Raw genomic sequence first — 71,753 nt, 5'->3', positions numbered from 1 at the left:
AGGTATGTTTTTAAAGAGCTGCATGGATTTGTTATTTTTGTTGAATTAAAGTTTACAATAAGTCTCTTGATTGGTTAGTAAGTTAGTTAGTTTCTTGATTCAGTTTGCTATAAAATTCCTTTGATGCATTCTTTGAAATATTTTGCTGTTATTATGTATATTAAAACTTACAAGGCAGTTGAAACAGTTATTGTGCTGTATAATCAGAAAAAAATGCTGAATGTTGCCTTGAAAGCCATAAAAAACTTTACTACTTTACTACTACTCAACAATTACTTAATATTTAATTAGGAGAGTGCAGCTGCTCTTGCTGTCACTCTCTATGGAAATTGCTGAGAGCTACATGTAGAAGAAGATCATTTTTAGCTCAGGAATGCATGTCTTTTATTTGCTGTAAAAAATGTTTTAAATGGAGACTGTGGACAGGAAGGAAAGAAGTCTGAGTTTATTTCGAGGTACCCTGAATAACTTTTAAAATAAATAATAATGGTCTAGTGAATTATTTTTTCAAATTTGTGAAAAAATGGTTTAGTTTTGTGCACAGTGCTTAAATACAGCATGATTTCGAGAGGTGAGATTTACAGGTCTTGTCCCCAATTAAAAAAAAACAGCAAAAAAGAGCCTGTAAAACCCCTTCAACTGTTCCTTTGCCTTTTGTGAACCCTATTGTCTAATCAGACATAGCTGTGAAGACACTGATAGAGTCAAGCTGGCCCAGGCCCCAGTTACAGTTGCCATAACAACCAAAGTCGTAAAGATGTAATGATCCAAGCCTACGGTTGAGGGAGTGAACAGTCATAACACACAGACCCTTCAGCTCTGGGATAGACTGTCTTCCCTTGGGAAAATATTACATAAAATATACAAGGTGACTTAGATCACCATGATTCAATGTTTAGGATTTGGTACCCAATAGAATGAAGATACTGAGGACATGTAGTAATTTTTGTATAGTTTTAAACCCACCCTGTCATTACACAGAGGTAACTTGTATTGTTCATTTCCATTCTCCTCGGTAAGCTTCTGCTTCAGACATCTGGAGCTCCTGAAATATCTTCCACCATGATGTAACCAGCTTGCAGGGTCTACATCACACATTATGCGTCACATCAGTCAACAGGCTGCATCTCATGACTTGAACAGTCACTTAAATCACACTGATTTACTGAACTTGGCCGGTCTTCTACACTGGTTGCACACAGTGTTTTCTCACTGTTCCTCTTCCCTGGCATCCCCTGTGAATTAATCCTGGCTGCACATTTCTTTGGAGTTGTTTACTATGCACACCACACTCCAACATCTCCTCAAAGGCTCATGGACAAACGCCCCTCTACACTTTGCTGAGTAATTCTATACAATCAGAGTCTCACAGTGGTGGCTGAAGGTTTATTTTTATCTCAGTCTCAGTCTGAGGTAAACAGTGATACCAAAAAATGCATTTTATTGGTATTTAAAGCAAAGAACAGCAGCAACACTCTCACTGCAATGTTTTTGATAAAAAAAAAAAAACAAGATGAAAATATTGGTTAGAGAAACTTTGAATTACCTGTCTGTGTGTGTCTCTCCAGGCCAAATGACAGACCTAATCTACACAGAGAAGGAGCTGGTCCAGTCTCTGAGGGAGTACATAAAAGCAGAGGAGTCCAAGCTGGCTGCAGTCAAAAGGTACATTCTGGTTCCTGTGATGTAATAATATATTACTTTATTATACTTCTACTCCTCTTAATTACACAGGGAAATTGTACTTTCTACTCTACTACAGTTATCTGAAAGCTGGTTACTGTTCAGATTAAGATTTTACATACAAAGCATCCGATAATCTTATAAAACATAGAACATTGTTATAGATTAAACCAGCCTTTTTGGCTTTTGACCCACATGTCTACTTGTCATGTTTCCAGATGTTTCTGAGTTATTTTCTCCTCTAACTTTCTCCACTGGTTTTCTCTCAATAACTGTTTGTTAAAGAAAAAAAAATACAGATTTATGTAGCAGAGCTTTTTTTCTACTTCCTCGCCTGACCCCCTCAAATTTATGTTTTATATATATATATATATATATTATATAAAAAAACATAAATTTGATATATGCATATATAGTCACCAGGGCCAGTTTTATGTAGAACAAATACTTTAAACTTGTGATACAGTATAGTGCTTGACTAAACAAATCCTCCTCTTGAATTAAAATCCTCTCCATATCACTGGCACATTATATGTGTTTCAATAACAGGACAAATTCAATACAACATTTATATCTGTTTCATCAACAACACATAAAGCAACCTGTTCATATTAACTGTCCTTTAACCATTAAGTGTTAAGAACTGTGTTTATTATAAGAGCTCTAGCATTTTTATTTCATTTGTACAGTATATGTTTTATGTGGTGTAACACAACTTTAGTCTCTTGTTTCTTTTTTACTTTTGCAGGTTGAATCAAAGTAAAGTAATATGTACTGTGTCTTATATACTGTATGCATCTGTATAACAAGAGCTATTACAGTAGTAACAACACTGTCTCTGTCTCTTAGCTGGGCCAATAAACTGGATGCTCTGACCAGAGTGTCCACCTCTGACCCAGAGGGCTACCTCGCCCACCCAGTAAATGCCTACAAACTGATGAAGAGACTCAACACAGAGTGGTCTGAACTGGAGAGCCTGGTGCTTCAGAACCCCTCTGATGGTAAGAAAATTCCCCATTCTGACAAAATGTGCAGACATTTAGAGCACACACACAGGCAGGTCACACTTTATATGTGTGACCTGCCTGTGTGTGTGAGACAGCTCAGCCCAAATGGTATCAAGAAACTTCAGCTGGACTAGTTGATTTTTTTCCTTTTTGTCTGCATTAATTAGTGACACATCTGGGAATGACTGTAAATTTAGCTCACGCTGGCACAGTTTCAATCCAGCCACATATGTGCTTCCATCAGTTTATGCTGCCTTGGCTAAATCTCAATCTGTCAGCCTCAGCCGTTTATACCTTCCTGTTGACACTGCATTCAGTCCACTTTAAAATATCTCTGACGGGCAGCATTTACCAATTTTTCTATGGGGCATCTCTCTGCATGAGCGAGAGCGAGTGGTCAGTGTCAAATAAAAGATGCAGAGCGGATGTGAGCAGAGCGATTACAGCATTGACCGCAGAGTGGAAATACTGTGCTGCACACATGAACAGAGACTGTCATGTTGTAGCTGCAGCTGTTCCTCATCTCTGCATATTTTGGCCATGTTCTCTTCTTCTCTTCTTGTGTTTGTGTGTGTTTGTTTGGACATGGAAATGTGTGCATGACTTAGGTCCATATCTGTGTCAGGCAGATGAAATGAGTATGAGAGTGTATTGGGTGTTATACAAGTGAATCTGTATACGTGGCCATGAGTCATGAGTAATTTTCGTTTGTCCACATTTTTTCCTTAATCTTTAAGCAAGACAAAAGAAAAATTGACACTGAGAGAGAAAGAAGGACGGGCTTTGGACCTTTGCCAGTCATACATGATATACAGTAAATGCTCAGGTATTTAGATGAAAAAGATCCTCCTCTGAAAACCACCCAGCGAAGAGAAAACTGAGAAATGTCACATCTGCCCTCAGGAGTTTCTGATTGTACTGAGCAGCAGATGTTGATAAGGAATATAAAGGAGCTAAAATGATTACATTTTTCCATAAAACTGGTCACTCAGATATCTGAAGTCAGAACAGAGGTTCTGAATTATTTACAGAAGGTCTGGGACTGCTGGGGCAGGAAAGCTTGTCCTGACTGTGGGTTATAAGCCTGAACACATCAAAGATACTGGCAACAACCTTTGTTACCTTTGTTTTCATTAATTTTTTTGTTGCAGACACGGTGAGACAGGAAAAGAAAGAGAATAACTACAGAGACAAAGGCCCATTAGAAGAAAGAGGGTGATTTCATGAATGCCAGCTTTCACTTACGATGTACAAACACATCTTCTAAGACCCCTTTGTGTGCATGCACCGTATTTATATGTGGCCTTGTGTGTTTAACAAATATCAATGCTTGTGTATTGAATAACCATTGTTTTGTGTCAGTTGCTTAGTTATAGCAAAGTTAAAAATTTAACATCCTTTGGCTAATTAGGCGATTCATGAATTCACTTAGACTTTGTTGAACATTAACATCCTGACATTTCCAACTTATCTTTTCTTACTTTGTCTTCAGGGTTCATTTCCAACATGTCTGTACACAGACAGTACTTCCCAGATGAGGAGGATGAGATGGGTGCAGCCAAGGCGTTGATGCGTCTTCAGGACACGTACCAACTGGATTCTGAGGCCTTTTCAAGAGGAAAGCTGCCAGGTGACCAAGAAGTGTGCAGTGATTCTGTAAAAGAAAAAAAAGCATGAATATATTAAGATGGACAGAGCAGTGTACATGTCTAAAAGAAAGAGGTGGCAAACTGCGTCCACCATTAATGACTTTTTTTAAATGGTATGTTTGTGGGTTTATATGTTTTCTTGTGAAAACAGGTTTGAGTTTTGGACTTCCTGACAGATTACATGGGGTTAAATATCAGGTTACTTCAAGCTATTACTCTGGTTCTGGGTCATGACTGGGCTGAGAGTTAACTTTGTATGTGGTTAAGGGTCGAATGACTGAATTTTTTATAGATCTAAGAACTGGCTCGCAGTACTGACTTAACCATGGTCTTGTTTTATACTGCCAAGAGTCACCAAAGTCAGAAACCTCAATTTAATACCCATCAGGATTTTAAAAATAATAACTTATTATAAATAGTCCCAGGAGATGCACTTCAAGTATAGTTGCTAGATTTGAACTGCAGTCCTATTCCAGTGGCACCTAGACACAATTTGGATGCAGCACAGATATGAAGAGGTGTGTACTTGTGCAGACTTATGCAAGTGTGTTTGTTTTCAGTTAATGAGGCACAAGCCAGTTTTTTTATGAGTGCATCTATGCCATTTGAAAAAAAACAAAAAAACAATCACACTCATCTTTGTCATGATTCACCAGTGATTATTGAATTATGCTAAATATGTTTTCTGGTCTATAAAATCACAGTACATTACGGTCAGTATTTACATTCAGTGAACCCTGCTCCAGGTATACACTCCAACGCCATTTTGACAGTGGACGACTGCTTCGACATGGGAAAGACGGCTTACAACGACGCAGACTATTATCATGCTGTGCTATGGATGCAGCAGTCCTTGAAGCAGCTGGATGCCGGGGAGGAAGCTGTGGTTTCCAAAGCGGACATTTTGGACTACCTCAGCTACTCTGTTTACCAAATGGGAGACCTGCCACGAGCCATCGAGCTGACACGCCGGCTTGTGGCTATTGGTAAGGTGCAGCATGGGCGAGTGTACTGACACAGAAGATATGAGCTCACTTCAGTGTGCACACTGACACACATCACATAAAATCTCACAATCATTTATCTCGGCGTGGGTTAATGGGGTCATGGTCTCACTTCTCAACTAAAAAAAGAACATTTAACAAGTATTTAAGGAGCACTGTTGAATTTTTAAGTTGCCTCCCTCCCATGGTTAGCTGACCAATTCAACCACAGTCTTCCACAGTGGGATAACACATGGGTTGTCTTCTTGGTGTTTCAGTCACCACTACAGTCCACCCTCCTCCCTGCAGTGGTGCTCTGTGCTTGCCTGAGCAGCAGGGTGTAGTCCTTCCAGAGTAAAGGGAGGTGGTTTCTAGCTGTTATTTTAATCTCTGAATCAAAGGCTGTGTTTACAGCTGCAGGCCCTTGTTTTAGAGCTGTAACATGCTTGATTACTTTTCAAGTGAAATGAATTGAGGTGGGGCAGATATAGCAGACACAGACCTGCTTTAGGACATCAGGTGTTACACGTTGAAAATGCACAGTTACAGCTCATAACCATTACAGCTCAAAAAACTGAAACAGTAAAGGATATACAATAGCAATAGTCCACACCAAGCAAATAAAACAATACTAGAAATGCAAGAAACAATGAGAAGAGGAGGGGAAATCAGTTTTATTCTGCTGTCACTGGCAAATGTTTAAAAAATAGTTTGACAGTGTTGGAGACTGAGAGATTATATCACTCTGGGAAGTTACTGCCAAGAAATAGTCCTGCACAGACACACATGCACAGAGAGTTCGGTTTTTGTACAGATGAAACAAATGAGTTACATGATATTAATCAGTGAGCTTCAGAGGCACTGGTCGGCTGATTCAGTTACCTTCGACCAGAGCCAGCGTGGCTTACGCTCTTTTTATCTAAGCTGATCAGCTGCTGGCTCCAGCTTCATATTCAACAGGTATAAGAAGTGTGCATATTTCACAAAATATTGAAATGTTGCACAAATTGTGATATAAAATACAGTGGCTCTCAATGGTTTAAAAGAGTTCCAAAAGTAACAAACGAACAATTAGCAACAAGGAACAGAGCTGAAAAGTAACTAGTGTTGTTAAATACATTTAGTGGAGTAAAAAGCAAGATATTTCCCTCTGACTGTTACTGGAGTAGAAGTATAAAGTAAAAGTAATTCAAAAGTAATAAAGTAATACAAAGTAATTGAAATACTGAAATACAAGTACCTAGAATTGCACTCAACTCAACTAATTACCACTGAGAACTGAGTTCATAGAAGCTGAGTTGAAAAGTCCACAGTGACTGTTGATTATAAATGGTTGCTGCTGTTGTAGTGAGTTGTTTTGTCTTTAATTAAACCATACAGCAGTTGTAAAACATGTCAAAGTTTACAGTGCAATTCTTGTTTTTTTTTTTTCTTTTAATTCAATATCTGTTGACTAGGAGTGATGACACTTATGGTGTCAACACACATGAAAGAGACAAAGCTGTTTAAAATTAGGACATTTAATGCAGTATTTATATTTAGCCTGCTTCTCAGTTGAGGTTTCAGCCACTAACTAAATTTTTCTTGTACTGACAGAACCCGGCCACCAGAGGGCAGGAGGAAACCTCCGTTATTTTGAGCGGTTGCTCTTCAAGCAGCTCAATGAGCTGAACCAGGCCTACCAGCCTTCCTCTGAGGAGCCCATTCAGCTGGGAACCTACAGCAGACCTAGAGACCACCTCCCAGAGAGAGAGGCTTATGAGGCCCTCTGCAGAGGAGAGGGGCTCCAAATGGTGAGACATGAAGAGAAAAATAAAGGTCTGTTGAGAATGAGGATGAAATGTGAAGACCTGTAGCAGAAAGGAAGTCAGAACACTTGATCTTTATGTACATATCTGAAGTGTTAACATTTAGCTAAATTAAATCCTAAAGTACCTGAGAGTTTGATCATCTGCTGTTAGTGAAGGTGTATATTCATGACAATGCTCTAAATGAAATTGAACAGATGGATTATATACACAGACAAACTTGTCTTAAAAACCAGTGTGTTAGGCAAGGCTTTTGAATTTCGCAATGAATCATGGATTGTATTTAATATTAAGTAGCAGTGTACAACAACCTGCAGTTCACAAACACAAAACATTCCTACACCGGGCTGGAAATGTTTGACTTTAGTCAATCAAATATGAAAGAAACAAGCTCATAAACACATATTTTTATGTAGTTAATTTATTAAAAAGTAATATTGAATGTGCAGGAGCTTTTTTGGCCAAAGTACTGGCAATCCATCATGTTGTGAAACTACATTTTGCCAGCAGAGGGCAGTCAGATTAACTGCCCTCAGATTCCTGTTCGAGTTCCTCGAACTCAAACCTCTCCTTCTATGATGGACATAACTGCATCCTTTGCCATCATTCTTCTTATCTGCTCTTCATACTGGTTAAATTCAGATGAAAAACTGTAAACAAATTAGAAAATAAGGTTTATTATTTTCTGCTTATCTTATGTATTTCACCAGAATGAAGCAAGGCGCAGCCGTTTGTTCTGTCGCTACCAGGATGGTAAGAGGAACCCTCGTCTCCTGCTGAAGCCCATGAAGGAGGAGGATGAGTGGGACAGCCCCCACATCGTACGTTACCTAGAAATTCTGTCACATGAGGAGATTGAGAAGATTAAGGAGCTGGCCAAACCCAGGGTGAGACGAGAAGCAATTAATAAATAATAACAAAATATGAGAATGAAGATAGTACTGATAATGCTTCTTGATAGAGATACTGTCCGTTTCTTATGGACGCCATTGTTTTTACAGTGTTACTCTGGATATCTTCATTGTTTAACGGTTGTTATCACAGCTTCATGCCCATTAACAATCACATCAAGTGCTGACAAGTAGAACATTGTAACTCTCCAACAAAATATTTACTTATGTAGAAGCTAAATTAGACCAATAATGAGAAGAAAAACTGGTGCCCTTGAGCTTATGATATCAGGCGCTGGTGCTGTTAAAATGCAGTTTCTTTGTAACAAGGACGCATTCAAAAGAAATTGTTCAAGGAAATCATTTTTTTATTCTGAATATATAGAAACTGTCATATGTGTAATTAATTCAACTCTATGTGTGTGTGTGTGTGTGTGTTCTGTCAGCTTGCCAGAGCTACTGTCCGTGATCCCAAAACAGGAGTCCTGACTACAGCCAACTACAGAGTATCAAAAAGGTAACTCATTCATTCATTCATTAACATACAGTTAGAGCTTATTGTTATCAGTTTTATTATTAATACCATTTGCAGCGTAAACTAAGATACTGTATTGTGTAATACAGTATCTTAGTATTACATAATACTGTGTAATTTGTTCTCCAGGCTTTTAAATAAAAGGATACTAAACTTTGTTGCTTACTAATGCAGTGTTTACTGTAATTGTGTGTATGCATGTATGTACTTCACTACGTGGTTACACAAGTACAAATTTATGGTTTTTCAGTGCATGGTTGGAAGGAGAGGATGACCCTGTCATCGTCAGAGTTAATCAGAGAATAGAAGACATCACAGGCCTCACAGTCGACACTGCAGAGTTACTTCAGGTAATGTAATACCACAGAACACCAAATTACTACATCATCATCATCATGTCACATATAACACAGGAATGCATATGGTTAATGTACAAAAGTCAGTCAGTCAGTCAGTCAGGGACATAAAAAATGAATGCCACAAGATGTATGTAGTATCCTGTCTACAGAAGCAAGCCTTTTGATAGGTTGAAAATGATTAATGATTAAATTAATTTAAAAGTTTTATGGATTAAAAAAATCAAACCGTAAATTTAACTTTTTTACAAAGAAAATTAAAACGTTTTCTATCTTTTAATCTGAGATTTTACGCCTGACCCCAGTACAGTGGAGGTGAACAATATTTTGTTTGTGGTGTTCAAACCTCAGCAGCAGTGTGTGCTAACAGAAACAATGTCAGTCACTCAGGATAATCCACAGTCCTCAGTGTAAACTACTTTAATTGGAACTACTTTTTGCCAAAGACTAGTCCCTTGATTTGTATTCTTTGCAAATCATGCGTCCTCCACTAGAGCAGAAATTGTTAGAAATGAGAGACAGACTTAATAAGGTCTCTGTCCTGATTGATTTTAGATTGTCTCAAGAACAGGGTTGGGCTCCCTGGGAGTATTTTTAAACTGGTTCCAATCATATATCTCGGGGAGGAAATTCTTTTTTGCAATTGGGGATTATCATTTGTTAAGAAAATATAATTTGCCTTCCGGTGCTACTCAGGGAAGTTGTCTTGGTCCACTTCGCTTTTCTCTGTATATGCTCCCCTTAGGTGACATCATTAGGGAATATAAAGTAAATTTTCAGTTATGCTGATGACCTGCTCTCTTGTAAACTTGGGAATCTGGCCCCTGAGGTTAAATCAGAGGTATCATACCTGGACATTGTTTTAGAATTTGAGTTAAATTTTACTTCACGCATAAAGAAGGTGACCAAAACAGCTTTGTATCACCTACGAAATATTACCAAATTAAGCCCATTCCTATCCCATAAAGATGCTGAAAAACGTTGTCATGCTTTTATTTCAAGTAGATTAGGCTATTGCACTGCTCTTTTTACTGGTTTTACAAACCAGTTACTTGAAAGACTTCAGTTTATTCAGAACTGTGCTGCTGGACATTTAACTAAAACAAATAAGAGAGAGCATATTACCCTGGTTTTAGCTACACTCCACTGACTCACAGTATCTTAAGGAATAGATTTGAAGGTCCTTTTACTTGATTATAAAGCTCTTAATTGGTTGGGACCAGCTTAAATAGCAGATTCTCGTTTTATAATCCTTCACAAACTCTTAGATCCTCTACTGCAAGACTTTAAAATACACACAATTAGATAGCACAGCTTTTTTTAACTATGCTCTAAGACTATGGAATACCCTGTGGACTCTTTAGCTTTGCTTTTAATAAATTCTCTCATATTTTACTATTGTTACTGGTTTCTGTTTTTATTTCCATTTACATATTTTATCATCTACTGTCTTTCTATTCTGATTTCATCCATCCCTATTTTATTCATTTTTTATTGTAAAGCACTTTGAGTTACATCTCTTAAATGAAAAGTGCTCTATAAATAAAGTGTATTATTATTAAATCAAATCAATACATGTAGATACACTGTGGCTTGCCAATACATTTTTAATCATATTGGTTTAATATGTAACTATCTTTGTCAATGGCTGACCAGGTTGCTAACTATGGAGTTGGAGGACAGTATGAGCCACATTATGACTTCTCGAGGGTGAGTTCACTTTGGTGTCAGAGTGTGTGTGTGAAAATTTAAGTGACAGAACTTGTCATGCTTCCCACATTGCCTATAGTCCTTATACCCCTGACCTTCATACTTTAATTCAATTCAATTCAATTTTATTTGTATAGCGCCAAATCATAATATACATTATCTCAAGGCACTTTACAGGGTAAGGTCAAGACCTTACTTTGTTAAAGAGAAAAACCCAACAGTTCCCACAAAGAGCAAGCACTTGGAGACAGGGGGGAGGAAAAACTCCCTTTTAACAAGAAGAAACTTCCAACAGAACCGGGCTCAGGGTGGGCGGCCGTCTGCCTCGACCAGTTGGGTTTAGGAGAAGATAAAAAGAGTTGGTGTTATCAATAATAATGACAGGTAACAGTGGTTAATAGTAAAGATGAGTAATGGTGGATCTGGATCCTGCTGCTCCCGAGGCAGAGATACCTGCAGAATGAGGACAGAGAGAGGGAGAGAGAGGAGAAGCACAAACTACGGGAGAGAAAAAAAATACAAAGTTAATGGCATGAAGTCATCGAGAGAGAGAGGGGGAGAGAGACAGAAATAGAGAGAGAGCGCCCAGTGAATCATGGGAATCCCCCAGCAGTCTAGCTCTATAGCAGCATAACTAAGGGATGGGTCAGGACATACCCGAGCCAGCCCTAACTATAAGCTTTACTAAACAGGACAGTTTTAAGCCTGATCTTAAAGGTAGAGAGGGTGTCTGCCTCCCGAACCCACACTGGGAGCTGGTTCCACAGGAGAGGAGCCTGATAGCTGAAGGCTCTGCCCCCCATTCTACTCTTACAAACTCTGGGAACCACAAGTTGACCTGCATTTAGAGAGCGAAGTGTCCTATTGGGAAAATAGGGAACTATAAGCTCTCCAAGGTACGATGGTGCCTGACCATTAATGGCTTTGTAGGTGAGGAGGAGGATTTTAAATTCTATCCTGGAGTTTACAGGGAGCCAATGCAGAGAAGCTAACACAGAGATCTTTAGAGATCTGAGCTATGGTCTCTCTCTGTGGTATTTCTGGCATCCGTGAATTTCATATGATCTATAGCTGTATGCACTCTGTGCACCTGTCTGGGGTTTTGCTATGAAATGACTGATTTTATTATATATAATACGAATGGTCATAGCAAATAAATAATGTCTTGTTGAAATACTGCTACAGTCACTTGGCAGTAAGAAAGAACAAAATCATGAAAATGATGAATGATCATTGTCTGTTGTGGATACCCCTTAAAGAAATAACTGCTCTTTAGTGGAAATTACTGTGTGGTCACTGTTATCTTTATATCTTTATGTGCATTATGTGTTATTAAGTATATAACATAAAGCTAATATTTTGAACTTATCATTTTGAGATGAAAAATGTAGTTCATTTGTGGTTTAATAATGATTCTGACAGATAATAGAGCAGACTCTATTTGCTGTGAGTGTAGTTAGTGCCCTGAGTGGCGGGCTCCTAGTGTGAGTCTTTTTGGTGATGGGTTAAATGTATAAACATCTGTTGCAGCGTCCTTTTGACAGCAACCTCAAGGTTGATGGAAATAGACTTGCTACCTTCCTAAACTACGTAAGTACATGTGTGTGTGAGTGTGCACCGTTTTCGTCTGTTTTTACCCTTGAATTTTATCTTCATAGAAAGATGAGCCTGATGCTTTCAAAAGATTAGGCACTGGAAATCGTGTGGCAACTTTTTTGAACTACGTAAGTACATGCATCCAGTCGCCGTTGATTGCAGGCTTGGGGTGGCAGTCACCTGAAATCCACGCTCCATCCTTCTTTTGTTTTATACAACCTTTGTTAACACTGGGTTGTATAAAACAGAATTTTACCCAAAAGTAAACACAATAGTTAGTTTATAAATGAGGTATGTAGATGAATATCCATAACCTTTGACTGATTCAAGTTCAGTGTTCACTGTGGTGCATTATGTGGATGTGCTCTAGTAGCTTATTGGGCTATAGTATACAATAAATGTAAAACCTACATGAATAAACAAATTTAAGTTGAAGATGTCATATGGACAAGATGTAACAGGAGAGAATGCAATGAGACCCTTGATTCCTGTCAGGAAGCAGCAAGACTACAGAAAGAGGAAAAGTAGTTTTTGTTCATCAAAACATAGCTGAAAAAAATGAGTACAAAGTAACATGATATAAGTTTTTGTCCTTTTGGACTTTTTGTCCATTGTGTGTGGAACAGTTGATGGGTTAGTTTAAAGCTGACCATCTTCCCTTTTCTTCTCAAGTTTTTCTCCATTCTTGTTATTTTGTATCCCTTATTTCTTGTAAGACTCTCACAAGATCTTGTTTTTTGATCATACTTACCAAGAAATAATTTTATATATATATAAAGAAAAAAAAATTGTATAATAACAATTTATTTGTCAGTGACAAAGCATCCATTGGCATTTACGTATTCTAAAAGGATATTTTCCTTAGCAACATGTGTTTTGGTATGTTGTCATGTTATGTATGCTTTGACAAGGACAGCAAATGTATGTTTTGCTAAGTACAATCGCAGATGTGTTCCTCAAGGATTGTAGAATACCATTGTGTATACTTTGAGGAAAACACAGAGAAAGTTTCCAACCAGTTGTTTTTTCTCAGATGAGTGATGTCGAGGCGGGAGGTGCCACAGTCTTCCCTGACTTTGGAGCAGCAATCTGGCCTCGAAAGGTGATGACAACTGTGTGTGTGTGGGTGGGTTTCTGTGTGTGCATAGGAGAAATATGTGTAATTTATTGTGTGTTGAATGTGCTTTTTACACTGCTAGTGTCTCCAGTGGTAAAAATAAGACTGTTGGTGTCAGTTTAAGGGTCAGTGTGGCGAGGTGTAGTAATTATTACAATTCTTTCTTTTCTGAAGTATTACATTTACATTTACTTATTTGGCAGATGCTTTTATCCAAAGCCACTTATCAGTGAGGGACAGGACTAAAGCTTCAGAACAGTAGGAGGCCTTGAATTAAGTACTAAATCTGTTCAATAAGATGAAGTGCAAGGTGATCAGGTAAAGAAGTGCAAAGTGCATAGTAAGTGCTAGTTAGGCATGTTAGGGTGTTAGAGGTGTTAGGGGAGGAAGTGCTCTTGGAAGAGATGAGTCTTAAAGATATTTTTGAAGACAGAGAGGGATGCCCCTGCTCTGGTAGCACTGAGTAGCTGGGTCCACCATCAGGGAACCACAAACAATAACAGCCTGGACTGCATTTGCCTTCTGAGCACGAATGGCAGTGCCAGACAACATTCCTTGGAGAAACACAGTGGCCCAGAAGGAGCATAAGCCGTTATGATTAAGTTCAGGAAGATGGGTGCAGACCGGCCGCTGCATTCAGGACCATCTGCAGTGTATAGGAACGTTTTTCTTAAGGTATTACAAGTGGATCCAATCAAACAGATATGTTTTTTTCACTGTTAACATAGCTGTGGTAATACAGGCCCACAGATTGTTCAGTTAAGCATGCTGAGTATTGTTAACTAACCACTCTCACGTGTTCACATATTATTTTATTTTATTCTATTTTTATTTTCTGCACGTGCTTCAGAAATGTGTTTTGCTGCAGCACAATTTCCTTGTGCTTTTTTTCCAATGTGGCAAGCAACAACATAGTTGTCAAGCAACCAAAACTCTACTTGAGGACCAGGGGGCTCAGCATAAAATCGTTGCGTGTTGGATCTTCATGTTCCACCACCAGATGTTACCAGCATTGTTTCGTGTATTTCATTTCTCCACAGGGGACAGCAGTGTTCTGGTATAATCTGTTCAAGAGCGGGGAGGGAGACTATAGGACCAGGCACGCAGCCTGTCCTGTCTTAGTAGGAAGTAAATGGGGTGAGTCAAAGTTTAGATTCATCACTTTTAACTATTGATGTATTGAATGGGATTGGAAAACCACTCAATTCTGACTGAAATGTAAGTAATAAAATTAGCATTATTTGGTAAAAAAACACAATATTATAGTATATTATATAATATAAGTTATATAGTTCATTTATATAATGTTGAATCGTTGCCCAGCCCTACCACAGATTGGAGTAACTTATTTAATTTTTTCTATAGTTTCTCTAAATTAATAGATTAAAGTCAAGTGGAAGTATTTGGATAAAAACATTTGGATAAAAAAGAATATTTATTATATATTATATTATGTATTCAAAAATACAAAGTGTCATTTCACTATTTACTGATGATACTCAAGGTTATCTCTCTTTAAAAGCCATATATCCATAATTGATGTATGTATCTCAAAAACTGCTTTTAGCATAATATAATGATGGAATTGCAGCTCTGCCTCTTTTATGTAATGGCCAGCTGCTGCCTCTCACTGATTTCATATTGTAAAGTTGTATCCCAGACCTTCATTTTATATTCTCATTTACTATTTTTATTTTCAATCTGGTATTTGTCAGGAGAGAAGATGGTAATTGGAAGCTGTAAGAAAAAGCACATTTAAGCCTTATGGCAGACAACGCTTTCACACATGTAATTGTCATAATTGATGATTTTTAATCATCAAATGGTTTTAAGTAATAGAAATAAGATTAAATTAGCTCTAGCAGGATAATAGTGGGCCAGGGATCCTTTTGGGCTTGTGATCTGTATTCTTGTGTGTGTTCTTGCCAGACAGATCGGCGGTGTATTGGCTAGCAATGATCACAGATGCAGGAGTGCAGCTTTCTGGCAATCAGGAACAACATGTGCGATTCCCTTATCTCTAACCTCAGCTTGTCACAGGCTGAGGACGCACACTTTTGGTGTCCTTGCTTTCATTATCAGTCTTGCCAACCCAAAAAAGTTATTATCTTTGTTTTTATTCCTATTTTTCCTGGCTCTCTTGGAACTTTACAGAAATGTTCCAGGAGGTAAAAAGAAAGACTGGGGATGATAATGGTTTGTCCTTAGCATCATGCATCTGAGATCAAAGAGGCTCTTTCAAGTTTTGACTGTGCTCCATCTTGTAACTCATAAAACCACAACCTAAGAATTATTGATACATGTCTGTAAATATTTTCTAGAAATACAAATACCATTGTGCATAAGCCAAGATATTGTACTACAAATACAAGATTGATATTTGTAACCATTTTACAAAATCTCAGCATTAAAACCAAGCTTCCATTATTTCGACTACAACACAAAGGTACTTTTTTTTTGTAGGGCTCAAACAAAAAGGCATTAAAGGGCAATTTTAACCAATTCACAAAATGTCTGAAGTGTATCTTGACACACAAATGTTCGTGATTTTATTAATGAAGGTTTTAAGATACTAGCCCCAGAAATTCCACCTTTAATGAAAGTGAATTCATGTTTAACTTTAGTATATCCCAGTTAATCCCAAGTAAGGGATCTCTTGGATAATCCACATACTTAGTTTGATCAGATTTAGATGGAGCCCTTTTTCTGCAAATAAACCTACAGATACACAAAGGATATTGTGTTATTTAAAAATAGTCAAGATAGTAAAGTTAGATATGAGTGAAAGCATTTTTTTTGTACAGGAATAAGCCTCATGGGATGAACAGGAAAAAGCAAGGCTCGCCTACAATATTAATCATACATTTTGAAACTTGAAGAAGGAAATCTGCTAAACACTGCAGCTTAGCCATGGGAGCAGTGTTGACGTACAGAGCACGCTGTGTAACCAGGCTGGGGAGTTTAAACCAAAATGCTCACCATATGATGATGGTATCACTTCATCCTGTTCTGAGCTGGTGAAACAGACCACTGCAAAGAGATTGAATATCTCCATATTTCAGGTTCCATGATAAACAAATTCAAATTCATACAAACACTAAAATATACTGGGAAGATCGTCATTACCACATGCTGAAATGGATCATTTTGCCAGGGAAGGTTTAGAGGCTTTTTCTTTAATCACACAGGCATTATTTAACTGCCTTGGCAATCTTTGGTTCTCACATGTTTTTTGTTTTTCTGTTTTGTCAGTGTCAAACAAGTGGATTCACGAGCGGGGACAAGAGTTCAGGAGACCCTGTGGCCTGACAGAAGTGGACTGAAGTTTGAATCACATCTACGAAACATGCAAACACACTCACACACATACACATACATGCTCCATAGTGCCTTATTTCTGGCAATAATGCAACTTTCAGACGTGTTCTGCAACACTTACATAAGTGTTCTCTCCCTCCACTTGTCAGCACGGTTAACAAATGTTTCATCAGGAAATTGTGACACTGGTATGTGAGAATTGGCTGGATAATTTTTTTTTTTTTTTTTAACAGAGGAGCTCAGTTCTCTGTCATGCATCCCTGCATCACTCCCACCTCATTAAATTAAGCTGAATTAAGTCTTTTTGGGGTTTTTTTTACTGTAAATAGGATTAACCAATAAACATAAAAAACACAAAACTATATCAGTTCAATCAGCACACATTTTAAAATCATTAAATTTGAGTTCAAAATTTAATCACTGGTAGATCCAAATGTGTTAGTCCACTGCCAAATATTCCCATTCATACCAGAACCTAATACCTGGGTGTTCTGGCTCTCAGATAAACAGTTTGTCCCTCAGACTGCTTTTACAAGCAACATTTAACTTTTCAAATTAAAAGTATTAGCATCAGTGGTTAAACAGAGAAGTTTATATTTAGCTAATATGTAAGCTGTTTAAAATACTTAAACATACAGGATGGTGTGACCTCACCAAATGGTGTGAGAGCAGCTGTAGACTTTGTACTGCATTCACTTATTGCAAATTATTCCACTGTAAACCATTACCTCTGCTATGTAATTCTACAGTATGAACACATTTTCCAGTTGTTCTGTAAGTGTCTGAGTAGAGCGGAAAGCCTGTTTCTAAATATTTAGCCGCCAGCCATCAGAAATGTCATTTTACAAAAACACCTTAAATTAAATCTATGGTCTGGTATTGGGTCATTTTAGAGGTTTATTTGGGAAGCAGCTGCTGGTTATTTTAAACAAAAATGGAAGATTTGTAAAAAAAACATCCCAAGTTACCATCAGTCATTCAGACACAAATGGGCTTTAGTACTGTATCGTCATTTATTTTAACACCAATATCCCTTTATTTCATCCTTTATCATTTGCATCCAAAGTTTTTTCCCTGTCAGACAAAATCCAAATCCAAATCATGCCCAGGACATTTTTATTTATATAGTGTTTTAAGTTATTACATTGTTTTTACATTGTGTTCTCCTCCTACAAGATGGCAAACCAATAAGTCAATAAAAAGTGGCTTTTATTAAAATGTTTTGTGGCTTCATTCACTGTTTTCATGGTTTCCCACCCTGTAATCAAAATCATACTGACTCTAAATCTGTTTCTGTGTCTAGCATTTTCCTATGAATCTGACAAACTTTGCTGGAGCTCAGTGGCTGTATTCGTGAACCTACAGGTTCAAGTGCAGAAAAAGTCTTAATTAGCAGCATTAATTCATACTAAAGATGAGCTGTAAGCTTTACCAGAAACGGTAGACAAAACAGAAGCATTTTTTGCAGGATGGCTTAAATGGACTAAAGCATCTAATTGTAATGGTACCTGTCTGATAACATCATGGTGGTGAACAGAAACAGAAGCAAGTATAAATCAATCTAGGAAAGGGATCTCCAGTGTGATTTTCTGGAAGTCCTTAACAGTACTCATGTTTAGGTATTACCTATGGGCCAGCTGTATCTGTAATGAAACATTAGCATCCTAGTTACATGAAGTAGCATCTCCTTCAATGCATGGACCTTTGAGCTTCAGAAACACCATGTGGAAGTTGGGCTCTTTGGTGTCAGTCAAACCTGCACCACTGGTCATGGACTCACTTGACCAGCAAATTCTTTTTATTCTAAATTTGCTTTACCAGTCTTATAATCGCAATGGCATTATGGCATTCAATTTGAAAATGTTAATGCTAATTTCTTACCTACAATAACACAATAACACAATAAAAATTTACATGTTTTAATTTATTGTACTGGTCACATTTTGGAAGTTTTAGTATAAGCTCCACTGTAATAAATCTAATTCGCATCTGATGTGCACCACTGGCTCTGTGTTTGACTGTGACGGGAAGGCAATGCTTTGTTGATTTACTGATGCAAGATTGAGCAACATGTATTGTGGGACATGGAGGAACGCTTCTGCCATCTACCCAGAGTCATGATCGGACACGATGGAACCGGATGCTATTAGCTTATTTCTCCACTGAAAGGGACAAAGATGGTGTGATTTCTGTTCACAATCATCTAATGCTGACTTATCACTTTTGTTAGCTTATTTACAGTTCTGTGATTTACTGATTAGTTTTGTTTTTGCATTCTTGGACTACGATGGTTATCCTGTTTCACAGGAAAGGAAGATCTAATTTTATTGTCCTTGCATGAATGAACTTTCAGTGCTCTTCTCTGGAGGAAGCATCCTAAAACACAGCTGGCTGAAAAGCATTAAACCACAGCATGGACCTGTTTTGGTTAATGTTAACTAGGACATGTTTCCCTGGGACAGAAAAAAACCACACTGAGCCCTGCCAGGTTATGACACTAATTAGGAAATAAAAACTCAGTTCAAAAATAACGTCAGTTTTCATTTCATCCCCTTTGTCACTTTATTTATTGTTACCGGATCTTCTTGAGTGTTTCTCCTTTTGCCCTGTGTCTCCTGTCCTCCCCTGTCTGTCTGTCTGTCTCTGTGTGTGTGTGTGTGTGTGTGTGTGTGTGCGTGCTGTGGCGGTGATCTTCACTCCCTCCTGCTGCCTGATTGCCAATTTGTCTGTACACCTGTCATCCATATACTCATCAGCCCAGCAGTGTGTCAACCCCAGGTCTCCATCCACTCTTCACAGGACTTTCTGCTGCCAGTTTGGTATAAACTGTACTTGGCTGCTTAGAATTCATGTTATTTTCTCTGAGCAAAGCTATATGTCCTCATGCTCCAGGATCACTACACGATTGCCTCATTGCTTGTTCAACTGTCAGTCTGCCACGCCCACAGCTTGCAACACAATCTGCCATTCAAACCAGCTCAACTTCTTCAGCTTCGATGGATGATTGGTTAGGGGACCACTTAGGGTTAGGGTTAAAATGATGCCAGATGCACAGGGAATGGGTGGGGGTGCTGTTCACAGCAGGGATTCCTTCACTTGATCATTTGTACCTTGAGTCTGTCATCCATCAAAAATAACAAACTGAGTATCATAAAGGTAGGTCATAGAATTTAAGCATGATATTGTTCATGTGGAGCTCGACGATCTTATTAAATCAGCGGGTCCCAACTGTTTGTCTGATGTACTGCCAGTGCTGCTTGGATTTATATGCGTGGTGTGGACTTCTAAATGTTCTAGGATTTGAGTTTTCCAGGCCACAGCAGGGGACGATGGGAAAGCGGGGATGTAAATGTCCTACAGTTTCTCAGAAAGCAGTGTTGAATGAACACACACACACACACACACACACTTTTTACAGTCTGAAAACTCATGTTTTATTTAAACAAAAAAACAGGGAGACCAGCTGCAGGCTCTAGGACTACATGTGGAAGCAGCATCTGCTCAAACTCTCTGGCCCTCTTCCAAATTCTCCTCCCATCTCTTGTTGTCATTCAAACTGACTGAGACAGCCAGCGGAAACATCTAAATCTAAAAGACCAAAATGTTCAAACCAAATTGCAGATGACTGAGAACATAAGATTCTTTTTGTTTCTTCAAAAAAACGAGTGATGTCTTCAGACATTTTATTAAGATAGATAAAATTATTAAATTCAATGTGATTTGTTGGAATATCAACTTTGTAAACCTCCAAAAATGTAATTTTTTTTTACATTATTTCAAAAAAGCCCAGACAGTCCACCACTGTGCGTCACTCACCCCATAAATTCCCAATTCTCTTCATCTTAATTATGCTGGATACTAAGAAATGTGTTGTTTAATTTCTCGCTCGCTTTCCTTTTATTTAGCTAGCTAGAGCATTTAAACAATATTGGTGATCTTCCTGTAATCAGGTAGCTCAGGTGGGTGATTAATTGTTGCTAAACAAACTAATACAAAAGCTGGGCACTGCCCTCCCAGGTAGCAAAATTATTCCAGCGAATGCTTGGCCACATGTTGCTTTCTGAGCAGGCACTGGACGTCAGTGTAACATTGACTTGTATCAGACAGATGTAAATTTTTTCGGAACTATATTTTATTAACCGCTGTACTACCATATTCCTACTCTCAAGCATCTGAACTCTACTTAGGGGACTCCAGTGAACAGGGTTATTGGCACTTAAATACTTGATTGAGAGGGACTACTCCTGTAAGTAAGAAATAATTTCATCATGCCAAAAAGTAAAGAAATCAGTGTGGAGCTCAGAAAGAAGATAATGGACGCTCATCTCAAGGGGGAAGGGTATTCTGCCATCTCCAAGTGTTTTGTAGTGTCTAGAACAGCTGTGCATTGCATCACTGCAAAGCACAAGGAGACAAACTCTGTTAAAAACAAACCTGGGTGTGGTCGAAAGCGCAAGAGCTCCAAAACTTTGGAGAGGAAAATAGTAAGAGACGTCAACAAGAATCCCCAGATCTGAGCTAAGATGATAGTTGCTGAGTTGGCCTCTTCTGGACTTGATGTTGCAAGGAAGACTGTTGTGAGGGGTCTTCATCGTAGTGGGCTTCGAGGTCATCGACCCAGGAGAGCTCCATTGCTCACACATGGGCACATTGAAGCCAGACTGAAGTTTGCCCAAGAACATTTAAAACAAGGGGATGAGTTTTGGACTTGAGCTGTTTTGGCACATGGACGCTGCATTTGTTTGGCACAGGAAGGGAGAGGCCTTCAACCCTAAAAACACAGTTCCCACAGTAAAACATGGAGGTGGGAGCGTAATGCTGTGGGGCTGTTTTGCTGCCTCAGGCACAGGGAACCTTGTTCGGGTGCATGGGATCGTGAAAAAAGATTATGTTGACATTTTGAAAAAGAATGTAAAGAAATCTGCTGTCTCTCTTGCTTTAGGTCACTGCTGGGTCTTCCAGCAAGACGGTGACCCGAAACACACATCTAAGTTGGTCCAAACCTTTTTGAAGGACAACAAAATCAAGGTCCTGGAGTGGCCCTCTCAAAGCCCAGATCTCAATCCTATTGAGAACCTGTGGTGGGAGCTCAAGGTTCATGTCCATGCTCGAAAACCACGCAATTCGGATTAACTGGAATAATTTGCCATGGAAGAATGGGCTAAGTTCCCTCACGAGACATGTGTCAACCTGATTAAGAACTACCATAAGAGGTTGTTTTCAGTTGTTAGTCAAAAAGGTTATACTACTGACTATTAATTGTCAGAGGGCTAACGATTTTGGCCTTGTCATTTTAGTTTTTTATTGTTTCAATTCAGCACATCAGTAAAACATCTTAATCAAGCTTTGTGGAAAATGTGTCATTGTTCCTTTGGAAGCAATTAAACTATAAACACTTTTGGTTATGGTCATTTCCATGGAAAGGTTAAGGGTTTTGTTTGATTTCATAAAGGGGGCTAATAATCATCACCTTAAGCGTAACTCTGTCTGACTCAAACAGCTGATCTGTGGAGTAATACAGTGTGCACTGTAGTTGCGCTTGTGCTGAGTTTTACTCTCTGATCTCACCTTTCATTCCTGGAAGTTAAAAAAAAAATGCTGTGAAATCCCAGGTCCTGCTGTTCGCTCTCTGTGTGAAATTATTTATAATGTAGTTCATGCAGCATACCATTTTATGTCTCTTGAGACAGTTGCAGGTTTAAAAGAGAACTTGCCTGCGGTTGTGGTTAAAGTTATATGCACCTGGTTTTCTTTTCTTTTCTTTTCTTTTCTTTTCTTAACACCCCATTAATTCAAAGTTTCTTAGCTCTCAGATGTAACTCAACTTTAAACAAAGAGATTTTATCTGTGTAGTATATCTGGAGAACACAAAGATGCAGCGAGAAACAAAAACCTGACAAAGAAAGTATTATACATCAACAAGGAGAAGAGTGTCTCCATTGTGAAAACAACTGGCTTTGATGTGTCCCCTCAGAAAAACACTACCACAAGGCTGGTTCCTATAGATTCGATGTGAATTGGGCTGAGCAGCCACTGTAAGAAAACAGTTTCATGTGACATTGAGGTTTGAATAATGGAATTATGTTAAAGTGGTAAAAAGCCCTGCTAAGGAAAACCTTAAATGACTTTTCATAGCTGTGTCGCCACCACTAATCTGATTTGTGTTTGAGTATAAAATGTTTTACCAGTTCATATGTATGAGGAGCCTTTTCTATCAAGCCTCTGGTGTTCACTTGACTTATTTTGACCTCAACTTTGTTTCATCTGCGTCACATAGCAGGTTTATCTTTAATCTGGATGCCATGGTAACCAAATAACTGTGTACATGGCGACAACCAGATTCCATTAGATTCAGTACATACTTGGTACTTGCACATTGTGGCATGTGGTTGTGTAAAAAATACTTACGTGCTTGTATTTTTACAGTGTGATGGGTTGGGGTATAATCTATAAAACATACATGTTCTCCAGTGTAGTGAGGGGCTGAATCCTCAACAAGAACAATCCTAAAGATCATCATGACAACAGCTTGTAGTGACGGACGTGGGTGAGTGATGTGTGTTTGTGGTGTTACATGGGAGTCATTGGAAGTGTCAAAGATGCAGAGATAAAGATGAGCACTACAAAGTGAAAGAAATAAATTAGTGACAGAAAGTTAATAAATGACTTAACCCTTACAAAATAGATGAAGGGGCTGACGTGCTAAAACCATTTCTTATACTTAATATTTAAAAGGCCAATGCTGGGTCAGTTATGTTTAAGACGAGTTGTTGTTGTTGTAGATTAGTTGAAATTATAAATGTCAGAGTGCATGATGACTCATGGTAGTAAATGTGAACTGAATTGAGAAGTTTGGTATCAAATTCATTTCATGACTTGAGTCTTGTTTATTATTTTTGCAAATTAAAATAAACATAAGTCTAGACTAGACAACTACTAGACAAATACTGGGGGAAGGACACTGTCATTTTCACTGTTTGCTCGTAGTGTATTACATTATGGAAAAATATGTTAAAAAATGTACGAAAGATTCAAATGTTCGATGTGTATTTTGGGTTGACTGTTGTTTAATGTGCTATGTGACTGATGGTATCAAATAAGCTACTGAAGAACTGAAGCAATATATTCCAGTGAGTTGCTGGCTCACTGACAAACATCAAGGAATACAATGATTTACTTCACTTTATTAATGGCCTCTCTATAGTAACTTCATTTCTATGTCTTTCAAGCTGATTTCCCTAAGAGCTCTAATTTCAAACACTGTCGTAGTGACTGTAACTGTCAGTTAGGTGATGTGCTGATCTACTGGGATTTGAAGAGAGTGGTCTGAAAAAGAGAAAATATCCAGTGAGCGTCAATTCTCTGGGTGAAAATGCCTTGTTGATGCCAGAGGTCAGAGGAGAATGGCCAGACTGCTTCAAGCTGAAAGGAAGGTAACAGTAATTCAAATAACCACTTGTTACAACCAAGGAATGCAGAACAGCATCTCTGACCGCACAACACATCAAACCTTGAAGCAGATGGGCTACAGCAGCAGAAGACCACACCAGGTGCCTATTCTGTCAGCTAGAATAGGAAACTGAGGCTACAATTTGCACTGGCTCACCAAAATTGGACAACAGAAGACTGGAAAAACGTTGCCTGGTCTGACGAGTCTTGATTTCTGCTGTAACATTTGGATGGTAGGGTCAGATTTTGGCATCAACAACATGGAAGCATGGCTCCATCCTGCCTTGTATCAACGGTTCAGACTGGTGGTGGTGGTGTAATCGTGTGGGGGATATTTTCTTGGCAAACTTTGGGCCCCTTAGTACCAACTGAGCATCATTTAAATGCTACCACAGCCTACCTGAGTACTGTTGTTGACCACGTCCATCCCTTTATGACCACAGTGGACCCCTCTTTTAATGGCTGCTTCCAGCAGGATAACATGCCATGTCACAAAGCTTAAATCATCTCAAACTGGTTTCTTGAACATGACAGAGTTCACTGTACTCAAATGGCCAGCGACTGTGTGATGCTATCATGTCCAAATGGACCTACATCTCTGAGGAATGTTTCCAGCAGCTTGCTGCATCTATGCCATGAAGAATTAAGGCAGTTCTGAAGGCAAAAGGGGGTCCAACCTGGTTCGAGCAAGGTGTACCTAATAAAGTGGCCAGTGTGTGTGTGTGTGTGTGTGTGTGTGTGTGTGTGTGTGTGTGTGTGTGTGTGTTAGAGATGCACCGTATGAATGTGTGTGAGTGGGTGAATGTAACTTATACTGTAAAGCACTTTGAGTGGTCATCAAGACTAGAAAGTCTAGTGCTAGTTTCAGGTTATAATACATTCATGAAAACATGATTATTATTATATTCCATTCCTGCCAATAGACACCCCCCCAAACTGTTCCTTTAATGCTATCCTGTGCCAGCAGGGATTACTTTATGGGCTGGGCTGGGCTGGATCACTTCAACTCATGGGTGCTTAAGAATAAATCTTGAGGCACAGCTAAATGTTCACTGTAATCCCATGTGGGTCCATGACCCAGCTCAAGCTGTCACTCTGTCATGAGTTAGTGAGAGATTTGTGTAGAACAAAACCAACGGAACCACCATATTGGTCACGGTTTAGTACTTCAAGACTCAAACACAGGCAGTAGAGCAGAGCTGGTGCTGTTAAAATATTTATTTGATAAAGGAAACACAAGTCTTACTTTACAGAGTAAACAAAAATCAGATCTTGGGTGGCAAGGAAACCAAGGACCAAAAACTGAGGCAAGAACTCAGGAACATCAAAGGGATAACTAACAGAAACACGAGGAATCATGAGAGAAACTAACCTGAAGCACTAGGGGTCAAACTGAGCAACAGGTGATCCATACTGGAACACAAGCATGAAGACAGAGACAGAGGCCGCGTTCAGACTGCCAGCCAAAATCCAATTTTTAGCCCATCCAGATTGGAACTGGATGGCTCTTCTGAAGTCTGAACAGTCACAAATCACATGAAATCCGATTTTGGGAAACCAGATCGAAACCACCTTCGGAAGGTAGTTTCAGATCGCATTTGGACAGATGCGTCTCAGTCTGAATAGCTCCAAACACTCAGATCGGTTTTGACTGTCCGTGACGTCACTCTACGCGACGCCAGACCCAGCTCTTTGGGTGGCACCACACTCGTCGCTGCACAGAAACTCCGGCAGTGAGTGCAGCACGAAGCATTGTTGTGTATAATCCTACCAGCCTCCTGCGGCGTTGCAAATGTCTAGTGCGTCTGAGATGTTCTGCACCTCTACTGGACAGTGATAAGGCCAATATACTGAGGTGACCTGCCTCCATCACATTTGTTGTTGTTGTTGTTGTCGCTGTCGCAATTATATGACATATATCAGACGCTCCGTTACTACAGCAACCTGTCAGATCAGTCAATAATGTAGCACAGTCTGAACAGAGCCATATCCAATTTGGACACTTGCTAAAAACAGTGTGGACAGTCAGCCCTAAAAATCTGATTTGAGTAGGAATCTGATTTGAATCAGATTCGCCTGCAGTCTGAACGCGGCCACTTGTTTACAAATATTTTGCATACAGGCAGTAGACTATATATAAAATATAATAGTAACACTTCAAAAACTCATGACAAAATACCCGGTTCTTTTGTGCATGGCTATATGGCTATATGTGGGTTCAATCCCATATGTTGTATCTGATCAACAGTTAATCTTTCATCTATACTGCACTAATGCAACTAAAACACTTCATACACTGATCTGAACACTTATATTTGTCTATCAGCATTAATACTTTGTTACTCATGACACAAAAATCAACACTAACAACAATGCAGCATTATAATATTGATCATTATTGTCTTTAAAGTATCTTTTATTTGTTCATATAGATGAAACCAAGAATCCATTACAACAAGGTCACTTCTTTATTGCATGGATTGTGCTATGTCACAGTCTACAGTATATCACAGTAATAAATCAGATCTGTAATATATTTCAATATTTTTTGCATAGAGTAATTGTACAAAATAAAAAGTAATTTCCAGTATTACAAAAGAGAACTATACATACTTACAAACTTGTATAGGATAGCTGCATGTATAGAGATACCACGGGGTTAGAAAATCCCGTCTTCTGTATTTGGCCACAAGTTCTCATCCAATCCATGGAGAACATCTGATAATGTGGCAGGTGGTCATAAACATTTGACCTCCAAGAGGAACAGAATTACACTACATGGTTGAGGAATGGAGAGTGAGTTGTCATAGAGATGAAAACAGACACTCAGTGCTCATAATGCATCTTTTTAGGTGTAGACTCAGCAGAATGTAGCAAACAGGAGGAAAATCGCGAGAAAAAACACACAAATTCAAATGCAACATGTCAGACTGACCTTTGTAATGTTAGGACGTGTACACTTTAGACGATGCATATATAGTATCTCAGAGTAGACACACAGCTGGAATATCTTACACAAACCAAAGTCCATAGTCTGGAACAACAATATGAGACAGTTTCATTATCCCTGCAAAATAGGATTTTTTAAAAAAAATATAGTGAAACCAACTGTGGTAATGAGTCAAGGGCTGATATTATAACTGCTTAAAGTAAAATTTTAGAATTAATTAAAAGATAAAAGAAAAAATCCTTCACCTTTCTTCTTTTTCTCAAACTTCAATAAAAATAAGCCTTTAAGGGAACACCAGAAGACCTAAGAAGATACAGAGGCACACTGAGAGACATGTTTTGGTATTACCTCATGGTGTAGCATTACATAAGACAAACTTATATGTTATTCTTTTACTCCCACGAATAGGAATAACATATTGTAGAGTGTTTCCATGTCTAACTCATAGTGTGATGAATATCAGCCCAGAAGACCACACACAGATGTAGAGTACACCTCTCAGCTGAACAAACTGACTGTGCTCACTGAGTGACTTCCTCAGTGTAGGATAAAGGTTTGAGCTCTGTGTGGGCAGCGGTGCCATTGGTTCCCAGTGCAGGAGGACATTTGTGATCCACAAGGAGGTCGTCCACAGGCTGGCAGAGCAACAACAAACGCTGAGGAAGGAAAAGATACAAAAGTCAGTGGAGACACTGTCAGAGCAGGAAAAACTGCATTCTTTATTACTAAATACAAGTTTGCAGTACTAGTATTACTGTCTGTCCATTTGTACACTATGTTGATAGCATACATTAAACATCTCCTGCCTTTTTACAATAAAGCTGGATGTAACTAAATTAAATGGAACCTTGAAAAACAACAATTTTCTCACAACCAACCAATACAATATATATATATTAATATGTTTCCCAGCGATATCCCTGTTAAAGTGGATTAAAGGATGAGGCTGGTGATTTCATATATTTTTTCAATTGTTAACAAAAGTTCAAAACCATCGTTTTCCACAGCCTGTCTGTGGTGCTCAGCCCTATGTCCTTCTGAAGACATGAATCTTTAAATACGGGTCACAATTTCATTGTTCGTTTTTTTAGCAAATATCACTGGAAAAGACTGTTAAATTATTAAACATGCCACAGTGTAACACCGATGTGTTTTTAGTGGTTTTTGGACAATAATAAATCTCCATAGCACAGAGGAATAAGATATATTGCTGCCTTTAAGCACATAATGGCTTGCATATGTTCAAAAGTCATCAGGTCATATTTTCCAGATAATCTATTCCTATGGGTGCTTTCTGGAAAACTGTTCATATGGAAGGTGTTCTGAGAAATCCTGTTAAGAGATCCCTGAGCCAGGAATCATACTGTACACAAAGCCAAACTGTACTTCAGTAACCCCTGCACATAGCCAGAATCAAACAGCTCCAGGCAAACTTAAATATATTAATCTGTGTCAGTCATCCAGACAGAGACACAGAGCTCTTTAAGAGTAGTGGACCACTGACCTTTTAATCAAAATATGATTTTTCTAAACATTTATTCTATTTATTTATTTTTTTACTTACTTCATAAATGCATCCCTGACAGCAGCAAAGTTATGTTTTTTTTTTTTTTATTTACTGCCAATGAGTACAAACTGATCATAATCTATATGAGGTTTAAAGTTGGACGGATCCACATCAGCAAGTCAGTAATCACTTTGTCAAACTCTGAGCATTCCAGTGCTGCTCTGTGGGTTATTTGAAACATAATAAACTTCACAGCAGGGGTTAGAGAGGAATTTGGAAGGTGAGAACAGTCAGGCTTACCTTGCTGATCTCTGCTCTTTTTTGATCACACGCTGAGCTGTTCTTTATAATAACCTCATGAATTTATAACACAGAGCTTTTTATGTGTTCCTGGATAAGTGGTACATCACATCTTCTTCTCTCACTTCTTCTTCTGCAACAATTAAGTTAACAGGACCATCACTTTGTGTGATGATCTGCCAGGGGAGGCTTCTCTGCTGCCTGTCTGTCTCTTTGTCTCTGTGTGTGTGTGTGTGTGTGTGTGTGTGTGTGTGCGTGTGTGTGTGTGTGTGTGTGTGTGTGTATGTCTGCTCATTTGTCTCGCTCTGTGTTAAGACACCAAGATTTATTCACTTATCAATCAAAGGCGCAGGCACACAGTTCTGGATCGTTCCAGCCCACTTTAACCCCTGCTTGACAATACTTACATAATTCAGAAAACAAATCATGCTCACCTGTCGGAGAGTGCCTTTTCCCTGCATTATTTTATGCAACACAAACAGTGGGATGAGGGAGAGGGAGACAGTGGCAATGAACCAGCCCAAGATGTTGGCCCACAGTGGATAAACATAAGAGTGACTGAACTTCAGTGGGGAGTATTTGACAATAGAGAAGATGAAGGTGCCCTGTGATAAGAGGAGACAAAGGATTAATGTTAGGTTAACAGTTATCAAGTTTCACAAGTTACAGTATGTAACTAGATAAATGTGACACTGAAAAGTCAAGACAAGCCTTATTGTCAAGACAATAACCCAGAGTCTTTATGTACTGGAAATCTGGACATACAGCCACAACACCGTGTGCTGCAGTCTCTCTTTTTGTGATTTGATATGTGTGTTTGCATTTCTGCCCTGTGTGCCTGAGTGATGCTTTATTCTGCTGTTAATTTCATAAGAAGTGGCAGCCTACTACGTTTACGTAGCTTAACTGCTACATGAACATATGGACACCAACTGTGATGTCCATACTTCATATTTATTGTCTCCAATTGTTTATGGTTTCCTCTTTTCTGATTAATCCTGATAAGGCTGTGCTGAGGGAGGCAGTTGGTTGTAGATTTATAACTGGTAAACAGTTGAATGCACAGGCTGCAAAGTTCCTGACTGAAATTTATCAGTTGGTTTCACTGTGGTTGTTGTACTCAATGGCATGTTTGCACTCTTTCCACCCCTGGATGACAGTAGTTGAAGTTGGGTGTATGGGGTGTAAAGTTCAAAAGAGGGAAAGGTAAAGATGGGTGCTATACTGTTGTAGAAATACAATAAATCTGCCGTCTATGTTTGTGTATCCACTGTTTTGTGCATCAGTTGTGTGTCTATGATTGATCCCCACCTTAATTATCACTGGGGTGGTCCTCTTTTTTTCCCTCTCATCAATTTTACTGTACATACCATGTTACATGAAACATCATACATCAAACAGACATGAGAGAGATAGCAGCGCAGAGAGGAAACAGATCGACCCCATAACAGTGAATGAAAGGACTCACAAAACAGATGATGGGGGTAATGTAGCGCCAGCAGCATTTCATGAACGGGTATGGACGATAACCAATCATGTCTGTGATGTTGCCATAGAAACGGTCAGCACCTTTAGGGAAAAGAAAAGATAACAGAAAGATCAGTCTAATCTTTGGGATCAATTTATCAACATATCACATGTGTATACAGTAGTCTTGGCCCCACTAATAGTTGGAAATAGTTGGAACCCTAGTTTTTCATACTGTGTTGAAGACAGGGTCTAGTCTCCGCATGGTTGGTTGTATTGTCTGTCACTTACCGTAGACCCAGCCAATGCTGACAGACTGACAGAAGGAGAGGAGGAGCAGGGTGGTGCCACTGCAGACATGATGATCCAACAGCTGGAGCAGGTACATCCCTCCCTAAAAACAAGGATGGTGATCACAATTTTCATCAACATAAACAGTTGACAATTTCATACAAAACTTATCCTGCAAAACAATTTTTGCGCTGAGCTGTAAAAGGACTTTTTATAATCATCCGAATCTTTGCATTTCATCAAATTTTCACCAGTTATTTGAATAAATACTGATAAACAAAAATAATGAGCCCAAACCCCAACAACGATGACAAACAGCCATGATCACATTATCATCTTAAGCAACACTAGTGATGCAATAAATCAGCATCACCATTAGCAAATTCATTATCAACAAAGGATATAAAGGATATTCTTAGCTTCAGTGATTTAAGACAGACACTAATCCTGTAATCAAATCATCCATTCAAAATGTTGAATTCAGCACTGGCTTCACTAAAGCTTCAGTTAAATTATTTAAGCATTTACTGTTGTTTCATTTGAATGGAAAATTCCCTGTGAAGGTTGTTGTTTGGTTGTTGTAACAGCAGAAAACTGGCAAGAACACTCTGCTGGATGGTTTTCCACATTCTCTCTAGCAGAGCAGCAGAGGGAGGGTTGGAGTGCAACCAAAGCCAGTTTTTCTGTTTTTGTAACTGGGGTGTAGCAGCTTGACTACCGCCACTCTCATATCTTTAAGTTCAGTGTGAAACTGTAGCCAGCAGCTGTTGAATGGGAACAGGAGGCGATGGCTAGCCTAGCAGCCAAGAGACAGTCCTACTCATAACTTCCTGTAAAACAAAAAATTGTCATTTTTACCCTTCATTCTTTTGTACTGATTAAACAAACGAAAAATGTGTTGATTTGCGTGCTTAGAGATGCTGGTATAGCCAGGTTTTGTTACCATTAGACAGGGTAGCTGTACCCACGGTTTGCAGTGTTTGTATGTATTATCTTTTGAGTTGTTTTTTAAATGACCAATGCATAGTCCATCAGTGAGGTTACAGATTGCAACTCCTCTTGCCCCGGCCTTTCCAAGAATCATCAGTGGCCATCGGATAACATAAAAATGCAAAAGGCCCTCTCTAGAGGCAGTGTTTGGTTTGTCAGTTCCAGACTACTGTAGAAACATGGCAAGCTACATGGAAGAGGATCCACTTCATGTGTAGATGGGCAGCTCTAAGTACAGGTGTGAACACACCTAAAACGCATCAAGGACGCTCGCTTGCTCGCTCTTTCTCTCTCTCTCAAAAACACATTCACAACAGACCCATCTGTCATAGTCCGACTGGTTAAGAAGAAAAACACATTCTTGTTTATTTGCGTATTGTGTGGGGAAGTGAGATCCAATCACAAGTGATCACTTGAGACCTATCCTAATGCCAGGTATGAACTGACATGCTTAGAGCTGTCAACTTGTGATTGGATCACCTGTTAATGCCATGTCTGAACGAGGTCTTAGTTTCATTCGATTATACACTAATGAAAACAAAATTATGAATATTATATTTCATTTCTGCCAATAGATCCCCCCAAATCCTACACATTGGTCCTTTAATCAGTTTTGTTTCTTTTATTCTGGCTATACTGCTTTCTCTTCTTTGCTTTCTGTAATATTTTACCAGTTTCTAAAATATTAAATGCAGTATAAATAATATGGAAGAAAACACTGAGACAGTGTTATGGAATTTACTGTACAAACCTCAGTGACCAGTGGGAGTCCCAGCAAACAGCAGGTACAGCAGATAGCCAGCAGAAGGAGCTCACGTCTGCAGCCCTGACGCAGGTAAGTTGGGAACAGATCAACCAGTGATGTCATCAAGCACTCCAGACCAACAAACTGGGAGGAGTCAGTGGGAGGAAAGAGAGTTAGAGCTTTGATCATTCATTCATTCATTCATTCATTCAAAGGTGTTTTTATGGTACCTGACTATCCAGTGCAAGCAGAATGATCATGATGAAGAAACACACTGACCACACCTGAGGGAAAGGCATCATGGCTACTGCACGTGGGTAGACAATGAAAGCCAACCCTGGGCCTAGACACAAACACACACACACACACACACACACACACACACACACAAAGATTGCAACAAGATATGATAAATAAATAAATAAAATGTGACAGACAAATATGCGACTTGTGTGCACTAACACTATGTGAATCTCACTTTCCTGTGTTGACGATGTTCACTTTTGAATGTGTGATTTTCACAAGATTGAGAGTGATCAAGCCAGACTTTCAGAAATGTGGACAGTGGCAGAAAGAGCCCAACACACAACAACTTGAGAAAGGAAGCAAATGGAGCAAGAATATTCAGTAAATTGATTGTTTTGATGCTGCATTTGAAACATGGCGATAAAGAAAACACAAGTGAAGACTGAAAACAACTAGAGAAAAGCTGCAGTGTGAACAGAACTAGAAATGAAGTAGTTTCTGACCAGTTTCTAGACCACTGTAAATTTGACTTTTGATAATGTCTCCCACTTTAACATCTCACTTGCATTAAAAGATGAAATATTTCCAATGTTTTTTGTTTTAGTATCTGGTCTGGTGACATTTTCATGTTAGTGCACATACACGTGCATCTTAGTGCACCTAGTGTGAGTCACTTCTATCAAACCATTGGTCCTCCCCACGTGTATAAAGACACAGGGACCGCCCACATGTGAGATGAAACAGTGCAGTACGCTGTGTACAGGTGAAAGCAACCAGTCAGAATTTCCTTCGATAAAGAAACCATGTATTCCCCAAAAAGGCTGTGTATTTCCAATGTTTGATCTCACACTAGCACAATGGTCGTTGGGGTATACCATCAAACTACAGTGTTAACAGTTCAACTTTCCGCATGCTGCCCCCCTAAATCTTAACTTAAAGCAGTGTAGAGGTTTTGCTGTACACTACATAGATACAGTGGCCCTTTCAGCTAAATGCTAATGTTGGCATGCTTTCATGCTCACACTGACGATGCTGGCAGGCAAATGGTGACCAGCTCTATGTAAAGATATAGAGGAGTAACTGTATGAAGCTACACCTCCTCTGTATGCGTTGTAACCTGAGTTTCTCTCTTCTTTGTTTTGGTATCAGATCTGGCAGCGCTTTTCTTAGTGCATGTGAGCCCTTTCTATCAAACCGTTGGTCCTCCCAACGTTTGTAAAGACACAGGGACTGCCAACATGTGAGATGGCATAGTGCAGTGCGCTGTGTTCAGGTGAAAGAGATATGACCAAAGCACAGGAGGACTGGCCATGGGGTTTTTTGGCTCAAATCCTGGTTGGCCAGTAGACTGTCCAAACATCCATAAAGTTTTGGAAGTTTTTAACATCTTGAGCTCTGCATTCCTATTGCTTTCTGGTTAGTTGTAATCATGTTCACCTGAACTGAACTACAAGCCTCAAGTTAAAGCTAAAATATCAAAAGGAGAAAAACTTAAGATGACAGAAGAAGTTATCAAGTCTGCCAGAAAGCTTCTTAAGTTGGAAAATTAAAGGCTAAGGATAAAGAAACATCACAAGATTTGGCACAGTTCCTACAAAGGGGAAAGAAGTTGTGTCTGTGCAGGGTGCAATATCTGACTATATCACAGGCTTCCTTAAAAAGATTCACAGGAAATTAATTATAACTGTAACTCTAATTCTCCCTCTAAAGTTGAACTTAACTGAGCCTGTACCTACCAGATTCTGCCACCTCGGAAATATCCACTCCTTGTTCGTATGTCATGAAACCCAAAACAGAGAAAATGGCAAAGCCTGCCACAATGCTGGTGGCACTGTTCAGCAGACACAAGTAGAAACAGTCCCTGAAATGAAAATGAATCCAGTTCTAGAAATGTGCACACAACTGGGGAGTGGATGCATGGATACAAAGTGATGCAGAGTTGGATGCTCATTTTCCAAGGCAGGAGAAGAATTTATTAATTCCCTGTGTTAATCACACCCCAGTGGAATGTTTTGACCTTATGCTTAATTTCAATCAGATTTTTATGTCCTTCTGAACACATTCCTGACTCTCAAATTGTACTTAAAAGCAAATAAAAGTACCCACACACAAAAACAATCTACCCTGCAAATTAATTATGTAACAGACAAAAAACCCCACCTTCCTTTAATTCCTTAAACTTCTTTTAAGGATTCAGAGAAGATAACATTTCATTCCTAGCAGGATAGTTTCGACAGATTAGCATAGCACTTACCTGTAACAGTCATTGTTGTAAGTGTTGTAACTCCCAAGAGAGGTTAGGAACCCAAGGCCAATGGCATAAGAAAAGAAGATCTGAGTACCGGCATCCATCCAAACCTGAGAATTTCAAACAGATGCCTGTGTGTGTTTATTTGCATGTCACTGAGGAAACAATGTAGTGGTTCTGGTATAAATATTGTCTGTGTGGTCTTACCTGGGGATCTGAAAGGCGTGAGATATCAGGGTAGAGGTAGTAAATGATGCCATGCATTGCCCCTGGTAGGGTAACACCACGTATGAGCAAAACCAACAGCATAATGAAGGGGAACGTGGCTGTGAAGAAGGCTGCCTGAAAGAAAAGAGCATCCACATCTGCAGTGTCAGACTGAAACTAATGATTGTTTTCATTATTGATTAATCTATACATTATTTTTTAATTAATCGATTAATTAGTCTATAAAATGTCAACATAGTAAAATGTCCATCACAATTTCTGAGAAGCCAGCATGAGTTCTACAAATGTCTTGTTTTGTCAAATCCTCACATTTGGAAGGCTGCAAAACAGCAAATCCTCAACATTTTTTTAATGACTTGAACAATTGACAATAGATGACAATAGATAATAGATAGATGATCATTCTGATGATCATTCTGGCTTCCGATGTGGCATCTGGTTTAGAACCATATCCACTGCATTCTTGTTCCTGCTAATTATATTCAATTTGACAGTTTGTTTCATTGATTGTGACTGGTCTCGAATTATCAGCAGAGTCAAGTTGGAATATGATCAACTACATAATGTGTGTTGCCAAATCTCTTCCAAAATCACCAGCCCTCAGTCATTTTATGGACCTAAACTATGAAATGTGACCCCAGATGACACAATCTCTGACTGGAAGTGTTTTAATAACTTTATGAAGTGGGCCCTGTGTCTGTGGAAAGGTATTCCTCCCAAAACACTGGAGCTTTGTGTATTTCTACAATGACGTATGCAATGAAATCTGAAATTGATGGAAAATAAATTCATTCATTCAGAGACACTTACGTCAGGGAACTGGCCATTTACTGACAATATTTTTAATGTTAGCATGCAAGACTGTGCTTATTAAGGGAGCTCTAAAGAAACTAGCCCTATTGCTGTGCAGAGCAAGTCTGCACACTCTGCACAGCAACTCTTGGTTGGGGCATTGCAGCAGTATTGGCAGTACTGGCAATAATGACAGCTGGCAGGTTATGCAGGCCCCTGTTGTGCATGTATGAATATAAGTGGATGGAATTTACCTGCTGAAAACAACTGATAGTGTATTAATGAGCCAGATGTGAAAGCATGAATAAAAACAATTTAAAAGATAATCAGCTGATGCAAATGCATGTGAGTGTTTTGGCTGAACTAACACAGTGCCCCCTTTATCCTTCAGAGGCCATTTAATAAAATTTTGACGTAAACAAGGTCTAATTTAAACTGATTTATACAAATTTTACATTGGAGAAACAAACACTGTGCAACTCTCTCATTACATCTGTATTTGTCTTAGAACAATAAAATTTTAAGCAGAATATTGTATAATATTATATACAATTGTATAATATAATATTATAATGTTTTTACCAAAACGTGAGAAACATATGTGAATGTTGTACAGTGTTTCAGAAGCTAACCTTTCCAGTGGACTTGATGCCCTTCCAAACGCAGAAATAGCAAATGATCCAGGTCAGGATGAGACACAAAGCCAGTTCCCATCTAATACTGCCCACTTCCTCAATACCACTAGAGATTTTCAAAACCCGGTGCCTGTATGGGAGAGGGGGAGAGGGGGCGGGGGGGGTGGGGGGGGGGGGGGGGGGGGGGCGGGGGGAGCAATGGTGTGGGTGAGAGGGAGAGCAAAACATGAAGTGACAAGTGAAAGGAAGGGAGAGTGAATTGAATACAGAGAGGAAGATTTCAAGATGTGGGGGTGAATGAATGACAAGGACTGGGGGGAGTGACTCAGAAGTGGGCAGACCTTTATTTGTTTGCCTCTCTCCTACTCTCTGTGCTCAGATATCCAGTATTTTATTACAGCCGAATTTCAAATAAAGCTGTTCTCATTTACATACAGAGGAAGTTTGAAATAGTAACTGAAACGCCCAAAAGCCCATTAAAACTACTTGTTAAACAGCAGTCACTGACAAGCTGCTGCTCTGCTGCTGCTAAAATCCTGATTCTCTAACCGTGACGTCATCTGATAAAACACCAAACACATGAATTAAAGATGAAGGTTGTGCTGTGTCCGGCTATATTTACATATAAAATAATGACTCCATCAGTCACAGGCATTTATAGGGCTGGCCGTGCTGTGGGTGGGAATGGAGGGAGGGGAGAGAGCAATGGAATGATTTGGCATTGAGAAAAGAGAAGGGGGCAATTAGGGTGAAAGGCAGGGATTAAAAGGAAAAAAACAGCATTTAGTTAATGTTGTGTGCATTGAGCACATGCTTACTGCCAGAACTCCACAACAGGAAGAGTGATGTTCAGTCTGGATGTCATGCTTAAGCTCACATTTGGATGGTTGAAGTCCACGCAGGAGTCTAATATAAAAGAATAAAACATGTAAAAATGCACATTTTCAAAGTTACAGATGTACTACACTGTACATTTACTAAGACAGTTTCATCACATTCTGGTCATGAAAAAATAAATAATGAGTCATACCACACATATCTGAATTCCTCAAGGTGTCAACATTCTTTATGTGAAGAAATTGAGTGTGTATGATATTTTTTTTATAAAGTATGGCTCATTATTTTGTTGCAGTTGACACAGAAATATTTTTCAGTCATACGTTTGATAACTTGGTTCATTGTCTCCTTAGTGTAGGCCCACAAATGACATACAGTGCATTCAGAAAGTATTCACGACCCTTCAAACCCCAGGCCCCTTAGGAAGAGTCCTGGCTGTTTGAAATGTCTTCCATTTCAGAATAATGGAGGCCACTGTGCTGCTGGGAGAGTTCAGTGCAGGGGAAATGTTTTTGCATCCTTTCCCAGATCTGTGCCTCGACACAGTCCTGTCTCTGAGCTCTGCAGGCTGTTCCTTCCTCCTCATGGCTCGGTTTTGGCTCTGATATGTATTGTCAGCTCTGAGAGCTTTTGTATACATTATGTATATTCAAAACCATGTCCAAGCAACAGAATTTACCACAATTTCCACAGTGGACTCCAGTCAAGACATGATCGAGAGAAATGGTAGGCACCTGATTCAATGATGATTTCAAGTGCATAACAAAAGGCCTGATTAATTATGTCAAATTTATATTTCAATTCATACTGATGTCACAGTACACTTGGATTCACCCTACAAGTGAAATCCCAGTATTTTTTTCAACAATATTTCGCAGAAATTAGTAATCAAACACTTACTAAATGTTAACATAGGAGAAACTCTTCATGCCAATTTTCAGCTATTTCAGCTACAGGACATGTTACCTGTGTTCCATTCGTGTCCACATGTGGCCCAAGGCAAATCCGCACTGAAGGATGAGAACAGGTAAAAGAACGCCCACGCCATAATAATGATGTAGGAGGTTGCACTGAAAGTGATGATTAAGTGACTGGCATAGCCCATGCCTGAGAAAAACAGGAATATAAGATAAGTGAGGTTGGCGTGGAGTTTTGGGGTTTTTTTTGTACTTTTAAATGTGCATTTCATACACAGCACCTAGTAGGGTCAGTGAATGTCAGTGATCATACATGGAAAAGCCAAGACTTATGTACAGATTTGCAATGTGCCAAGTGTGTCTCCAAGACACTTGATTTTTGAAGCATTCAAATGTTCAGTGGGAGCTAAAGTGTTTTTTTTTATCATTATAATTATTTATCTACATACAATGCAAGACACATTCTAACAGGTTACAAGAACAAGATACTGATCTATCACAGGGTTAATTTACGACCCCTGCCTCCAGTTAGGCTTTTCTACATAATAAGTTCATAACAGAATCTTCACTGCCAAGAGGACACTAGTTAAATTAAACACGTAATAGTGACATTCGCATATATAAGACATGATCATATAATAATTATAATATTTACATCACATTACAATCATTTTACATGTGTTGTGAATGGTCCGTGTGCAGGTGTGTGTGGTCTCTCATTGAGGGCAGTATATGTGTATGTACACAATATTTATTTGAAAATGTGTGTTCATGTGCACGCATGTTCATCATGCCACATACATATTTGCAGACTTGCAAAGGAAAAATAAAATGTTCTGAGACTTCCGCTACAAATGCATTGTATTATTAGTATTATGTAAAACCATGTCAACAACCTTCCCAGTGGGTGTTGGGGACCTCTGCTGGTGACTTTATAGACGCTCTTTACTTGGGTATGGAATATGGATAACAGTTTCTATAATATTAATTAATTCCACTCAGCTCAAATAATATCTCTATATATCACACTAACTGCTTATTTTAGCTTAATTTGAAGCTACAGGCAATCAGTTCTTTCGCAACGTGCCTCGTCCTTCTGACAGCAAAGCTCCCACACATTTCACTTTTATTATGACAGGTTAATTGTACTACCGGTTCACTTCCTTCATTCATTTCAATCACCTGTGTGCTTTTATTCGCAAGGGAGACATGGGGGATTGAAACTGCATCAAACCAATGAACGGGCCCATACCCAGTTTTCATGGACATTGGAAAAACGGAAACGGTTTTTAGTTTTGGTGTTTTTCTTTTTTAAGGGGAAACATCAATTTAGTGCACTGAAACTGTCTGTTGAGTAAAGAGTGATTAAAAACACAGAAAAAAGTTTCTGTTCCAACCCAAAACTGTCGTGAGACGGTCAAAAGGACAGGCTACGTGCGTAATTACGCACTCGGTGTCCGGGGAAAATGACAAATATGATCATGTATTGTACCATCATGAATCAAAATAAAATACAGGGAAATCATTTCATATTTTACCTTGGAAAAGTGGACAGATCTTTCTCCAGCAGGTGATTCCCCCCTGACTGGTGTATTGTCCCAAAGCAGTCTCAAGGAAGAACAAGGGGATCCCGCATGTAAACATAAACAAGATGTATGGGATGAAGAATACACCTGCAAGAAAAATAGGCTCTTTACTTGTCAATTCGCCGAGAGAGAAGTTGGCAGATGAGGAAATAATCCTCAATACTCGTCCCAGGTTTCGGAAACGCGCTTGTCTAGTGAGGGAAAAAGTTGCCATGTAAAAACACTCACCTCCGCCGTTTCTATAGCACAGGTAGGGGAACCTCCATATATTCCCGGGTCCGATGACGGCGCCCATCACGGTCAGGATGAACTCCGCTTTGTTCCCCCAGTGTCCCCGCTCCTCCAGCTCTTTAGATTTCTCTGGGCATCTGTCTGGCACGGCAAGTGTGTACGCGCCTTTCTTTTCGTTCATGGCTCTCTTTATATGACTTGACAGCTTGTTTCCTCGGAGCACACTGGGACAACTTCTCCTGCACCCACGTAAAATGCAGTGATTACTCGCCGAAAGCTCGCCCACTAAAGTTGGCACACACCGCGCGTAAAGATGAAGCTGAGGGTGATGCGGGCGTTTTGAAGCAAAGTGTAGATGTGGCAGCAGCTCGGATAGCCTTGTGTCTGGGAATGATGTCGGCTCGCTGCAACTATTTAAGTTGTAGTTATGTGAATGCGTGTGTGGCTGGGGGGGTGGGGGTGGGGTTGGGTGGGGGGTTGGGGGGCTGGAGGGGCATGACATGTAAAAGATGCTTGGAGACAGTGCACGAGGGGCGGTGCAGATCGACTGTTCCGCCTGAACTCATCTGACGCCAAGGCCCGACGACATTGTTGAACTGAGTCGAGTATAAATGAAATAGCTTGGCATGTTTGTACACATGACAACACGTGGGACGTGCTCATTACAATACATTTCCTGTCACTCACAGGCAGGGAAGCCAGCCACACTGAACGCACTCTACAGCCTGGGAGTGGAAAGAGCTCAGTTCTTTGCTTTCCACCACACACACACACACACACACAAACACACGCACAGGATGTCTGTCTGAGTTTCAGATGACCTTTAGATGGCACTGCGTCTCATTCCGTTTGCACTGCATAATCCATGGCGACACATGGTGCTGCACAGTATGTGAAGCACATATCAACAGTTAGAAATAATTTACCAGATTAACTGTTTGGAGGACATGTGTTCATTTGAACTCAATCTAACTTTTTTTTTTTTTTTTTTTTTTTTTTTTTTTACCCACTCCTGATAATTACACTACTTTAGCTTCACTAGGAGCTCAGAAACATAGACTGGAATAACCGTAGATGAAGCACAAGGTAAGATGCAAATTATAACATTTAGTGAAATGAACTTGCAGATGATAATTCACAACATTTAAATAACATTAATTAAAATAAAATAAAATAAAATAAAATTACAAAGAAAATGAGCCCTTTAAAGTAACAAGTCTTCAGAGAATCAATAGTCAATGAAGTCTATCTTCTTCTGTGATCACTACCATATCGGGCAATCCATTGCCTGCACTCCTCTTAGTGTTTGGGGCTGTCCTGTGAGTTTCTGGGATAGTATGCACTCTGTGGGTGCATGGGGGCAGTGCTGGCGACCACCACCAGGTGGAGTATTGATGCCTGAGGTCTGGGTTCCAGGCAGAATCAGGCTGGGAGGGTTGCCACCATGGATGCATTATAAAACATCCATGGTTGTCACCTTCTAAGTGAAGACGGTGGACTCCCCATGAGTGGATGGGACCCCACAGTCTATGATGGAGCCTGAGATGCCATTCGTCTGGCTGTCACTTCAATCCAGACGTCTGATGACTAAAATCCTTCATCCAGTTAAAATGTATAGTTGAAAACAACCAAGGTTTTAAAGTGTATTTTAAATGTGGCTAAGAACAAGATAAGTCAATTTGTAACTTCTGGCAAGCAACCAAATTGTTTTAAAAACGTTTATTTAAAAAGACTCAGGCAAACCCCAGTGCTGAGGCATGCCCATAGGGGGTGTGACGTCCTCCAATTGACTGTGGAAAAGTTACATATTATAACTTTAAAATGCACAATTTTAATTTGGAGTTGTATTCTTTTCCTTATTGCAACATGGTTAAATATGAATGATATATCAATACAATGTAACAACAAAGTAGTGTTGTTGTTTTTTTTTTTGTTTTTTTCTCTCAGTTTAACAAGTAGAGATATGATCAGCCCCTCAGCAGTGTTTGGGTGCTAATGTTGGTATTCGTGTGTGCGGTGCTGCATGAGCTGTGTGTGGAAAAGTGTGTCCAGCGCTGTAGTTAGTAATTGCTGACTATGCGGAGGCAGTGATGTTAAAGCAAGATCTTGAAGGTGTAAGTATGTAAGTTATAGTGTTAATATTTTACTGTAGATGTGAGAGCATGTTAATGTTACAAGTGCTTTCACTACAGAGTGGACGTTGCACAAATTAACAAGGCCTCATTTAACATGCTTTAGTAGGCTATAAATGTTGCAAAAAAAATAAATAAATAAAATAAATGGATAAGACAAAATCTGAAAGTCCTCTTTGTAAAACAGGTATTATGGACTGAGCAAGAGCCACTTCTGAAGAACTGTGATGGCAAGCCTCAGAGGAAGACACATCTGCTGATTAGCCGCTGGTAAAAACCAGTAAAGAGTGAGAGACAGGGAATGACATGCAGTAAATATGCGTGACCAGGACTTGCCTGCTTGGTGGATTAGTGGGTACTTGATGTGTGTCCTGACCACTGAGCTTTTGGATCACCCCTATATTAGATTTGATCCAAAGGTCCATTTGTTACAGAGAGGACTTCTCTGTGGATAATTCAGCTGCCTGTAAAAACATCCAAAACGTCTGTTTCATAAGTTATCAAAGAAACAAAAGGTAAGGAGTCTCAGTTTCCAGCCATTTTAAAATTCTCTGTGTCCACCAAAAAGTGTTGGTGAATCACCAATTTTTTTAAAGTGACATTGCTTTGTTCTGTGTTTCTATTGGTTTTAATCCCCTTGTCCGTTATTATGGAGGGCAGGACACCTCTGCAGATAATTCGGCTGCCATAAAAAAAACTCCAGAAAGTCTGGTTCATAAATTAGCAGTTAGTTAGATTAGTAGTAATCTTAACTCTCAATCTTTCCTTGTTCTCCTGTGCCCACCGAACAGCGCCAGTGAATATCTGATTTCTAAAGTGACACTGATTTATTTGGTGTTTCAACCGATTTGGGGCTGATTCATAAGTTAGCAGTTGGTTAGTTACATTAGAAGTCTTAGCTCCCAACCCTTACCTACTGTCCTTAGTCTTAATATTTAATATTTATATGATGATAAATGAAGATCTTTATAAATATCATCATTTATTATTGAATTGTCAGGATGCAAAAACTGTATGATCCTGTCCTGCCTCAGTTTAGAGCTTCTCATACCTATCATTACATTTGAATGTAGTGATATGCATGTACAAATACAAATGATCTAACTTATTGAACCCACAGATTGTAGGCATAAGCAGCTAAGCTGTCATCAATATCCTCAACACACTCTCAGGATCACATCAGTCTGTTAATATTCAGTCTAAGACGGTGTTCCCCCAAGGAAAATGGTATAAATTGATTTTTTTCTTAAAAAAAAAAAAAAATGTTGCACCGAGAATTTTCTTCCAGTGTTAACAAATCTCCAATCTTGCTTTTTTGTCTTGGCATGGCATGATAATGCCAACATTATAATATTATCAGGACTTCCCTCTCCACTCAGAGATGAGTAGATTAAAACAGTATTAAGTTATTGTCAATATATGGAAACCATGGATTACTCAGGTTGAACAGCAGCACTTGAAAATGTGTTAAAATGAGAATAATATTTAGTGAGCCCTGTTAATGGGAACAATACCACCCCCAATGTTTTATTCTGGGTTCATAAAAAAATAAAAAATATTATTTTATTTTTTTTATCCTATATTTACCTCAATCGCCCTGAAATGTATGTGTTTATTCACATTTTTTTTGCCTTATTGTTATTGATTTATTATTATTATTGTTTTTGCTTTTATTTCTTTTCTTTGTAACATCTGTTCCCAAAACATAGCCTGTGTTTACAAACAGATTATTAGTAAATCAAAACTTGTTTCCTTTGGCAAGGACAGTACATCATGGGTGTAATGGGCAGTTACGTGAGGGCTGTGAGCTGTGAGCTGTGGAGGACTGCGGCGGTACTGGAGCCGGCTGTGCTGGAAACCAGTGAGCTCATTCTGGCTGCATGGAGAGGAGGGCGGGGCTCCCAGCATCATCACCACCGGCCATCACTGCTTCATTGTACGGGCTGGCTGCTGCTGATGCTGAGATCATAGCGGAGGAGGCGATTTTTTTTTTCTTAGGAAGAAAAAAAAAAAAAAAAAAAAAAAAGGGCATGCCATGGACACGGTTTCACACAGATTAGGACACGACGTATGATGAAAATCGAGTGCGAGGTAAGGCAAGGAAAGCTGTTTTTAGATGCTGCTGCTGTTTGGTCATACATCGTCTGAAGTGGGAATCACTGGGACTAGCGGGCCTGTTGGTTTGAGTCAGGGTGATCACCTCAGCGGCGCTGTGAGATACATTGGACTCGTTTTTTTAATTCCCTGTCGCTTTGACCCGAAAAGCTAACACTAACGCAATAAACATCATCGTCGTGTGTGTGGTAACATAATAGCGGGGAACTAGTCTCACTCGGTCGTGTAGCATTGGTTTAGCCTGCATGTCGGAAGTGGCAGAGCCTGGCCTGCTCCAGCAAGCCCTTCAAGGATGACGGGGATCGAGCCTGGGTTCGCTTGGGAATTTCCATCTCACACACGACGGATGTTCAGGCTGCATCGAGCATAATTCGTCTGTGTGTTTCCGCTGGCAGGCCTTGTGGTAGCCGTGCTTGTTGTGCAGCGCAGCCTCCAGCTGTTGATGCCCGTGCTTCAGGTAAAGCCAGATGCGCACAGCCTCCTAGCTAAAGGCTACATAATCAGGCATGTATGTGCATTTTTCTGCTTGACAGCTCATCACACTCACTGGCTGTGTCTTGGACGGATGCTGCAGTGATGTTGCAAGAGGATGCTCGTCCATGGTGGGCCTCCAGCCTGAACCACAGGGTCTGTAGCCTGCAAGTGCCTCAGGGTGTTTCGCTGGCTTGATTTAACACACATCCGCCCTGCTGGGAGGGCATTTGGCACACTATTGTCCCAGGGTCAGCACAGATGTAGGCTAGTGACTGCCCACAAAGTTAATAGTTTATAGATTGAATTGCAGTTGCAGGGGCCATTCAATAGTGCACATCGATGAAGCAAAATAAAGCAAAAGGATCTGATATAATTACTGGGGTCCGTTTAAAACTGAACACATCCACACTAATGGAGGTGATGCAGTCTGGTAGTGTCATTAATCTGAAGCAATTAAGATTCTCTGCCTTTTGGTTGGAGTTGTCATATTAATATTTGTCACTAGATTAGAGTTTGGAATATGTATCATGTATCACTGAACATAAGGTATTATATGTAATATCTTATGTTCAGTGATCACGATGGGATTTGGACAGTCACATAACATAAACAGGGATGATCTCTTTAATTACTTCCATTTATATTACATGTAAATTAATCATTTAAGACATGAAAATCATGCAGCAGATCTGAACCTTTGTGATGCACTTTCCTGCACTATTTCCCACATTAGTAGAGCTCTGTAAACACGCAGGGTTGGTATTTTGACCTCTGGCAGCTGGATTAGAAGTCTGTTTTTTTTGGCCTGAACTAAAATGTAATCCAAAAGCAAGCAGGAGAGTGCTGCCGTAACCCAGCCGGTGCAGTGACACTTTGAACCAACTTACATCACAACCGCATCCCAGACTAATTAAACTGAAGTTGCTCATTGACATCGTGGCAGCGCTGGCATCAGTCTGATGAACTTTTGCTAACTTGATTACATAAGTTGGTTTAGGGAAAAGAAAAATAGTCCAGAAATGTACGATCTTGTTTGCGGAAAAAAAAAAAAAAGACCACAACGTGACAGATAGCTTAAGACAAAAGTGCCCATTGGAGTAGTTATGAGCATGTAAGCATGAAATCACTAAACAGATCTGTAGGTCAATGTCTGTTATTAGGGAAAATTTGGATTCCTGCCCCTCATGTGAATGAGCATTTGTAGACAGCACTCACTCTGGATTAATATTATTATTCAGTGTTTTTATTTATTTTTATTTTTTGGTAAAAGTGCTTGGTGTAGATGATTTTTATTTTGACACTTAGCAAGTGGCAATATGAATGCTGATCCAAACTGAGACTGTGACATTTATTAAACAAAAGTGTCCATATTAATTAAATTATTACATTTGTAACCACAATGTGCCTGTAGTACAATACAGTCAAAATACAGTGGGGTTCATTATTTATATGTAATGTCTTATGTTCAGTGACTATGTGTTTTTTTTAATGGGGGGAAGTTGGGTAGTAATTTGGGCAGTGTGACATTTCTCCTGAGACATGTTTATTGGTGCAGATTGGTAGCTGGCTGGCACAGTTAGCTCTTTTTTGATTTGGAACCTCCTGATCAGTTCTGACTAAAACTTTGCCAGCTGCTCCACCACAGAGCCTTAGCTGGCTGGTAATACACCACACTGCTTGACAGGTAATGCAAACTCCAAATACGATCCTCAAAAGCAGCCAAATTTTGTTGTATTTCCTAATCCTAAACCTAACCCAAGGCAAAGTACGCTTGCACAGTAGTTTGACTGGATTGAGAACGACGGATGGTAGGTCCTGATATAGAGCATTGTGGCTCCAGGTTGAAAGATTTATTTTGGAAAGGAAAAACAGAAGTAAATAGCCTGCTCAGCTTTGCCGTTGCCCACTTATGTTTAACCTCAGCTCTTATGTTCCCAAGGTAAATATGACATTACAGTTTTACAGTTAATGGAACTTCTATTTTTCTAAGTAGCCTGATATTGATATTGAACGCAGCACCAGACTGTCCATCCCTCTTATGACATTTGACAATTGAATTGCAGCGAATGAGCCACATTTGGAAAACCAACACCCATCCATCAACGCTCATTTCTAGGCAGAATTTACCATTTAGACCTAAGTACCATCAGGCTAAAGCCGACAAGCAGCAGTGCAAGGCTGACGTTTATCTTCCCGTCCGGGTAGACTGTGTCTGGAAAATCCTAACACGCAAATGTGATGTCTGAGGAGTCGAAAGTGGGTCATGGTGCCAGTGTGCTTCATGTTGTAGTATTTAATACACCAAGACTGTGACACATGCACATACACGCACACACACACTCACAGTCAGTGCACAGAGATAAGATGGGCCGGAGTGTCTGTCTGTTTTATCTCTCTGAATCTCAGTCTGCTGTGGCATACACCGTTACGGTTTGTACATTTTACTCCTGCCAACAGCACGCGTGCTCTTTTTTTAACACCGTTGATACAGTTACTCACAGTCACCTTTAGGTGCCCTCACCCAGTGCAAATAGTGTTCTACTGTCAGCTCTACTTGCAGAGTTTGTGTTTTTTTGATGCCAGACAGTGGTTGTTAAAGCCTCACTGATGAATAGGTTTTATAGAAAAATGACTCAAATGGCTGTTTAATATAGAAAACACTGAATGTTGGACTAACTGCTCGTTGGTGGACCGTAATGCAACTCCAAATGAATGCTAATGTTGCTGCACATTGAAATATCAGTCACCCACAACCCCATAAAACATTAATGTTATTAATTATATTTGATTTTATTAATAATGTTGTGCCAAGCTAAACCAGTTAGCAGCATGTTTTGGGCCGCAATCGTTGTCGGACTACTTTTCTCAGCGTAACTAGCAGGACGCATGGTTGCTGAGTTTCTAAAATGTATGTGTTTGGCCATTTGTGTGCCACCAGACAAATGGTATTGAGCCCTGGCAGATGATAACAGGCATATCTACAGCATCTCCAGTAAAGCAGTAAAGACACAATATAGTACTTTACAGAGAAACTCTTGCTGCATAGACAGCATTTCAGTTAAAGGTGTGCAAAAAGGCTCTTCAAATAGCATGCTTATCAAAAGAGTAGTCAGACGATCAATGAAGTATGAAGTGCACCATGCCTCTGCTGTTTGTCCCTGTAGCATTAGCATCCTGCTTTGCTGACTTGATAGTTGAAATTATAATTCACAGAGTGACAGGGTGATGGATGCGTGATCTGCTTGACCTGCTCACTAGTTCTTAGAGGAATACTGTAAACAGCTTTTGCAAGATCCAGTTCTTTAAATCCTTTCTGGCATCACAGGAGCAATTTCATTAACTTGTGTCAGTCCCTGAGAGTTCGTCCACATAAAATGCTCCTCAGTTTTTCAGATGGTGCCATCTCTTGTCGGAGGGACTGGATCCTGCACTGTAGCTGTTGGGTGTTGTACAGTGTGTTTTGACAGCTACAAGGAGTGTTGTGTAAGGTATTGGTATTTTTTCTTCTTTTTACAATACGGTTTCTTATTTATTGAGCCATTGATGTTGACTGAAATGTTTTGCCTTTGGAGAGATGCTGTATGGTGGTTGGTGTGTTTTTTTTTTTTGTTTTGTTTTTTTTTTTACTAAGTTAAATTACTAGTCTGTCTTCATGCTAAATGAGGATTATGTCTCTGTTTCTAAAACTAATTTACTTCTTTGTAATTCACTCTGTTGCTGTCTTTTGGTCCAGAGTTTCTTGTTGCAAAGGGAATGAACTGAGTCTCCAAGATAGATGAAGAGTTCTTAGCTTATTCTCTTCTCTACTCTAGACAGTGAATTCTTTATTGTTTTCTGTATATTGTATGAGGATTTTCTCACTTCTGTCTACAGCAGTACAACCTCTGCTGCAAAAGTATACAGTATACAAAAGTATAAATCAGTATACAGGCTATTTCTAAACTGCAGAGGAAGAAAGGATCTATTAAAATACTGGATATTACTTTCAATTTGTATGTTTCATAAGAAACATGGTGAGATGAAGTTGTCAAAGTATAATAAGCTGAGATAAGAAGCTTTTAAAGCTGATGAAGCTCTGTTTGAAACCTGTTAAATAGTCCATTACCTGCTATAGAAAGTAGCAGTTGCTTTGAAGGAGCAGTGGCTGAAAGAAGAGAAAGAACCCCCCCCCCACTAACTTCCTCTGTTTAAATATTAAAGCCATCCCCATGTACAGCCTGTCGTTTGAAAAGAGTGGAGTGCTGAGTAAGGCTATTCCTTAGATATTCCCAGGGAAACAGAGATTACAGGAGATAGAAGGTTTAAGAAGGATTCTTCCTATTTGTTAATCTCAACAACAAGGGGACAACATAGTGGACTAAACCTTAATCCTAAATTCAGTATTCAGAGGGCACAGTGATAAACAGGGAAAGTGATACATGTAAAAATAGACATGGATGTCAAAATAGGTTACACAGTTGAGGCTACATCCAGTGCATGGCCCTGTATTTTCCATGAGGCCTGTGTGTGGGTGTGTTATGTTTATTTGACCAGACAGAGGATTATTTCCCAGTGCAGTCTGAAAATTGACTATGACAGTAATCAGATTGACTTGGGCTCGCAGTAAATTCATATTTAGTCTCTCCCTGCACAACAGTGGATGCTGGCTGCTGTGGATGGTTTGTAGGTTAATACAGTATTAGTAGTCGTGGTGAGTTGTGGTTTGCCTTGCATTCAGCTAGACAAGGACAAATTCAGATGAATCATCAGCTAGTCATCATCACTCCCACTGTACAAGGTCAAAGGTCTCTGTGACCTCACAAAACATGTTTTTGGCCACAACTCAAGAATTCATACACCAACTGTGACACAATTCAACACAACTGTCAACAAGGATAAGTGATGAAGTGATGACATTTTATAACCAAATGGTCAAAGGTCAACTTCACTGTACTTCCTGCACCTTGGTTGGTTGGCGGAGGCATACAACCATATGCAGCAATTCTAGTTAATGAGGTACACTGAATGGCTTTATAAGTTGTTCTATTGGCTGTATTAACTATTTACTAAAGCTATATAGACCAATTTTAAGCCATTAATAGAAACTATTTTTGGGTTGCCAGGTCCCTTTGATTGATTGTATTGACCACCTACCCTCCTGAAAAGGGCTGCAGAGATCTGGAATATCTACAAATAGATCTGCAAAATCTATTTGTGAAAAAATTGTTAACAAATGGATTTCCAACATTTATTACAGCAGTTTTACTAAATAGAAAGAATAAACACAAGACAAAGCGATTTTTCATAACCTGGAAACCTAAAAGTTGTTCTTATTAATGCTTTATGTCTGAACTACAAAGCATTAGCAATCATTTATTGACAATTAATAGGTCATTAGTTACAACTTTTAAACACTATATGAGGGGTTTCATATTTGTATATCTTATTTATTGAAATTAGACAAATTTGGAGGATCAAGAGCATCTTCTTAGCTGAATTGTGGTGTTACAGCTGATCAAGTATATTGTACATATGAATGGTACAGTAGTAGTAGTGTGACAGAGAACCAGCAGGTCTGTGATTGGTCACAAGTGGAATGTGTAGCATGTTAAAGAAGAGGTTATTGGGTAACACCCCCCCCCCCACCCCGTTATGCAAGAGGAATCTGCTGCTGTAGCCATACGTGTTCAAATATTACACTGGCCCTACATGGACAGTCTGTCAGGTAGAAGGGTCTTGTACCCTTGTTATGTTATGTAAGAGCACATGTCACAGTACAAAACAAAAGAACATGTGCCAAGTTTTTCCATCGCAAGTGGTACAGTAGCCTACATGTATGCAATATGTGAATGTCTAATGTCTGTTAATGTATAAAATGTGAAAAATACCTGCCAAAACTCCCCAGAGCCCAAGGTGATGTCTTTAAGTTGCTTCTTTTCCTTGACAAACAGTCAAAAGAATGTTGAACGATTTTTAAGGAATTTGTTTGAAAATGATAAATCAATAATGAAAAAAAAAGAGTAACTGAGTAATTGTATCAGCACTACCAATAGCTTGCTTTTCAGAATGGTCCAAATACAACAGCAGAAAAGCTAGAGTTTACTACACATATTATATTAAGTAATAAAAAAAACATTTTCTGACCAAAGTGCTAACAGTTGGTGAATTTTGTGAATGTCATGGAAAAATTATCATCAAATATAAATATATATCAAATATACTATATCAGAAAACCTCAGCTTTTATTATATGTTGTTGTACATTTACTGCATCTCATTTAATTTTATCTCATATTCATACTATTGTCTATGTAAGTAGGTCCTTGTGAGGCTGGCTTGTTTTGTGTCCCATTAAATGATAAACCAGTACGGTGTTCTACCATGGAACTGTGAAAAATACACTGACGGTTCGTGACTAAACCCAGCTGTCCTTTTTGTGCAATGCAAATCCACTGCAGTGTCGGGAGAAGAATGAAGAGTCAGGTGGTCTAATGCAGACAAAATGTTTCACTGATAACTTTTACAAGGTTGAGCTGAGTCCAATCCTATACAGTCTAATCCTGTTGTTCCACAGAGTTTGATCATGAGTTTGAGTTTAGAGTCACAGTGACAAACTCCATGTAATTAGTTCAATATATTAACCTCCATACGTTCAAACGAAATAGGCAATTATGTTGCTTAAGTAACAAACTGTATAGGCTAAATTATTAATTAATTAATGCTAAAATCGATCAATTAAAAGTGTATATGTCAGGGTGTGAGTATCGCTATACGTACTGTGATAAAATATTCAAAGTGTTTCAAATGACCCCATTATGCAACGATACTGTGAAGCAAACACACGCGGTCAAGTAAATTGATTATCTAATTGATTATAGGCATTAGTGTTAGCCTATTACAGAACATAACTTATTGTAGTAATAAGTGTTTGAAACCCTTTTACATGGTAAATCCTGTTTTAACTTGTTACTTCCCCTTTTCTCCACATGATATGCTGACATACACAGTACTGTGTGCACAGCTGCTGAGCCAGTGGTTTTCATCAGTGTTTCTTTGGAAATCCTCCATAAGTGATGCCTAAAAAGAGCAGCAGCACTTAAAAGGCCCCGCACCGCTGCGGCGTTAAAAGCCCATGTGGACGAAACGTGATGATGACGGCAGCTTCATCCCTAATCTGCATCTCGAAATCTTTTAAGCGATGTTATGTCATTCCTCCTCAGATTATCACGGACACCATCCAGCTCCTCCTGAGTCATCATGGCGTTGCACGAAGGTGTGCACGTTCGTATGCACGTGCGCTTTTGTGGATAGGTAATCGCAAGTATACAGTAAGGAAACCCATCAATAGAGTTGAGAGACTGATCTCCATAAAAGTAACAGTTTAACAACCTTTGGCAAAACCTCCAGATACAGGAGATTGCCATGGGCAGTACTTTCCACATCATCATCTGACATCTGATTTCAAACAGCACATGAAGAAAAGGCAAATAGTGTGACAGGAAGGATTCTGCATACCCACGTGACCATCTGCTCCAAAAAACACTCCTCTGGTGTGTTACTGATCCATTATGATCAGGACCATCCCTCTGATTTCTTCCTCAGAAATTATCGGCGACTGATTCTGTTCAGAGAAATCGTTCTCGTGGTCAATCTCATTGTTGGTCAACACTGTTGTCCTTGTACTTTGCATAGACTAATTCCATAATGGCTAAAATGAGACGTTTGTCTGTTCTCTGGTTAATGTGCTCTCTGCAGCTGGTGTCTGTGTTCAGCTAAAGACATCACTCTGAAACATTGCTGTAGGACTGCGACTGGACTGTGTGTTTTTGTTATTCAGCAGGGACCAACAAAGTGCTGAGCCAGATTTTAGCTTCTCCCAGCTAAACCATGTAACATTTTAATTTGATCAGCTTTTGTAGTTCTGAGTCAGGACCCTCAGTACTTCCTGGAAGTAGCTTATGAAACACCGTGTTGTTATTGTCCCGAGCAGTCTGAGGATTTCACGTTTGCCTCGAAATGTTATTACATGATATTGCAATTAGATAATTGAGCTTTTATGTCTAGTACTCTAGTGAGAGTAAGACTTTGAAACTACACTACATTTCCCAGAAAGTGTCCAGTGTTGTGTGTTGATGAATTGATGAATTGTTCTCTCGGCCTTCATCTTTGTGATACGACCAAGTCATCCACCAGTCTTGTGTTAACTTGAAAAGCATGACAGCTGTTGCAAAAAAAATCATTTTTTTGATAAAAGACAGATGAATGCCATCACTAACTATTTCTTCGGGGTTACTGCATGTGACATCTTCTCTTCATATCAAAGACACCATGTAACAACAAGTTCCCAGAAACTGTGAATGATATAGCAAAACAGAATTTAATCTAGAAAATAATGTGCCGACATGGTCCTTTTTTTTTTTTTTTTTTCGATAATCGATTTTGCCCACATCAGACCATCCACATGTATACAATCACATTCATTCTGCTGCTAATCAGGATGATCGACCATGCAGGCCGCATATTCCAATTGATATTAAAATTGAAAGAGGTCCAATTACATAGAAATTTCCTGACGCAAAGGTCTGGAATGTTCACGGTTGAGGACAGAGGGTGGGCATAATGATAATTAAATGTTCTTTTCTCATTTCAAGAAAAATAAACACTGCAATAAGTAAAACATTACAGAGAACCTTTCAAACATGTGCTTCTTAGAATAAAGTGTTTAATTGAAAAAAAATGAAAGAAAAAGTTTGATTTGAGTTTAACCTTTCCTTTTTTTGTTAACAGCTTTAACCTCCTTTTCTCTTTCTCTGTCTCTAATATCCCAATCTCCCACTTTCCCCACTTATATCTTGTCCTGTCGCTGCCTGTGTATGTATATCTCACTCACTAACTCGAGTAGAAGTGATTGGCTCAGTAGCGTAACATGAGATGATTTACAACACATGCACCTGGTCTGTGAGTTTCTAACTGCCAATCCAGTGCCAGAAAGGCTAGAAAAGCTGCACCATTAGAATTGGAAAGCTGTGCTGGTTAGAATAGAAATGCTCCATCAAAAATGTTTTTAACAATTATCAGTCATTTTTATACATCCGAGTCTATAAAGGACTATAGGGTCCGGATCAAGACCACAGTCCACCCATGAGTGACCTTCCTTCAGGCCCTGTATCAAAATCACTTGAGCCTAAATGCCATATTGAATTATATTTGTCTACCCCCACCCCACCACCCTTTGTTAGCCATGCTAACGTCAGTTGTCAGTCGATTGTTTTTCACCGTTTTGGTCGAGACTGAAATGTCTCACCCGCTGAACTGCCATGAATGAATCCTAATGACTTTAGTGATCATCATGTGAACATCAGCATGTTAACATTGTCATTTTAAGCATGTTAACATGCTGGCTTTTGCATTTAGCTGAAAACACACCACTGTGCATAGATACATCCTAAGAGCAACCTTAGCTGCAGACTGTCTTGTTCAGCAGTCATCTGGTCATGAGCCTGCATCTGTAATATTTCACTACTGCCACTTTTCAACTCATCCTATTCACACAAACACATGCTGTACATGTGGAAGTGGAGACCACATGTGCACAAAGTCTCTTGTCACCTCTGCAGTCTGTGCTTCATCTCAGTTTGTCTCTCTTTGTATCTCCTCCACCCCCAAGCCCTTTTGTCTGATAGGAGAATGAGGAAGAGGAGGACCTGGAAACCGTGGGAGCACCTTGGAATGTTACTGTGAAGTCTCAATGAAAGCATTAGAAGAGCCTGTCTAGTATTTAACTCAATGGCCAAGAAAGCGCGAACAAAGGGCGAGAAGCCCGAAGCGCTCATCTCTGCCCTGCAGGCAGCCAATGAAGATCTCAGGTCCAAGCTGACTGACATTCAGATAGAACTACACCAAGAAAAATGCAAGGTACCGTACAGCATAACTCTGCCCCAGATATCCAAAAGATTATTGCTCAGTTTCATTGTAAACTTAGTGTGAGTGTGAACCTAAAATTCTTACACAGTCAAAAGTCACATTAGCTTTTTCCTTTCTTAAAAGCACGTCAATAAATTAAGGCCCCAAAGAATATCAAACTTAAAACGGAAAAGAACATCCTGGGACATGATACCATACATGACACGCTTGTGTTTGGATGTCCTGCATGTGCTGTTTGTCTGGCTTATGTTCAGTTAATGCTAAAGCACTGCATGAGCTGCATGTGCTTTCATACAGTAAACTATAACACAAACAAGTTACTCCACAACCACACACATGCGTATGTATTTCTCTTGTGGACATTTTAATGACTCCTTTGTAATGGAGTTGTTAATAAACACCTTCTGCCCTTTGGAGTATGCTGATCATGTTATATATTGACATCGTACATATAGACTATGTACAGAAAAGGATGTTTTACTTAGTTTGCTGTGTCTTACAAAAGTGTGAGTGAGGATAAGTGGATGATTTTCAAAAAAATGTCTTAGCTCACAATGACGTGAACTTATCACGAGTTTGCATTTTTATTCATACAGCCCATGGGGCAAATTACACCCTTGTGATTTGTGACCTTTTTTTTTTTTTAAACTTCTCAGACTACATGCACATTGCTCTATTCTAGGCAGAATCTAAATGTTCAGACTTCACAGCACTTGCCGACCCGTGGGTTGTGAGTTCAGAGGGCCATCCAAATCCACAGTTCATGAGGGGCCTCAAGAAAATTGAGAGTCCTCTTATAATGTATTAATATATACCATATTATGATATTGTTATTATTTTTGGGAACATTTGCATGTTTCATTTTTGATGTACAAGTTTATGTAGGGAGGTTTGATATTGTACATATAGAATAAACACAGGCTGAATAATTTTAATTTGGAATGGGTCACAGTGTCAGAAATTTCCGCTCATATCCATGAAAACAGCTGAAGTCTGAAGTGCTGTTGTAGCGCATTTCATCCCCTCATGGCCCAGTGCTCTTGCAGACTTAACATATCATGGTCCACATGACAGAAGTCTGCGAGGGTTCATTTTTAGAGGCCGCAGGGTGGACGTTTGGATTCAAAAATTCATAAAAATGTAGCAGATGGTAGTCACTTTTTTCTTCTCTCCTCTGTTTTCATTTTTCCCCACTTCATCAAAAACCAAACCTAAAACCTAAAATAAAGTTAAACCTGAGAATTAATCAAAAACAAATGTAAAAACTAATGCCGTACATTAGTGGGTATTTTAGATATAATTCTTCTCTCCTCTTCTTCTCAAAGGTGAGCAAGCTGGAGCGCGACAAGGTACAGGAGGTGAAGCGGGTGCGAGAGCAGGAGCAGCACCGTCACACCGCCATGTTAACAGAGCAGCGGGCAAAGTGGCATGAGGAAAAACAAAAGGAGCTGCAGGCTCTCAGGGAAAACCTGACGCGGCAGCATGAACAAGAGCTGGCACGCCACGCCAAAATCAAAGACCAGGAGAACCAGAGGCTCAAAGCCGCACTGAGCGCCATGCGCGATGGCAGCGGAGAGAAGGTGAGGTTCAGACATGGGAGTGAAGTTAGTGTTGAATCACAGAAACGTGGGGTTTCCAGCAGGGAAACAAATATACAGAAATAGAGATGCATTTCACCCGAAACAAAATCCCAAAGCATCTGTGGATCTGATCCAGGGACAGAGGGTTAGTGCAGGGCATCACCATCACCTCTGAGAAAAAACTCCCAATGGCAGTAGCACTAGAAATAATCATTACCAAAATTACACTTCACTTTAAATATAATAATAAAAAGAAATGTGGAAATTCTGTCAAGCCACATCGACACTCCTCCTCCTCTTTAGGTGCGCACAGCACTGACCCTGGAAGCCAAGGAGGAGGCACGTCGCTTCTTTGACCAGGAGAGAGTGAAGCTTCTGCAGGAGATAGGGGAGCTGAAGTCTGCTAAGAAACAGACCGACGAGGCTCTCAGCAACATGATCCAGGCCGACAAGATGAAGGCTGGAGACCTGCGGGTGGAGCACCAGCAGCACCAGGAGCAAATCTCCAAGATCAAGTGGGACTGCGAGAGGGACATCCGCAGACTGGTACTGAATACTGTACTACTAAATACTTAACAACCGACTTTAATATAATGTTCAAAATGTTAGTACGTTCTAGAGGGATGGAATACAATGGGGCAAAAAAATAAATAAATTTGCTACATCGGCTACATTTCTGTTGTATGTGATCTGTGTGAATGAGTCTGTTGTAGTTTTTTGTGGTGCTTTCAAATACTCTTGTGAAATTAGAGCTCAGTATATAGTCAGAAATCAGTGAATGAAATAATTTTTTTTATTATTTAATTAATTAATATTTTAGTCCATGAAATGTTGAAAAATACGATTTCAGATGCTTTTTGTCTGAACAATAGTAAAAAAAAAAAAAACTAATTTACAATAATCTGCATCTGAGAAAGTCAGCAAATTCTCACATTTGACAATATCTGGTATATTTGCTTTATAAATTACTTTAAGAGTCAAAAACAATAACTGCTCTCGTCTTTGAATAAGGTCAATAATACGTTAGCTACAGTAGAGTAGCATCAGAAATAAAAACATCACCCTTAAAAAAAAGCAAGAGATATCGTTTCAGCAATTTCCTCACAACACCACTGTTTCTTTTTCCTTCACTACAGGTGGATGAAATCAAATCTAAAGACCGCACCATCTTCGCTCTGGAGAAGGAACTGGAGTCAACGACAGGGTTCTTACAGAAACTGCAGCTTCAGAAGGACGCGTTGGATGAACAACTGTTCCTGGTCAAGGAGGCTGAGTGTGGCCTGGGTAGCCCGAAAAGAGAGATTCCTGGCAGAGCCGGAGATGGAGCAGAGCACTGTGGCAGCCCAGTAAGGAGAGAGGGAGAGCGATCCACTCATTCTTTTCAAAAATTAATGTCAACCTATTGATCTAAGACAAATCAGAGCCCTTCACTCCCATAACCTCAACATCTCCAGCTCAAACCTTGCCAGGAGCATGAGCATGAGAGATGTGATGTATTACCCATGACTTTGAAAATTCATGGTTAATGTCAACATATTGATATGAGATCTCATGATCAGCTCAAAGTAACAAAAACATAAAAAAGTAAAACATCGATTGTCACGATAAAATGGCTCAACACATGAGCTGACCCTATACAAGCTAATAAACTCTATATAAGAAGGTTGACCCACTTTTAATGTGGATTACAAATTAGATTACACATTTATTCAGTTAGATTTAATGTCCATCAGATGATAGCACATTAGCGTGAAAAATGGTAATTTCATTGCCCTCTCATTTGATTTATTTTTTATTTTTGGGATCAGCTTCCTGTAATTCCTAATTCCTAGTAAAAACGAAGTCTTACTTAACTTGATTGAAGTGGTATTTTTGTATGAATGAATAGAATTATTGAACAAAATATTTGTTGCACTGTCCTGTGGTTAGAAAGTGGTCATTCTTGTATTATACTTCATTTTAAGTTTTATTTCCTCTTCACCTGGCAAGAAATTGGATTTGTGAATTTTTTTTTAAATATTTTGTTTATTTCAGGACCTGAGGAGAAACCAGAGGCGTATTGCTGAACTCAACTCAACTATACGCAAATTGGAGGACCGCAACTCACTGCTGGTCGATGAGAGGAATGAACTGGTATGATTAAAATCATTTACTGAAAAATTAAGGTCTCCCTCATCTTTCTGTCTTTTCTTCAATTCTCCCGGCTTCTGTTTCCAGATCTTTCTTTTGCTTTGCACCTTCCTCATGCCCGTCACCACTCAATATATCATTGTGTCCATTTCTGCCCACCAGCTGAAGCGGGTTCGAGAGTCGGAGAAGCAGTGCAAGCCCCTGCTGGACAAGAACAAGCTGCTGAATAAGAGGAATGATGATTTGACCCAGACCATCCAGAAGCTGGAGGAGAAACTCAAGAGTCTGGCCAAGGAGAACCTTGAGATGGTCGGCACAAAGTCACATTAGCATCTTGAATACATTTTGCAAGAGGGGCAGATGATTGACAGGTGATGATCTCTCTCTCTCTCTCTCTCTCTCTCTCTCTCTCTCTCTCTCTCTCTCTCTCTCTCTCTCTGTCTGTGTTTGTGTGTCTGCAGAAGGAGAAGATCAGCTCCCACCCTCCCCTGAAGAAGCTCAAATCTCTCAATGACCTGGACCAAGCCCATGATGACCAGGAAATAGCCTTTCTCAAGCTTCAAGTCCTGGAGCAACAAAGCATGATCGATGAACTGACAAGAGTAGGTTTTGTCCTTTTTGCTGAGGGAGCAAAATAGCATTTTTGTTTGAGGTTACTTGTGATGTCTTCAGTAATTTGCAGATTAGGCATTTGGGGTCACGGGTGTTTACTATGAACTCACATGGAAACTGGATGCTGCTTTGAGGACAACTTGAAATATAAACTACCACCACTGTGTAGCTCATTATATCTGATACGCATTAATGCGATATCTCAGTAACACTTTGAGGGAGTTTCTTCAAATTTGGTGCCAACGTTTACTTGGACTCAAGGATGAACTGATTAGATTTGGGTGGTCAAAGGTGAGAGATCAAAGTCACGGTGGCCTGACATTCATATGAACACGATATACATCATATACAACACGCAGAGGGAATTTCACAATTTACTTGAACTCAGAGATGACCTGATTAAATTTTGTTCCTCAAAGGTAACTGTAATCTCATAAAATTTTTAGACCATAACGCATAATTCACACGCTAATCACACTGCAACTGGACTGATTGGCATACAACCACGAGGCAGTCATTCTAGTGTTAAAAATATAATAACAGTGATCAGAAAACCCAGATCTCAGGCTTAACAAAACGACTAATGTACGAAATGGCAGTTAGAAATTTTCACACCAGCCAGAGAACAAAGTCTTGTGGACTGTCAAAGAGTGAAGATGAAAATGATGAGTGACAGAAGTGTAATGCAGGGTGAAGGATAAAGCATCATACCATATGTCACACTTTTCAAATAAAATACAGAGAGTTTGCCAGAAGTGTCTGCTAAGGCCACAAGGCAGCATCTGTGCATAATGGGTTTAATCATATGATGTATTCAAAATGTTATCCCATCATCCTTTTCAAGGATGTTTAGCAAGATGATGAAGACTGAACTAGCTTGTTTCAGTGTTGTATTGACAATGATTTTATTTTTGCTTTTATTTCATTTATTCAATTCATCTGTTTTTTTTCCAGGACCGTGAAAAACTACTGAGAAAGAAAAGGCATAAAAGAAGTTCGAGGCCAATAAAGGTAGAAAGAATTGAATTTGTTAGTGGCTGTTCGTCTTGTACTGCGCACAATTTAGTTAAGGGAGCAATTTGCAAGTCTTTCTAATACAACATAGCCAATGTTAGCATTAACAGCTGTTGACTTACCAGCCTAGAAGAAACGTCACGAGTTCAGCATCAAAATCCATTCCTTCACCCACCCAGAGCTGTCTCCAGAGGTGGAAAGCAACTCTCTGTTTTGCCTTCTATTTCTATCATCTCTTTTCTTCTACGGAAGTTAGCATGCTAACTAGCTAGCCTTGGCGTGGTCGGACTTTTTTCCGATAGTAGTGTGCATTCTGTCCTGAAGAGGTAGTGCTGTTCAGAGGGCGTGTTATAACCAGTAGTCTTGTAAATTCAACGATGACTGAAAGTCTCAGCAAGTAAAGCGTTGTTGGCTATGTAGCTATTGCAAAACATACAAATAGCTCCTTTGAGAAAAACTGATTCTGGGACACTGTATTCTTTGAAAACGTATACCTGAAAAATGAGTAGAAGAAAGTGCCACCTAACGTTTATAAAACTCCTTTTCAGCAATATTTTCAAAGAAGCATCACTGTGGTATCACAGCTCTATGCAAAATTTAGTCTTAATGTTGATGTCCTTTCTAGGCAAAAGGCCATGCAAGTTGTTTAGCAAGTCAGTGGGTAGAAGCAAAACTCCCTGTAATGGCACAGAAAAACTAATTTGCATTCACACATCTGTGGCCAGAGATAATGATACTGCCACAGAGGGGTGTGGAAGACAAAAGGGAAAGCTTTTGGGGCATTAAAACTGAGGTAATGTAAACAAGCCATGTGGATGGTTGGGCATTTATCTTTGGAGACTATTTGATGTGGAAGTCTTTGAACTCTCCTCTCTGCAGAGGCACATTGTAGTAGACACCTTCTTCGGCTATGACGAAGAATCTATGGATTCAGAGTCGTCTTCGGTGGCTTCGTTCCGGATGGACAGAACTCCTGCTACTCCAGATGAAGACCTGGATGAGGTGAGAGCTTGCCGTGTATTCGTCACGTCACTGAGGAAGTGCAGTTTATCTTCCATCCAGTATTATAGTGACTACATTTACGCTGACATCAATATCCTTGGTTTCTGTCACCTCTGTTTAGCCCCATGCAACCATAGCCTTGAACCTCTAAAGCTCTCTGTGTGTGTGTGTGTGTGTGTGTGTGTGTGTGTGTGTTATGTCAAACAAGGGTATAGCCAATGAGGAGTCAGAGCTGCGTTTCCGTCAGCTGACCAGGGAGTACCAGGCCTTACAGCGAGCCTATGCCCTCCTGCAGGAACAGAAAGGAGGCATACTGGATGCTGAGATGGAAGCCAAGGTACATACAGGACAGGACCCAGTGAGAGGATCATTTTAAGTTTGATGCTCAACCAATGATCAGCTTTGTGCTAAAAAAAAATAAAACTGGTTACACCCAGATTATCATTTATAACAACACTGTGCAAGCATCAGTTTAAGAACAGATCATAGAGCAACAAAAATACATGGTCAAATAAGCTGTAAAAGATGAAAATGAAAAGTAAATTGAATCGAAGCATGTATTTTCAATCTCCATTTCCTTCAAAGTACCATATTTCTTGGAACATTTAACCACTAATATACTTAGGCTGAAGGCTTTGTTATTTTCCTCCTTATTCTTTTTATTATTTTTCCTCCATTATGTGTAAGGTAGGTTGAAGTGAGGTTGTAGTTCATAGTTATATTGCAGCAATAAATTTGTGGGAATTGAGTTACACAGAATTTGATTAACTCTAAACTGAAACATTTATCCTAACACAAGAATTTAAAAAGAACTTTGTTATTTATTCTATTATAGAAGAGCAGTCATCTCAGGATCCTGTTAAGTCTGTGGTTTGTTTTACCTTTACATCTCAGTGTAACACAGAGAAAGTGGATTGTTAGATAAAATGTCTTAACTAGGACAGCCTCATGTACGGTAGGTTATCCTCTAGTGCAGTGGTTCCCCGCCATTTTTAATACTGGACCCTTTGGGATTAGTTGAGTTGTCCCTCCCTGATGAAACTTCTGGCATCCCCCAGCTGCACGTTACTGACTCCACCTGTACATGGACGAAGCCCCATTCAAGTGAAGTCCCTGCAAACTTTGTTCTTTGACATTGCGTTTTAAGGCAGGTTCTCACAACTTTTCTGAGTTGTACATTACAGTGATCAGAGTATTTGAGGGTTTTGGACTGTAGGTGGCTAAGACACAACTTAATAAGCAAAAATCACTCTGTACACATTCATGTTTTGTTTTTTTTTCCCCATGGACACCTGGTAAAACCGGCATTTTGCTCATGTTCCAGGCTCAAGAGCAGCTCCAAGCAGATGTTCTCAGGTACAAAGCCAAAATAGAGGACTTGGAGAAGGAACTGAACCTGAAGGGACAGGTAGGATACACACGCACATACATGTAAGAAGGCACTTGCATGTACGTACAGGAGAGCGGGAGATATGAGAGATATGTTTAAAGATAACATATCAATATGTCGATAGATGTACCAACGACTTTACTCCTTCAACACTTTGGGACACAAATGCCACAAATGATATTTTTACCTAGATTGAATCACATTGATTTAAAGTGTCAACTGTCTCTGCCCTCTACCAGGACTCTAAATGGGTGGAGGAGAAGCAGCTCTTCTTACGGAGGAATCAGGAGCTGTTAGAGAAGGTTGGAATCAACTTAAAGTTTGTTTTCCAATAATCAAACACATCTGGGATTTCTAAAAATGTTTGTGACAGCGTAGATTGGACCTTTAAAAAGGACAATCTGGGGAATCTGATATGACAGAAGTGTATTAAATAGTCATCATTTTGTCTCATGATTAGTTACTTTGCATTATGAATTTTTTTCTAAGCACCTAGGAAATTATCAGTTTGATAACACCTGTCTAATTTCCTACAGTTACATTTACTTGCAACTCCTACTATATAAATGTGTGGACACCTTCCTCATTCTGTCCGCTCACTCGCTCTGGTTCTTTGTGGTGTCAAGGTGGACAAGTTGGATTCAGAGTGCAATCGGCTGCAGCAGGAGCTGCAAGACTCCAAAGACCAGAATGAACTGTTAGAGTTTAGGATACTGGAGCTAGAGGTGAGATGCAAAGAGTCTCCTACCAAGCACGTGTTGCCCCAGCATCATAAAAGTTCCTGTGTGGTGAGATCATAAAATCCTGAAGATGCCATAACGAGCCTAAAACTGCTTCAAGATTTTTGTAGCCTATTAAATGAGTCTCGTGAGGCAAATAAGGCATTCTGTCAGATCCAAAAACATGTTAGTAGTTGGGTTATGGATCGTTGGAGTCTAAATCATTTTATTGTTGCTGTGCTGAGCTCCAAAGAAACATTTTATTATCCTGAGAGCACAGCCTGTGATCATTTTATAGGCACCAAAGCTAGTTCTAAGACCAACTTCAGTCTTTCCAAAAATCTCGTCAGTATGTTCATCATTCAAAGATAACGCTGATGATTAAAGAGAACTCTCATATTAACATTTTACTACCGTTTATTATGCAGTCTAACTGTTTTTTAGGGTATTGTTTTCATCTGTTTTGAAAAAAAAAAGGTCCTCTCTAAAATGATTCCAAGATTTAATTTAAGTCCAAACACTGGCACTTCTTTTACATCTACACACATCCACTTCAACTTCAAATGAAGGCCAGAAAAGTAACATTTTCAAAGGGTAAAGAGCAGAATCAGCCATTTAACATTTGAAATGACTCAGTGTGCTGAACCATGTGCACACTCCATATAAAGCACTGACGTTCACATGGTAGACATCTAATCAAGTACTATTCTCTTCTATGTTGAATTTGCCTGTCAAGTCAGTCACATAGCAATAAAGACAGGCAGCCCACCAGTCTGTCAGTCAGGATGACAAGCAGCTGACAGTGGTCTTTGTGTTGTGGCAGTGCTGTAGCGTTGAAGAAATAGCTCAGACGTGCACAGTAGTGTTGAGGTCAACTGATGCAAAATCACAGTGATTTTAACCTTAATTTTAATTAAAAGGTGTTTTTGTGAAGCTTGTTCTAATGACGGCAGCAGTAACAGTTTCTCTGGAATAGGGGTGGTCAGCATTCTCAAAGAGCACCACCTACTGAAACATTAGCACCAAAAAAATTAATGAATAAAAAAATTTGATTTAAAAACAAGAGGAGCCTGACAGTTTGTCCACGAGCCACATGAGCAACTCTAATGTGTCACTCAACCTCTTCTTTGGCTCTGAATATAAGCAGTGGTTTTTATTATAAGCTGTTTGAAATAAATGAGTTATGCTGTCATTTTTCTCAAGAGGACAGTCTAAAATAATATAACTGAAAACAGTCAGGACTCAGGACTTGTGATGAGAGTTTACGAGAGTTAGTATAATGAATTTCTGTTGTCGTAGGAGCGTGAGAGGAGATCCCCTCCATTCAACCACCTGAGGATGCATCCCTTCTCTGAGGGCGTCAGTGCTCTGCAGATCTACTGTATGAAAGAGGGGGTGAAGGTACGCAGTGAAAAGAACTTTCATGTCTTATCTTATTAATTAATCATAAAGTAGAGCAGGTTTCCCACTGTTACAGGTGTCACCGTTCTCTGCAGCAAACGGAGAGCTGGGCATGGTTTTTAGTACAAGCAAATAGATTTTTATAAACTAAACATAAATTACATTTTATTTGTCTGCTCCTAATTTTTAATCTGTTTTCCTCACAGGACGTGTGCATACCAGATCTCATTAAACTTCTAGATATCCTGGGAGACAACGGGGTAATTTATATGAATTTAACAGATCACCTTATGATGCTAAAACAGGCACATTATTAATTACAGTTTTCTATTTTTATTTGTTAATGTATTTATTTCTCCCTTTTGTATAGAACTTAAGAAATGAAGAGCAGGTGGCCATTATTCAGGCTAGCACTGTTTTGTCACTTGCAGAAAAGGTAAGCTTCAGAAAACAAATGAGATTACATTAAAAACTGAACACACACAATAGTTTGTGCTGCACTGACTCGTGTTTTGCTGTTTGTTGCCCTCTAGTGGATTCAGCAGATCGAGGGGACAGAGGCAGCGCTGCACCAGAAGATGATGGACCTGGAGATAGAGATGGTGAGTCACAACAATCCCCCACAGGAAAATACCATTTTTACATTATTTTAATTAAGCTGCCATTAATACTTATTAAGTTGGCCTGTTTTTTTTTTCTTTGTTGTTGTTGTTTTTTGTTTTTAATGTGTTCATATTAATAATCTATGTAGTCAAAGGACATAAATCTCCTTCGATTTCGCATAACTCTTGTTGTTGAACTGACAGCCTTAGGCTATTTTACTAATATTTCCTCTGATATAATATTTTTCTTTTTGCAGTATGAGTGCATGTACACTGTTCAAAAGGCCTCTTCTCTTCATTCAATATTTCAGTCTTATTTAGTGGCACTTTATGGATATCAGATAAGCTGTGACTGGCCTTATTTACAAAGGCAATAGTCTTAGTAAATATCATAATATCATATCATCATATAAATATCAGTGCCAAAAAAAAAAAAGATTGTTGCCCTGACCTGTCTCTTCTGTACAGGAGATGTTCTGTAAACAGAAAGGATATCTAGAAGAAGAGCTGGACTACAGAAAACAGGCCCTGGACCAGGCCTACATGGTGGGTTTGCATGTCTGTATGTTTGTGTGCCATGAATACATCACATTATGGGGCCAAAACACACTGATATGCAGACACAGTGGGGAGACAACATCCTGTCCTAGTATTCAGTCCATAACACCGATCATCGACTGTATTCTTCAGGTTCTTGAGGTGTTTTGATTTGAATTATCATAAGGTTAAAAATAAGGGTTGAGATTAGGCGTGTAATAGTTACTTGGTTTGGGTTAAACTTCCCGGGAAGGAAGTGTGTGTGTGTGTGTGTGTGTGTTTGACATCAGTGGTAATAATAGCCCCTTCTTTCTCTCAACAGCAAATCCAGGAGTTGGAAGCAACGTTATACAACGCCCTGCAGCAGGACAAGGTTCTGTCATTTCTCTACATGTTGCAGCCTCATTGTTACAAAAACAAAATTTCACAAAAGATCCCGTGTATTTTTTTTTTTCTTGTAAAACACTATTAAGGTTGCATTTATGCAATCTGAAATATCCGAGGGGCAAGGTTTTTCAAGTGAAAGACCTCAGTTAAGAAGATGTCAAGAAATATGCCATATAGGATGGTTAATAATTTGCTTTTGACATGCAGTCTTGTGATCGTTCCACAGTAATGGGATATTACTGTGGAACATCTGCACTGTTTAAACGGAATCTACATGACCCATTCACATGGTTTCATGCAAATTATTCTTGTGAAAGGCTTCTAGGAAACATAAGATTTCTGAAAGGCATCTAGAAGTCTGATGAAGCCTCCTCTGATATAAGAAGTGTTGGACATATGTAGATTTTTCACATCACAGAATCTATGTGTCTCATGCCTGTCTCTCTCCTCCAGGTAATAAAGTACGGGGAGCCTCTGGATGAGCTCCAGAGGGACGAGCTGCGGACGGCGGTTGAGAAGCTGAGGAGGCAGATGCTGAGGAAGAGTCGAGAGTACGACTGCCAGATCCTCCAGGAGAGGATGGAGCTGCTGCACCAGGCGCACCAGGTCCGTCTATGTCAACGGCAGCGATAGATGGAGCTTTCCTCCACAAAGAAACACATTTCTTACCGTTTTCTCTCTGTAATATTTGCAGAGAATTCGTGACCTTGAAGACAAGACAGAAATCCAGAGGAGGCAGATTAAAGACCTTGAGGAGAAGGTAGGCCATGTGTGGTGTCTTTCTGTGGAAAAAAAACCAAAAACTAACAACCATAAAACTCACAATTAAATGTTCATTAAGATCTTTGCTTAGAGGCAGTCACAATTACAGAGATTGCTTCATCATAAAACCTGTGGAATAATATTAAAATTATTGTTGAATTGAGTTTTTATTATTGATTGTTTATAAGAAATGTGAATTAGAAAAACAATAGACACAGCACAAATGCCATGAAATGCTGACGTGATATACAGCTCCTGTTTCTCTTTACCGTGAATCTCTGTGTCCGTCTCTGCTGTTGCTAACATATCTTGAGTGTTCCTCTAATTCTCTCACTTTCTCTCTCCCTTCTTCATGTCTTTCTTTCTTTCTACAGTTTTTGTTTCTATTCCTGTTCTTTTCTCTTGCCTTTATCCTTTGGCCTTGAAGTCTTTGGCGTGTCCTGTAGCAGAGGTGAGTCCTGTGGGCTTTGAGTGGAGAGCTCAAACCACCACCGTCTCTCTTCTGGACCTTGGTCAAATACTTTCCCGTTAAAGCAGAACCTGCGCTGCATGTGTTTTCGGTTTTGTGCAGCTGCCAATGTAAAAACTGGGAATGCTCAGGCTGCACTGCCTGAATTGGCCTTGACAGGCGGTCAGTATTAATAACACTTCCTGATATGGACTTCTGACCTTTAGAATAACGGCAAGGAATTTATTAATATTGTAAGAAACTGTTTTAATTAATCTAATTTGGGATGTACTCAGTATATCAATGTGTTAAAAGTAAAGATAGAAATAGTGTCCTAACAGAACTGGAGATGCTGCATTGAATACATTGAAAATCAACCAATGAGAGGAGAGTTTGAATTATACAAGATTTGTCAAAGTACTCCTCTACTTCTGCTGAATCCTCACACCAACATAAATCTGTAGTTGTTTCAAAAAGGACATTACAGGCCAACAACAACTGTGCACCCCTCTTTATTTTTTTCCTCACTATGTGACCACTAGGTGGCTCAGTGCGTTCCAGAAGCAGAGCTGATTTGACCCTGGTCTGCTTACTCTCCCTCCTACATATTTACTCACTTCATCTTGCCTTGACTTAGAAATGTTCAACCTCCATTTCTTCTTCCTCTGTGTGTTCTGTACATCTGCTGCATTTATGTTAATGTCCATGTGTTTTTGCCATATTACATGATCATATCTTTCTTATCTTATTGAAAAGTCTCTGGGCAGCAGATATCTCAGAGAGCAAACCATGTCATCAGCATCACCACATCACCCCGTCTTGTGTATTTGGTTTTTTTATCACCTCTCAGGTTTTAACCCATGTTTCTTTAAACCCATGTTTTGTTTTTTTGTTGTTTTCTTTTTTGCTGACAGTTTTCCAGGTTTGTAAATGGTCTTACAGGAAAATTCACCCCGTGACTTTTTACAACCTGAGTTGTATCACACAGCTCTTACCTTCAGTCCTGCATTTATAGGTTTTTCAGCCACTCTCGGGGCAACACAACAAGCTATGAAAACAACACTGACACATTATCACCTAATAAAGTTGTTGTGGCTAACGTGTTACCAAACTATTTCCTATTTAGACATCCAGCAGATGCAGAGCGACATTAGCATTTATTTGGAGTCATGTTTCCAGGCATCTAAAGAATAAATGTCAAACATTAACTCACCTTTTAGCTCTGTTTTGCCCTCTGCCAGTTCTTTATAAAAATATCTGCCCTTTTAGCTGCTAAATGCTCCAATATGTTCAACAGCGAGTCGCTAAATTTGTCTGCCGTTTGGTGCTGGGCAGGTAGCTTCAGCTGGAAATATGAAGCAAAACAGTGAAGCTGTGGGCGGTAAAACCAAAACAATGAGCTGAAAGGTGCTAAAACGCTCACTATTCGGGGAAGTGCAGAGTCCTGTGATAATTCTCTGTAGGACATTCATAAAAAAGCAAAGAATTGCCAAAAGTCTATTAAAAAGCCACATTTGGAATAATGTTAGCCCTGAAAGTAGGAGAGCAATATGGATAATACATTCAGTAGACTGGACCAATTTGCCTATATTTCAGTTATTTTAAAGAGTCTCAGTTGCTGACTAAAAGAATGCAATAAACATTGATTGCTCAATTTAACAAAATCTGCAGGTTATGTTAAATTTGCTTTGACCCACAGTAGTTTTGACTGTTGCAATGCTTTACGACCCCTCTCTCTCTGTTTCCTGTCTGTCTGTCTCTCAGGTGGTGTGTCAGCTTGGAGATCTTGTTTGTGACTACAGCGTTATTTATTTTCTGGACAAGCATGGAACAGTGTGTGTAGCAGTGGCTGCTAGTGTCATAACATCAGTGACTGCTGTCAGTGTAAGGTGGATGTGTTGTGGATGTTTTTACTCTCTTTCTTTTTTTCTTTTTTTTTTAAATGGGGACGGGGTTCTCAGGATGCCGCCCAGGATGATATTTTTTTTAAAGCGGTGTCGGACATTAAACATCTCTCCAAACAAGGATTCAAGAATGACACACAGAAAGACTTACACACACACACACACACACACACACATTTTACCAACACGCATGCATATACAGAAGCATGCAGATGCAAACACACACACATACATACACACACACACACACACACACACACACACACACATGCTTTGACAAATCCAAACCAAAGCCTGGGAAATGTTCTCTCTGCCATGCAGGGTAATAATATATCATACACCACCATTTAGCCACAGTGGGAATATAAACAGACAGAAAAACTCATAGACAACAATGCAAACAAACCACCAGACCACAGCTTCTCTTCTTTTTCTCTTCATTCCTTTACTTTCCAAACCTGAAAGGACCTTCCACACGAATGCAGCCTCTCGGTGAACTGAAGCGAGCCAACTCAGGGCCCTTGAGGGCAGAGGCCGTTTGAACAGTGCTGGTCTCAGGTCAGGTTATAATAAAGAACACTCGGGACGTGGTGTCTCACCAGCTGGCCTGCCCACACTGTTCCCAGGATGGTGCTTACACAGACTGCCTGGACTCTTCAGAGTTTATACCTGGAAAAAGACAGACCTACACTGCAGAGACTGGTGTGTACAGACACTGAAGGGGGGATACAGGACACTCAGGTTGACACGTCCTCTCTGGACACACATAACACTCTCTTGAGTGAAGAGAGATAAAAAGAGAAAGAAAAGATTATAGGGGAAATGACTCTCTGATCCAGCTCCACTCAGCCTGGATCTCCACAGAAAAACCTACAGATTGTCAAACCGCATCTTAATTTCTCTCAAAAGCCAGCAGACTGTAAGAGCTTTACTCTCTGGTTATCTTTTGGGTTTTTTTTTTCCTCTTTTCTTTTTTACAGCTCCCACAACTCAAGATACTGTGTCCCAAGATTTCCACTGAGAAAACATCCCTGTCCTGTACTGTAATATATACATTTGTTGATAAGTACATGAGTCTGAATTATTTCATGTAGTCTCTCCCCTTTTCTTTCTGTGAATAGTTTCACTTTCCTTTCACTCTCTGAAGCAGCTTGAACAGTTGATGTACTTGGCAGTTTATAAATGACTTTAAAAGAGTATAAATTGCTCTGTTTTATTGTGGTGATGGCTGCGAAGATTCGTTTTACTTTCTTGAAAATTATAACTGAAAAATCGTTGGAATATGAATGTGGAATAATGGAATATTTGCCTCCCCATTTCTGTCTCCTCCCTCTATCATACACTACACTGGACTCGTTCTACTGTTTTAAGGTGTTGCTGCGGTCGACCAGCAGGTGGTGCTGGTTTCACCTGAGCAGCTTTTTTAATTCGCCCTTTAAAGTTACATGATCTTCAAGCAAACCTGTAAATATTTTCAGACTACCTTGCAAAATATCTTGATCACCTCTGGCTGGATGATTAGTCGGTTTAAATTCAAGTCTAACAGTTTTTGTCATCAGTACTTTCTGGTCCACCAATAAATTGAATTCATCAGTTGAATTTCATATGACTGAAAATACAGAAAAGGGAAAAAAAAAAAAACATTAGAAGGTCACCTATATTTCTGTCTCCAGAATATTGCAGGTTCTCTCACTACCCCTGTTTTTTACTAACCAAAATCTCTTTGATACTAACAGTTATCTTTTACTACACACTATGGGCCATTTAGGCATCCACTTCCCCAGAATGAAACGGGAGAAAGTGAACGCAACACTACGCCTGCCCCACTTCTCTCCTGTCGAGCTAACTCTGCCCAGTCCCTGCAATATTTACAAGCTGACTGCGCTTGTTCCCTGTGTACCCGAGCTACTGTATCTGCCATCGAACCACCCCTCTGGCTCCATTCAAAGATCTAGAGTAGCCTCTCTCTGGCATCTCATTACAGAGCCGACAGTAACTACCACCCACTCCACTCACTTTAACTTACAAAGGGGAATGATTGAGACTATTTTTGTGCAAACTCAGCTAACTAGCAGTTGCCTTAAATGCACTTTCCCCATTTTTTCCGCTTGTATGTTCCTTTTTAACAATTTTTTTTTCAGGCGGTTGTAATGATCATGTAATGTAATGTATATATTGTTTTTGTTTTTATTTCACAGAGGTTTTTTTTTTTTTTTTTTATCTTTTACCGTCTGTCTTCCAGTGAGAGTTTAACCCCTCCTCCTACTTTCGTCTAGATTATTAAATAAACAGAAAAAAGGAGCAATGCTGTAAAAAATAAAAAATAAAAATCATGGCCTTTGACTTTGAAGGTTAAATTGTCTTCTTTTCACATCTTCATTGCAGTTATGCTTGGTAAAAGTTTGTGCTGTCTTACATTTCTTCTTAACCTTCAGCTTCCTGCAGATTTCTACATCCTGACTCCATTAAGTCCACAGAATTTCAGTTCCACATGTTGATGCATTTGAGTTTTTTATGCTTTCAAAGTTAATTATATCTGGCATTTTAGATCTTTCTCTAATTTCTTTATTT

The 71,753-nt window shown here is 39.4% G+C and overlaps 3 protein-coding genes across 5 annotated transcripts in view; 2 read left to right on the top strand and 1 right to left on the bottom strand.

Annotated features, from left to right (window-relative positions):
* The window catches only part of LOC139607734 (prolyl 4-hydroxylase subunit alpha-2-like), a 26,146-nt gene extending 8,276 nt beyond the window's left edge, over nt 1–17,870 (top strand). The window contains exons 2-15 of one of the 2 annotated variants that reach the window (XM_071460874.1): nt 1–2; nt 1,569–1,665; nt 2,533–2,684; nt 4,183–4,320; nt 5,086–5,325; nt 6,919–7,115; nt 7,841–8,017; nt 8,467–8,537; nt 8,806–8,905; nt 10,568–10,621; nt 12,280–12,345; nt 13,251–13,319; nt 14,375–14,471; nt 16,587–17,870. The exon at nt 1–2 is cut by the window's left edge and continues 104 nt beyond it. In XM_071460874.1, the coding sequence (XP_071316975.1) occupies nt 1–2; nt 1,569–1,665; nt 2,533–2,684; nt 4,183–4,320; nt 5,086–5,325; nt 6,919–7,115; nt 7,841–8,017; nt 8,467–8,537; nt 8,806–8,905; nt 10,568–10,621; nt 12,280–12,345; nt 13,251–13,319; nt 14,375–14,471; nt 16,587–16,657 (1,531 nt within the window). In that variant the 3' untranslated portion in view covers nt 16,658–17,870. Of the gene's footprint in view, nt 3–1,568; nt 1,666–2,532; nt 2,685–4,182; nt 4,321–5,085; nt 5,326–6,918; nt 7,116–7,840; nt 8,018–8,466; nt 8,538–8,805; nt 8,906–10,567; nt 10,622–12,151; nt 12,212–12,279; nt 12,346–13,250; nt 13,320–14,374; nt 14,472–16,586 lie in introns of both variants that reach the window. The other variant, XM_071460875.1, reaches the window with a different exon arrangement.
* Nucleotides 17,871–26,546: 8,676 nt separating this feature from the next.
* On the bottom strand, nt 26,547–40,468 carry LOC139607655 (sodium- and chloride-dependent GABA transporter 2-like). The gene is made up of 14 exons (XM_071460723.1): nt 40,069–40,468; nt 39,793–39,927; nt 38,304–38,444; nt 37,319–37,406; nt 36,498–36,630; nt 35,053–35,187; nt 34,852–34,955; nt 34,334–34,458; nt 32,582–32,694; nt 32,358–32,495; nt 30,617–30,719; nt 30,327–30,427; nt 29,293–29,463; nt 26,547–27,707 (listed from the first exon to the last, which is right to left on the bottom strand). Exons 1-14 carry the CDS (start codon nt 40,250–40,252, stop codon nt 27,573–27,575), a joined length of 1,806 nt encoding a protein of 601 aa, XP_071316824.1. The 5' UTR covers nt 40,253–40,468; the 3' UTR covers nt 26,547–27,572.
* Nucleotides 40,469–44,025: 3,557 nt separating this feature from the next.
* On the top strand, nt 44,026–71,525 carry jakmip2 (janus kinase and microtubule interacting protein 2). Of its 2 annotated transcripts, XM_071460722.1 has the most exons (24): nt 44,028–44,294; nt 54,438–54,685; nt 56,020–56,274; nt 56,578–56,820; nt 57,411–57,620; nt 58,309–58,407; nt 58,567–58,713; nt 58,866–59,006; nt 59,971–60,027; nt 60,910–61,032; nt 61,241–61,369; nt 62,357–62,440; nt 62,662–62,724; nt 63,049–63,147; nt 64,441–64,542; nt 64,749–64,802; nt 64,913–64,978; nt 65,076–65,144; nt 65,613–65,690; nt 66,004–66,054; nt 66,522–66,674; nt 66,763–66,828; nt 67,205–67,281; nt 69,043–69,171. In XM_071460722.1, exons 2-23 carry the CDS (start codon nt 54,557–54,559, stop codon nt 67,253–67,255), a joined length of 2,469 nt encoding a protein of 822 aa, XP_071316823.1. In that variant the 5' UTR covers nt 44,028–44,294; nt 54,438–54,556; the 3' UTR covers nt 67,256–67,281; nt 69,043–69,171. The 2 variants fall into 2 exon arrangements, with proteins under 2 accessions (XP_071316822.1, XP_071316823.1); XM_071460721.1 differs by lacking the exon at nt 67,205–67,281 and having other exon boundaries at nt 44,026–44,294; nt 69,043–71,525.
* The last annotated feature ends 228 nt before the right edge of the window (nt 71,526–71,753 follow it).

This window comes from Trachinotus anak, unplaced genomic scaffold (genome assembly GCF_046630095.1).
Source record: "Trachinotus anak isolate AG129_WGS33_773 ecotype Australia unplaced genomic scaffold, CSIRO_AGI_Tana_v1 ptg000024l, whole genome shotgun sequence".
Lineage (NCBI taxonomy): Eukaryota > Metazoa > Chordata > Actinopteri > Carangiformes > Carangidae > Trachinotus > Trachinotus anak.
Note: the sequence above shows the minus strand (reverse complement) of the source record. Positions and strands in the feature narration are given on the sequence as shown.

Bases quoted from the DNA above. Each gene is read 5' to 3' on its own strand.
- LOC139607655 (XM_071460723.1), bottom strand. From the start codon at position 40,252: ATGAACGAAAAGAAAGGCGCGTACACACTTGCCGTGCCAGACAGATGC. The intron at 39,928-40,068 runs GTGAGTGTTTTT...TTTTTCTTGCAG, and splicing joins GTGCTATAGAAACGGCGGAG to GTGTATTCTTCATCCCATAC. The intron at 34,459-34,851 runs GTAAGTGCTATG...TTTTCATTTCAG, and splicing joins TACAACAATGACTGTTACAG to GGACTGTTTCTACTTGTGTC.
- jakmip2 (XM_071460721.1), top strand. From the start codon at position 54,557: ATGGCCAAGAAAGCGCGAACAAAGGGCGAGAAGCCCGAAGCGCTCATC. The intron at 62,725-63,048 runs GTTGGAATCAAC...TGTGGTGTCAAG, and splicing joins ATCAGGAGCTGTTAGAGAAG to GTGGACAAGTTGGATTCAGA. The intron at 66,829-69,042 runs GTAGGCCATGTG...TCTGTCTCTCAG, and splicing joins TTAAAGACCTTGAGGAGAAG to GTGGTGTGTCAGCTTGGAGA.